This window comes from Salvelinus sp. IW2-2015, linkage group LG20, assembly GCF_002910315.2.
Source record: "Salvelinus sp. IW2-2015 linkage group LG20, ASM291031v2, whole genome shotgun sequence".
NCBI lineage: Eukaryota > Metazoa > Chordata > Actinopteri > Salmoniformes > Salmonidae > Salvelinus > Salvelinus sp. IW2-2015.
This window is the reverse complement of record NC_036860.1, coordinates 30,237,988-30,298,935: the sequence shown is the minus strand read 5'-3', so window position 1 is coordinate 30,298,935 and position 60,948 is coordinate 30,237,988. Positions and strand designations below refer to the sequence as shown.

The following is a 60,948-nucleotide window of genomic DNA, read 5'->3' as shown; positions in this document are numbered from 1 at the left end:
AACTGGTTTTAAGAAATATTTATTAAAAAAACCTGAAATATAACATTTACATAAGTATTCAGGCCCTTTACTAAATACTTTGTTGAAGCACCTTTGGCAGTGATTACAGCCTCGAGTCTTCCTGGGTATGACGCTACAAGCTTGGCACACCTGTATTTTGGGAGTTTCTCCCATTCTTCTCTACAGATCCTCTCAAGCTTTGTCAGGTTGGATGGGGAGTGTCGCTGCACAGCTATTTTCAGGTCTCTCCAGAGATGTTCGATTGGGTTCAAGTCTGGGCTCTGGCTGGGCCACTCAAGGACATTCAGAGACTTGTCCCAAAGCCACTCATGCATTGCCTTGGCTGTCTGCTTAGGGTTGTTGTCTTGTTGGAAGGTAAACCTTTGCCCCAGTCTGAGGTCCTGAGTGCTCTGGAGCAGGTTTTCATCAAGAATTTCTCTGTACTAGTCTCCAAGTACCTGCCACTGAAAAACATCCCCACAGCATGATGCTGCCACCACCATGCTTCACCGTAGGGATGGTGCCAGGTTTCCTTCAGACGTGAAGCTTGGCATTCAGGCCAAATAGTTCAATCTTGGTTTCGTCAGACCAGAGATAGTGTCGTATGTTTTTCCCCCAACACCACTTTCCATCAATTTGTTCTATTGGCCTGAGACCAGTCCAAGACTCAACCTGCTGCACAACCACTATGGCAAAGAACCAGAGCCCTGCCGCCTTCCTCTATCTGAAATCACTGCCAAACAACACATTGAGAACCATAATTTACAACTTAACAGGAATGAATGCAGATTGCATTATTATGGGCCAAACTAGGGAATGGTATGCTGTGCTCAGTCCAGATAAAATATTACTTCCAACTGCTGATAATATACAATGCACACAAATATGTTTTATTTAGTTTGTTATTTTATGGAGCCATCCCTTGTATCATTTTAGCATTAGTGGCATCGTGAGGTCTTGGATGTTTCTTCTTCAATCTTGGAGAATGCCTGGTACAGACTACTACTAATTTCTGTCCATCTCATCATTCCACCCTGATAATTCAGGTATGTAATGTGCAAAAGTACAATATGAGATAACATGGTTAACTACATGGTCCATGAGTTTAGTGAAGGTAATTGAAGGGAGTTTTAAGAGTGAAAAACTGGTTGATATTTTCCCATTATAAGTAATTAGGGTTTGCTACATTGCTAATGGTTTACATGTAAACAAAGCCAACAAGATTGATTCCAAACTTTGTGTGCAATGTGACGATAGAATGTGTTGAAAGTGTTTATATTTGTAGGAACAGTTCTCTAGCTTTATGATAGCCTCATCGAGAACCAGGCTTCCCTGCTAAAAGAGGGTTGGAACCCAGTGTAAATCAATGACACCTCTAGCCTCCCGTGTGGCGCAATGGTCTAAGGCACTGCATCACGGGTTCGATCCCAGGCTGTGTCACAGCTGGCCGTAACCGGGAGACCCATGAGGCGGCGCACAATTAGCCCAGCATCTTCCGGGATAGGGGAGGGTTTGGCCGGCTGGGTTTTCCTTGTTACATGGCGCTTTAGCGACTACTTGTGGTGGACCCGGCGCCAGCTGGACACATTGGTGCGGCTGGCCTCCGGGTTAAGTGAGCAGTGTCAAGAAGCAGGGTTGTGTTTCGGAGGACGCATGGCTCTCGACCTTCACCTCTTCCGAGTCCGTAGGGGATTTGCAGTGATGAGACAAGACTGTAACTACCAATTGGGGAGAAAAAGGGGTAAAAATAGAAAATAATTCAGTTCAACACATCAAATGTCTTGCTTTGGTGGAGATGCTCACTAGATTAGTGTCGTAGGTGCAACAGTGCGTGAGGATGGTTCTGAAAGATGTGCCAGGGCTGTCTTGATCCCCTCAAGTACCAAAAGAGTGTCTGTTTATGAAAGCAGAGTCCAACGAGACAAGGCATATTTCAGGGACCCAGGCTCAGCAACGGATGACCAGTCGCCAGATATACACTAACACCTCACAAGTCCTCAACTCAACTTAAATAATACCCGCAAACACCAGTCTCAACGTCAACAGTGAAGAGGCGAATCCGGGATTCTGGCCTTCTAGGTAGAGTTCCTCTGTACAGTGTCTGTGTTCTTTTGCCTATCTTAATCTTCTATTTTACTGGCCAAATCTGAGATATGGCTTTTTCTTTGCAACTCTGCCTAGAAGGCCAGCATCCCGGAGTCGCCTCTTCACTGTTGACGTTGAGACTGGTGTTTTTTCGTGTACTATTTAATGAAGCTGCCAGTTGAGGACTTGTGAGGCATCTGTTTCTCAAACTAGACACTCTAATGTGCTTGTCCTCTTGCTCAGTTGTTTCTGGCCATTTGAGCCTGTAATCGAACCCACAAATGCTGATGCTCCAGATACTCAACTAGTCTAAAGAAGGACAGTTTAATCAGAACAACCGTTTTCAGCTGTGCTAACATAATTGCAAAAGGGTTTTCTAATGATCAATTAGCATTTTAAAATGATAAACTTGGATTAGCTAACAAAACGTACCATTGGAACATAGAGTGATGGTTGCTGATAATGGGCCTCTGTACACCTGTGTAGATATTCCATAAAAAATCTGTCGTTTCCAGCTACAATAGTCATTTACAACATTAACAATGTCTACACTGTATTTTTGATCAATTTTATGTTATTTTAATGGACAAAAATATAGGAATTAATTTGCTGCATCATTGGCTGTAAGTGACAACAACGAACGTGATCACTGTATAGTTAAAGTATTCTACTTACGAACAACATAGTTATCTACAGTTAACTTTTGTCAATGGAATAGGCCATGCAGCTACAGGTGAACTTTTGTTTGATTGTTTCTTTGTTTATTACAGTTAGGGTTATGTTTAGGCATTGAACCCAAATTCTTAAGGTTAGGCATTAAGGGTTAAGGTTTGGGATAGGCTGAAAACCAAAATATCAAAACAACTTTCCATCACTGGATTAGAACACGCAACCTTTGGAATCGGAGGCAGATGCGTGCGCCCATCCACAACGCCCCAGCAAAACCGAAACCTACTTGAATGTAACAGCTGTTGCCCCTAGTGGCCGGTTTCCACATCTCCCTCACACATGGATGTGCGTCTATCACGGGTGACCTGCTTGTTTACAACTACTTCTTGTACAAAGTCAAGGATACTTAGAGGTCCTTTGGAAATAATTGGTATATGTATTCAAGGTAATCGGCCCAGAGAAATACCAAGGTATTTGATGCAAGAATTGCGAACACCATGTACGCCTCACAAAAGACTTCATCCAACATCAAGGAGCCCATGTCCAGTTTGACATTGCACAGAAAGTCAGCAGAACCATTGGAGGGCAGACAAACCTCATGCAGCGATTTGATTAAGACTGTGAGCAGAAGTCAGAGTCTGGAAAGCCCTCAATCTCAAGTAGTAAAAAATGCTATTGCCTTTTCACAATTCTTTGGGCCAACACTGGGGGGAAAGCACACACATTTTCTACTTTGAAAGTTGTGTAAAGTTTATAGTAGTATACGTTGTTACTTATTTCATCCAAATAAGGCAACTACAAATTACAATAAAGTCATACAATCCACTGAGCATTAATGTTTCCAAATCTGGAATATTTATTAAGGAGAAAAGTGAAAGATAAAAAATGCTATGGGTGACAGGTCACATCTTGGCCCACAAATATTTAAGCTAAAGTATTTATTTACAGTGTGTGTATGGCATATATTCTACTATTCTACAGCTCAATGGTAAAAGGGCCTGTTTCCACAAAAATAATATCCTAGACTACGTACCATAAGTCTTTTGAAGTGTTAAGCAGATGAGAGAATACCTACAGTATTAATCAACATGTAAAAGTCCTCATGTATACACAGTCATGTTTGCAAAAGCCCCAAGTTGTCCCAACACTGAATCATAATCATGACCACTCAAGTGTTCATCATCCCCAAAAACCTCTATGATGACAGAGGGTAGGGCTATTGCATGTCTCATGTCAGTAATAGGCAGAGCAGAAAACATTTCCTAAATTCAGAAAAGAAAGGGAATTGCACTCAGAATGTTGTCTATTATTTTGTCAGGGTTACCGCCATTGGCTGATGCGCAATAAACAGAGACACTCCCATGAACACCTGTGTGCTCCATCTCAAGTGCAAGGTCATGTAATTTCTCTCTCAGGTATTGCCTATGCTCTTCACTGACCAGCCTATATCTGGGTTGTTATTGTCGTCCTACATGCCTCTCCAAAAGACTTGAATTGCCCTCACATACGTCCTTGCAGTTGCATGAGGTAGCACAATTGTCACAGCAGTCATGTTTGTGTGATATTGGTTGCATGACCTTATCAAAGAGCTGTAACAATTTCACCCGCTTGCAGCTGGTACTGTTTGACACATACAGTCTCATCTTATCTGAAACTCCAACACGTTGTCTTCCATGGTACAGGATAAGTGAATGTGAGCTTGTGCCGTCCCTCCCCGCTCTTATATGTGCCTGCATGTAGGACTCAAGGTCTTGAGGTGGTCCAGAGTTGACTACATGACACCCTTAAAGTCTACCCCCATTCCCAGTGCTGAAGTATCCATCACAACTCAGATTAGATTACTCATCTTTCAAGGCTGCGATGATGTGCAGTTTGATGTGCTCAGGTGTCTGTGCTCTGAGTGGTACATGTCGAAAAGTCTTTTTCCATTGTGTCTTCCACAAGGAAATGCTGAAAAACCTGGTTATACAGCAAAGAACAGTCTTCAATTCTCTTACAGTATATGACAGTCCTTGCGGTCTTAGGCCCCTTTGACTCCAACTCTGTGAGCAACCATGAAAACGGCTCTACAGGGTCAGACGACACGTTCACGGCCAGTCTGATGTTGTTCCCGTCAGGATTTCTCACCACCTCAACACATTGCTGCATGCCCAGGTGCTTCATTATGTTCTTCCTTGTAGTCTTGGAAGCTGTAGCTGTGACGGCCAATTCAGGAACTGGAACGAGTGACCGCAGCTCGCCAACCACTTCACGCCATTTCCGAAAAGCAGCCTCCTACTCCTGTGCCTTACTACTGCCTTTATAGGAAATGGGATAAAAACATGAAAATATGCATTATTTGTCATAATAAAGGACTAAATAATGCTGGTTCAATGACAACATTGTCATGTTGAAGGTAGAGCGTGGCCTTTGTTCATTTAAAGGAGTGTCATTTTAAGAGAAGGTCCAACATAATTTTAAAAAAGTGATATATACTAGAATGCACAGAAACACAACTGATCAAAGAATTGGCATGTTTCAGGCATCACTCATTTTACAAGTCAAATAATCAAATCAAATGTTATTTGTCACATGCACCGAATACAACCTTACAGTGAAATGCTTATTTACAAGCCCTTAACCAACAATGCAGTTAAAAAATAAATAAATAAAGTATAAGAAATAAAAGTAACAAATAATTAAAGAGCAGCAGTAAAATAACAATAGCGAGACTATACACAGGGGTGTACCGATACAGAGTCAATGTGCAGGGGCACTGGTTAGTTGAGGTATTATGTATTTGTAGTTTTTTTTTTTAAAGTGTCTATTTATATTTGATTATTTTTGAGTTTATTTGCGGTTAAAATAGGGGGGGGGGGGGGGGGCAATGCAAATAGTCTGGGTAGCAATTTGATTAGATGTTCAGAAGTCTTATGGATTGGGGGTAGAAACTGTTTAGAAACCTCTTGGACCTAGACTTGGCGCTCCGGTACCGCTTGCCGTGCGGTAGCAGAGAAAACAGTCTATGACTAGGGTGGCTGGAGTCTCTGACAATTTTTAGGGCCTTCCTCTGACACTGCCTGATATAGAGGTCCTATAGAAGCTTGGCCCCAGTGATGTACTGGGCCGTACACAGTACCCACTGTAGTGCCTTGCGGTCGGAGGCCGAGCAGTTGCCATACCAGGCAGTGATGAAACCAGTCAGAATGCTCACCAGTCAGAATCTGTAGAACCTTTTGAGGATCTGAGGACCCATGCCAAATCTCTTCAGTCTCCTGAGGGGGAATAGGTTTTGTCGTGCCCTCTTCACGACTGACTTGGTATGCTTGGACCATGTTAGTTTGTTGTTGATGTGGACACCAATGAACTTGAAACTCTCAACCTGCTCCACTACAGCCCTGTCGATGAGAAAGGCGGGGTGCTCGGTCCTCTTTTTCCTGTAGTCCACAGTCATCTCCTTTGTCTTGATCACATTGAGGGAGAGAAAAGGGGCAGTGTGGAGTGCAATAGAGATTGCATCATTTGTGGATCTGCTCGGGCGGTATGACAATTAAGTGGGTCTAGGTTTTCTGGGATAATGGTGTTGATGTGAGCCATGACCAGCCTTTCAAAGCACTTCATGGCTACAGACGTGAGTGCCACGGGTCGGTAGTCATTTAGGCAGGTTATCTTAGTGTTCTTGGGCACAGTGGTCTACTTGAAACATGTTGGTATTACAGACTCAGACAGGGAGAGTTTTTGAAAATGTCTGTGAAGGCACTTGCCAGTTGGTCAGCGTCTGCTCAGAGTACACGTCCTGGTAATCCGTCTGGCCCTGTGGCCTTGTGAATGTTGACCTGTTTAAAGGTCTTACTCACATACCAGGGCATATCAAATCATATAAGGGCAATTAACATGTACACACATACAGTGCCTTCTGAAAATATCACACCCCTTGATTTTTTCCACATTCTGTTGTTACAAAGTGGGATTCAATGGATTTAATTGTCATTTTTGTCAACGATCCACACAAAATACTCTAATGTAAAATAAATCTTGATTAGACAGGTATTCAACCCCTGACTCAATACATGTTAGAATCACCTTTGGTGGCAATTACAGCTGTGAGTCTTTCTGGGTAAGTCTCTAAGAACTTTCCACACCTGGATTGTGCAACATTTTCCCATTATTCTTTTCAAAATTCTTCAAGCTCTGTCAAATTGGTTCTTGATCATTGCTAGACAACCCTTTTCAGGTCTTGCCATAGATTTTCAAGRAGATTTAAGTCAATACTATAACTTGGCCACTCAGGAACATTCACTGTCTTCTTGGTCAGTAACTCCACTGTATACCTTGTGTTTTAGGTTATTGTCTTGCTGAAAGGTGAATTTATCTCCCAGTGTCTGGGAGATACTGAACCCAGTTTTCCTCTAGGATTTTGCCTGTGCTTAGCGCCATTTAGTTAATTGTTTATCCTTAACTCCCCAAGCCGTAACGATTACAAGCATACCCATAACATGATGCAGCCAACACTAAAATATGTTGAGTGGTACTCAATGTGTTGTATTGGCCCCAAACATAACACTTTGTATTCAGGACAAAAAGTGAATTGCTTTGCCACATTTTTTGCAGTTACTTGTTGCAAACAGGATGCGTTTTTTTTAGAATAGTTTTATTCTGTACAGGCTTCCTTTTCACTCTGTCAATTGGGCTAGTATTGTGAAGTAACTACAATGTTGTTGATCCATTCTCAGTGTTCTCCCATCACAGCCATTAAACTCTAACTGTTTTAAAGTCACCATTGGCCTCATGGTGAAATCCCTAAGCGGTTTCCTTCCTTTACGGCAACTGAGTTAGGAAGGACACCTCTATCTTTGTAGTGACTGGGTGGATTGATACATCATCCAAAGTGTAATTAATAACTTCATCATGCTCAAAGGGATATTCAATGTGTGTTTGTTGTATATGTTGTATATATTTTTTATCCATCTACCAATAGGTGCCCGTCTTTGTGACGCATTGGAAAACCTCCCTGGTCTTTATGGTTGAATCTGTGTTTGAAATTCACTGCTCAACTGAGGGACCTTACAGAGAATTGTATGTGTGGGGGTACAGAGATGAGGTAAATCATTCAAAAATCATGTTTAACACTGTTATTGCACACAGAGTGAGTTCATGCAACTTGTGTCTTAAGCACATGTGTACTCCTGAACTTATTTAAGCTTGCTGTAACAAAGGGGTTGAATACTTATTGACTGAAGACATTTCAGCTTTTCATTTTTAATACATTTCTAAAAACATAATTCCACTTTGTCATTATGGGGTATTGTGAACTAACACTGGCACTTGACTCTTTCCCCCCTTACTACTGAAGCTCTGACTTAGTAAGTATATTTTTCTTCAATAAAGTAGCTATGACATGTGGTTGTCGCACCTTGCTATCTTAAGATGAATGCACCAGAGGAGGCTGGTGGGAGGAGCTATAGGAGGAAGGGATCATTGTAATGGCTGGAGAGGAATCAATGGAGCGGAGCCAAACACATTGTTTCCATATGGTTGGTACCATTCCATTAATACTATTCCAGCCATTACAATGAGCCCATCCTCCTATAGCTCCCCCCACCAGCCTCCTCTGCAATGCACTAACTGTAAGTCGCTCTGAGTAAGTGCGTCTGCTAAATTACTAAAATGTCAAATGGAAATGTAGCCCAGTGACACAAAATCTCAATTGAATCTATTTTAAATTCAGGCTGTAACAAAACTAAAAACTAATACTTTCTGAAGGCACTGTATACGGCAACTCCAGGGCAGACAGCCGGGATGACAGCCGGGATGGTGGACTGTGCACTGGAACATCCCAATGCGAATCACAAATGCAGTGAGCCAGCGGAACATCATGTTGGATTCAGGCAGTCGTATTGGACTAGTAATGAAGCAAAGCTTACTTCTTAATAATAAGGAGTCCAATCCTGGAGGCACAAGTTATACCGCAAGTTATAGAACTTGTCTATAAATCAGCTACCAAAAAGTAAAGATTACATTCATCATAAATATTCATAGTTGATATTTCTGCCTGTTGTATCTCTGTGTTTACAGGTCTATATTTCCAAGATGAATTAAGATATCCTAATGCTGTTTGTGCATGTAGGGCAGACTACGCACTACTTGTACTGAAATTTTTGCAATATCAGGACAAACATAAGCACCCCCCCAAATTATTATATGTGAGAAACGGCATGGAATGTGTTTATACATCCGAGCACCGAGAAAGTGATGTGCACATGTGTGTATATAAAGTATATTGTGTAGAGTATACAGTTGAAGTCGGAAGTTTACATACAATTAGGTTGGAGTCATTAAAACTAGTTTTTCAACCACTCCACAAATTTCTTGTTAACAAACTAAAGTTTTGGCAAGTCGATTAGGACATCTACTTGTGTGCATGACACAAGTACTTTTTCCAACAATTGTTTACATATTATTTCACTTATAATTCACTGTATCACAATTCCAGTGGGTCAGAAGATTACATACACTAAGTTGACTGTGCCTTTAAACAGCTTGGAAAATTCCAGAAAATTATGTCATGGCTTTAGAAGCTTTGACATCATTTGAGTCAATTGGAGGTGTACCCGTGGATGTATTTCAAGGCCTACCTTCAAACTCAGTGCCTCTTTGCTTGACATCATGGGAAATCAAAAGAAATCAGCCAACACCTCAGAAAAAAAATTGTAGACCTCCACAAGTCTGGTTCATCCTTGGGAGCAATTTCCAAACGCCTGAAGGTACCATGTTCATCTGTACAAACAATAGTACGCAAGTATAAACACCATGGGACCACGCCGCCGTCATACCGCTCAGGAAGGAGACGCGTTCTGTCTCCTAGAGATGAACGTACTTTGGTGCAAAAAGTGCATATCAATCCCAGAACAACAGCAAAGTACCTTGTGAAGATGCTAGAGGAAACAGATACAAAAGTATCTATATCCACAGTAAAACGAGTCCTATATCGACATAACCTGAAAGGCCGCTCAGTAAGGAAGAAGCCACTGCTCCAAAACCGCCATAAAAAAGCCAGACTACGGTTTGCAACTGCACATGGGGACAAAGACCGTACTTTTTGGAGAAATGTCCTCGGGTCTGATGAAACAAAAATAGAACTGTTTGGCCATAATAACCATTGTTATGTTTGGAGGAAAAAGGGGGAGGCTTGCAAGACAGAAGAACACTTCCCAACCATGAAGCACAGGGGTGACAGCATCATGTTGTGGGGGTGCTTTGCTGCAGGAGGGACTGGTGCACTTCACAAAATAGATTGCATCATGTGGCAGGAAACTTATGTGGATATATTGAAGCAACATCTCAAGACATCAGTTAGAATGTGGTCTTCCAAATGAACAATGAACCCAAGCATACTTCCAAAGTTGTGGCAAAATGGCTTAAGGACAACAAAGTCAAGGTATTGGAGTGGCCATCACAAAGCCCTGACCTCAATCCCATAGAATATTTGTGGGCAGACCTGAAAAAGCGTGTGCGAGCAAGGAGGACTACAAACCTGACGCAGTTACACCAGCTCTGTCAGGAGGAATGGGCCAAAATTCAGCCAACTTATTGTGGGAAGCTTGTGAAAGGCTACCCGAAATGGTTGACCCAAGTTAAACAATTTAAAGGCAATGCTACCAAATACTAATTGAGTGTATGTAAACTTCTGACCCACTGGGAATGTGATGAAAGTAATAAAAGATTAATTAAATCATTCTCTCTCCTATTATTCTGACATTTCACATTCTTAAAATTTTGTGGTGATCCTAACTGACCTAAGACAGGGAATTTTTTACTAGGATTAAATGTCAGGAATTGTGAAAAACTGAGTTTAAATGTATTTGGCTAAGGTGTATGTAAACTTCCGACTTCAACTGTACATGTGTGTGTGTCCGTGTGTGTGTGCGTGTCCTTCAAGGCCTATATCAGTGTGAGGGGGCTCCTTGTGAGATCAAATGTGGAACCCTATATGTCACGTGGCATCTAACGCCCAGATTGAGGCAGCGAGAAAGGAACAACATCCCTCTCTCTCTGCCTCTTCCTCGTCCACTCTGCCGCTAAGCGAGCAGCCCATAAAAAAATGAATCCGGCTCTACGTCCTAAACATGATGGCGATTTTTGTATTATGCTAATTTTATTTAGACTCTGGGGTGTTAATCCAACACAGCACCCTGTTCAACTAAAGCTTCTAAACTGCACTCACCAGCCTTGAGAAAAGGAAGAAGAGTGGAAGCAGAAGAGACACAGAGGGTAGGAAAAGGGAGAGGGAGCACAGAGAGAGAAGAGGAAAGAGACTAAGAGGGTAGGAAAGACGGAGAGAGAGCACCGAGATAAATAAATCCTGCCTCACTTTGGAAAGTAGAAGGAAGATCTGTTCAAGCAACGCTTCTCCCAGTACTTGATTATGGTGATATAATCTACATGCGGCAGCCTCTGCTTTAAAACCTTTAGATTCAGTCTGTCATTCAGCACTGCGTTTTAGCACTGGGGGACGATTTTCGTGCACATCACTGCATTTTGTATAGTTATGTTGGCTGGGAGTCTTTGACTACCAGAAGGGCCCAGCATTGGTTACTTTTTGTAAAGAGGTTCTGCAGAAACTCCCCCACTACCTCAGCTCATGTATTAACTGAAGATCCAGACGTTTTCAGACCCACTCTCTAGACTGGCTGGTTCTGGAGGTCCCACGGGTCTCCACTGACCTGGGGAAAAATGCTTTTAGTTTTTATGCCCCCAGCTCATGGGATAGCCTTCAGGACACCTTGAAATTAGGCTCGCTGGTCTCCATTGGACAGTTTATAGTATAAGGGAGGTAATACTATATGTGAGAGTTGTGTTTTTGATGTATTTTGTTGTATTGTATGTTTCCTTTTCACAGAGCTCCCTTGCAGATAAGACCCTGGTCTCAATGGTGACCCATCCTGCTAAATAAATACCCACTTACACAAGCTTGAATATGCACCCACACGCACACGCACACATACATGCACCCACACACACCCTCTCTCGCTCTCTCTCTCTCTCTCACTCTCTCTCTCTCTTTAATACCCACATTAACAAGATCAGTGACATAAGGATTAGTCTCCAGCCAGAGGTCACTGAGGAGAGAAATGGGGTGACTCTGACCTAGATGTAGAGGCAGGCTGAGGGAGAGACAAGAGAAAGAGAGACAGAGTTGAGAGGGAGAGTAGAGAGAGAGACAGAGAATAGAGACAGAGAGAGAGGTAGAAAGAGAGCACAAAGAAAGGCAGCAGGCAGGTTACCTCCAAATTAGCCCCACGCAAAACAACAACTATCCACTGTGTTTGGGCCAAGCTGCTGCTACTGAGAAGATTTAGACTTGAATAACCTTGGACTAACACACACACAATCTCCCATGGGAGTATGTTAGTGGAGACACCACCCCCCAGTGGATCAGGACTGAACCAACATCACTTCTCATGTTGACCTCATGGCCTGTATTCACAAATAGTCTCAGAGTAGGAGTTATGGTCTAGGATCAGTTTTTGCTTTATAATATCACAATGAATAAGATTGTATGGACAGGTAGGACCTAGTCTTAGATCAGCAATCCTACTGAGAGACATTTTATCAATACAGGCCTTGGGCATTTAGACATTTAGGGGGGCAGGTGCAAACAGGGCAGGTGCACAAGACATCCAAATTAATTATTGCCATCTAATTTTGCTGAAAAAATGCAATCTGATTAGACATCCACATCTCCATAATGGAAGGTGGTAACACTTCCCCCCCAACCCCATCTATTAGCTTAGCTCCAGCAAACCAAGTGACAGGCTGCCATTGTGTTGTTTTCTGCATTAATGAATGGGCCCTTAATACTCTGAATTGTTTAAAGTCATGGTTAACTGGGCAACAAAATCCATTTATAGAGATCATTTGGACATGAAATTTAAAACATGTTTAAATGGGGAAGACTAACCTACATTGGTTTCTGTTTCAGTTAGCCATTTAATTATATTAGCATTTGTTAGCAGAGACTAGTTGAACAAAGTGTGGATTGTAGTCACTGTTTGTCAATAAACTGTTTTCAAGATAAGGGAATAAATATCTAAACATGTAATTTCTCTGAAATGTCCCTTTATGAGTTCATAGTTGGCACAGGTGGAGAAGATTACTCTTAATCAAATCCATTTACTGTACAGGTGTGTTTGAATATTGGATAGAAAATTACACAATTGTGAGTCCTTGTTTTGAACAGATCAGGGTCGTAGACACCAAACGGACGAATACAGACCAAATGGGTTAGGGATTAGCTGAATTTGTCCAATAACAAACTCTAGATTTTGTAGCAAAAAAAACCTTTATTATTTACACTAATAAATATGACCCTGGGTTCAAATACTATTTAAAATCATTACAAATACTTTAGCTGTGCTTGATTAAGCTCTCCTGTTGCAATGGAACATATGGAAAAGTCCCAGAGTTTCAAATAGTATAGGAACCCAAGTCAAATACTGTTTGAAGTAATTCCTAGTTATGTTTAAGCCTTTTACAACTGTACATACACGCATTGACAAACACTGACCTCGTTCTACCCCAGATGGTGCTAGAGTCATCCATCCATCTCTAAAGTCACAAATATGGTGACATTTGTTTAAATAGAATAATTTACAGAACGGAAGGTTACGTGATAGTCTTTCATGTCTCAGTGGTGACCTTGAAGTGAATGCCGAAACTCCGGCTTAGGGTCTTAGAGACCTCGTTGTAGTGCATAAAAAATATATATTTTCACTGTCGGCATGGCGACTGCGCACGAACACACCCACTCTTCCCAACGTCCCCGGGAGAACAGCTATGGTTGAACATCAACTCAATATCTGTATCCTGGAAGTGCAGCCTATGTGTTGTAGCTGATTCCATGGTGCCAAGGGCTACTGTATACATATATACAGAGCAAGGCTCAAAAATCAACTATCAGACCAGACACAGGCCTTTTAGGCTCGTTGCATAGGATCCAGGTGCTGTGTAGATCTATGTAGTCCATATATTATCCATATGACCAGGCTGCCAGGCTTTACGTAGCCTATATGTCCATGACATGTAGCTTCACAGGCGTGAATGAGAGGAGGAGGCCAGCTCGTAGAAGAGCACGTAGGCATCACTGCTGCGGACCTGGCTGGATGACATGGGGCTCACCCTGTAGGGAGGGCGCAGAGAACAAGTGCGTGTTAGTCCGAGCATTGTTATAGACACAGAGATATAGAAATATAGAGACATACAGACACAAACACACCGAAAACAGAGCCATTGACTCCGAGTCGTAAAATGTACACCTAGTGGTCGTATGATAATGTTAGGGGGTTATATAGGGTGGAGGGGACATCATGGCGTCATTACATACCTGGAGTCATTGTAGCTGTACCATGTCTGTCTCTTATACACATCTAGATGTGTATAAGAGACAGCACACACACACACACACACACACACACACACACACACACACACACAGAGAGAGACAGAGATTAGTGTTATGTCATTGACATCACTGAGGCCTTCATTCAGTTTCAACAGACACCCCATCATTATTTAAAGACAATGTCTGTTTTAAGCCTGATTTAACAAAGAGGATGGCAGATCTATAGACTATAAAGCAAGTCAGTTGAACTGTGTGTGTGTGTGTACTGTATGTGCCCTGAGTTCAATGAAGCCAGTTGATCTAGTCAGTCGAGCAAGTGCTTATATTAGACCACTCAATAATCAAGAAATGGCACTAAAAGCAATTCTAAAAATATTAAAGTAGCTGGAGACAGAGTGCTAGCCTATATACAGATCTTGTTTCGTGTGTGTGGGTACTACTTACTGCTGTTCTCGGAGGCAAATTCCCTCATGTCCAGCTCTTTGAGGGGGAAGTTGACGTAGGTAGAGAGTTTACTGGTTCGGACGCGGTTCTCTGAGAAGCGCTTGAGGTCTGGGAGACAGGCTCCGTTAAGGACAAGCACATGTACAGCTCGAGCATAGTAGCATAGATACAGTAGCTATTCATAGCATAGCAGCATATATAGATATTGAAGTAGCGTTGAGCTATACCTAGCTTTCATAGCTCAGCTGGCTACTGGGTTAATCCCAGAACCATAGACATTCAATACACTTTTTGAAACATAACATTACAATGATTTTGGCTGCAAAGTTCCTAGAATTAGTTAATTAGAAACAGTTAATTCTAGCTCTGGTTATGCTGTGTTATTGCTACTCTTCTACATCCTATGAAGTTGTACTACTACAAGATTGAGAGTAATTTAATTGTTAGGGGAACCAATGTTGGGGAGGCCAATATGATGTAGCAGAAAGGATACGAAGCACAAGGATCTGGGGGAACTTCTGGATAGTGAACTTCTTAGTGCATTTCCTTCTGGCTTTACACCTGCAGCATGTCTGGAGGAAGAGAGGAAGAGAGGGTTTGGTCATTACATGCAGAAACTCACAGTCTCACTCACTCACAGTCTCACTCACACACCCACACCAAGAGCAGTAGTCCCTTACCGGTTTTTCATCTCCATCCAGTACATCTTCTTTGGTGAAGAATCGCATGCAGTCTGTCAGACTCACCTCCCCTGAACCTTTCTGCGGACACAAACACCCTCAGTCAGACACAGCTTTCACTGTTTCTTTGTGTGTGTGTGTTGTTGGTGTGTGTGTGTGTGTGTGTGTGTGTGTGTGTGTGTGTGTGTGTGTGTGTGTGTGTGTGTGGTGGTGTGGTGTGTGGTTGTGTCCATGCCTGCTTGCATGTCTGAGTGTGTACGTGTGTGTGTGTACACTGACCTTAGCGATGGGTAGTGACAAGTCCAGAATGGATCGAACACTGTGGAGCAGTAACCACACTCACTGCAGGTCAGAGAGCTCTTCAGCTGGCCAACAAACAGATCTACACAGAGAAACACACACACACGATGATACACATTGGACATTACACACACACACTTGTAATACACACACTTTTTCTCAGTCACTCACCGACCACTTTGCTGTCTTCTCTCTCTAGGTATTTGTTCCACATTTTCTTCCCTTTCTCATTGTCACTGTGGAGGAGACAAACACAGATCCCAGGTGATTTACAGTCAACAAGTTGTCCTCTAGAACAGACACACTTCTCTCACATAGATCCTGGGTCAGTTTACGTTAAACAAGCTGTCCTGTAGAACAGACAGATTCTCTCTAATCCAGATCCCAGGTCAGTTTACGGTCAAACACCTGTACTCTAGAACATACATTCCCCAGCTAGCACATAACGGTCTGAGAACCATATGTTTCTTAGAGCCTGGTGAGAGCGTGGTTGTCCTATGGTTATTTTGCATGCAACCTTCCACAACTTTCTGGAAATGGAGCAGGATAGTTGTTTGGCTTTTGGAAGATCCTCAGAACATTAAGGGAACTTGAACCCCCCCCCACGTATTATTCTTGGTATTTCATTACTTTAACAGAACGTTTCCCATAAGTTCAAACATGGCTACATTTCATTTACATTTTTGTAATGTTCTAGGAACGTTCTCCAACTGGTTTGACATTGTGAATGTTCTGAAATAGTTCAGAGAACATTAAGATACAACCCACTGTGCACACACTGGTTGAATCAATGTTGTTTCCATGTAATTTCATTGAAATTACGTTGAACCAACGTGGAATAGACGTTGAATTGACGTCTGTGCCCAGTGGGAATGTTCTTCTGTGGGAATTTCAGTACTTCAGCATGTTTCCTAATGATTCTATTTAAAGTAATGTTCTCAAATCGTTAACAAACAATGTTCTTCCGTAGAAATTTCAGTACCTCAGCATAACTTTTTCTGCAGGTTTACTCATGGTTATATTTAAAGTTATGTTCTAAGAAACAACGTTCTTCTGTGGGGATTTCAGTACTTCAGCAGAACGTTTTCTGCATGCTTCCATTTAAAGTAATGTTCTCAGAACATTAAGAAAACATTCCATAAAAACCACCAAAAAAAACATTTTCATAATGTTATTGAAAAACATATACATTCTGTTCTGTGTCAAACAAAACTCTATTCTCTTCTTGTTAAGTGTATTCAGGTGATATTAATGACTTTGTGTTGCCTTTGAAATAGGGTCCGTTTGAATGGACTAAAATGAACAGCATTGTATGCGTAAAAAAACATGGCATGCTAGCTCCATCCTGGTGGCGTAGTGGACTAATTCCATGGATAGAGAACAGAAAATCATAGGTTAATGCCTAAGCAAATTCATTTCCATGTGTCCTATCAGTGCTTGGAGCTCAAAACCGTTAACCCAAGCTAGCAGTGTTATTAAAAGTCTTATTGAAACATGTTCTCAGAATGTTATTTAATTACCTTCAAATAACCTATCATTTCCATTCTCAGAACGTTAAAAAAACCTTCCAGGAAAACTTTCAGGGAACCATAGTAAAACATTCTCAGAACCCCCCTGAAACGTAAAAATGGATGTTCCCAGAACAGGTTAAATTTTCACTTAAAAAAAAATATGATTCCCCTGTCAGGAAGCCATACGTTTCGTTCACAGAACCAATGGGAAACCAAAAACGTACATTCCCACAACTTCCAAGGAACCAAATGTGCTAGCTGGGTCCTCTCTAACACAGATCCCAAGTGAGTTTACAATCAAACAAGCTGTCCTCTACAACATACACACTCCTCTTTAATACAGATCGGTTTAACTGGGGCACCCAGTCTTGGTAAAAAAGCACTTAAAGACATGCTCTGGTACTTTGCTGACTAGTAAGTATTTTTGAAACCTGCAGCTTTGGGCTGTATGTGGCAATGTGTAGTTCATGCATGCATAATCTGTTAACAGAATTACTGACTTACTTCAATTAGCCACGAAATACCTCGTTTGAAAGCAACTGTTTTCTGGAGGCTGTCCTATGCCATTTTCCCTACATTTACCCCCACGTGGGCCAGCCCCCTAGCAATTCTAGTTACAGCCTCTCGCCATTTGAGTGAGAGCTAGCAAGATGCACACAGTAGAGGAGAGAGAGAGCAATGACGTGTTACACATATCAACACATTTGTGAAGTAGTGTACAATTTTCAGGGACCACTTTTGGCTCTTGTGCGCTACTTTCAGAACTACTGGCTAAAAATTATACAAAAGTACCAGAGAATATCTTTAACCAATAAAACATGACTCATTACAAAGGCAGTTAACTGCCTGAATATCATGAGGCATGTCTAGGCATGTCTAATCCTAGGAGAACAAGTCAGGTTCATTATCTACTAGGCACACACTGGTTGAATCAACATTTTTTCCACGTCATTTTAATGAAATGACGTAGAACCAACTTGGAATAGACGTTGAATTAGTGTCTGTGCCCAGTGGGTAGGCACCAAACAGAAGGAAACGGACTGAAACGGTAAGGGACTACCCAGGCTTGTCCACTAAGAAACGCTGATTTTCCTTGTCCTTTTCAAAACGGTTAAAACTACTGAACATGCCCCTAGGTTGGTGCTACAGCAGGTGAGACTTACGAGAGGTGGTCAATGTCCTCGGCCGGGAGCCTGGGCCTCACTGTGACCCTGTTGACCTCGTTGTGAAGGCCATCCAATAGGAAACGCAGGAACTCCTGAGCGTCCTGCTGACTAGAGGAGAGAGAGAGAAAGACATTTCATTTCAAAAGCTTTCTTTTTCAACCACAAAATAAGAAATGAAAATGAAAGATATTAACATACATTAATGCCTTACTGGGAAAGGGAGCGAGAGCGAGATGCCGTTTTTAATAGCTAACACTAATTTATGAACTCGCGTTCTCACGGCACACGTATGACCATAGAAATATAATTACTAGAACAGACCACAGCCCTTTTCTGAATTAACCTACTTGTATCCCACAAATTTGGGCGCGTATCTCTGGATCTGGGTCTTGAAGTCTGAGGGACTGATGGCCTCGCTGCTGACTGACGTCCATAGGGTCTGAGTGAGTTTGGCAAACTCTGTGTGTGTGTGTGTGAGAGAGAGAGAGAGAGAGAGAGAAAGAGACGGGGAGACCGAGCGAGAGAGAGACAGGGGAAAGAAAATGAGACCACTTTTAGAGCCCTTGTACTGTGAAGCAGAGGTCACATTGCAGGGGAGAGGAGCCATGTGAAGAATAACAATCAGGTAGCAGACAGACCTTAGCTACTGTTCAAATGTTAATCATTTCCAAACCGTGTGTGTGTGTGTGTGTGTGTGTGTGTGTGTGTGTGTGTGTGTGTGTGTGTGTGTGTGTGTGTGTGTGTGTGCTTGCGCAGAATAGCTCCTATAAATTTCAAATCAATTTACGACACAATCTGTCCAAGTATTAAGCATAGAGGTTATGTTACACATTAGAGGTCAGTATTATAGTGTCCCCAGGTGGTTCGGGAAATATTCTTAGGATGATAATGATGCTGCATAATCATGGTTAGTGCTTCTTTACACAATGTTGTCCTAAGGGAAATAATGGATTATTATTATGTTTTATTACCAAATAGTCCACACTGGCCCACTTCCAACCTTTTCAGAATTTGACAGCTGGTAACGTCCTAATGTTATTCTAACAATGCACTTTACACTCAGGCTTAAGTAAAGTGCTCCTAGTTGGATCAGTAGTGTGCCTTACCCTCCATGAGAGCGGCCTTGGCCCTGCAGTTGTTGTTGAGGTCGGTGCGGTGCGTGTTCCTCAGACAGTAGTCCCTCAGGTCAGGAGTGTTGCTTAGACACTGCAGGATTGAGTTCATGAAACACTACACCAGGACAGAGAGAGAGGGGATAGACGACATCAGATCCACTACAAACCAGACCAGACATAAACACAGTGTACAAACAGACTCGTGTGTTAGTGATTGAAGTAATGGTTTACTCACTGTGTTGCCGAGGTTTCTCAGTCCCACCAGGCCTTGAGGACTCTTGGAGTTCTTTTGAGGCAAAGAAAGAGAGACACGGGTTAGAGCACAGCAGAAATCTTTCTTCACTCAGTCACACTATGGTACATGACAACTTACAAGAACATGGGACCAAACACGAGGTCACCAGTTTAAGCCTGCTCTTGTGAGTCAGGAAATAGAACCCTCTATCCAGTGAATACTGAAAGAAACTGGTGGTATTACTATTTACCCCCACGGAGTATTTGACTCTGTTGTGAAAACATGGACATTATAAACTGGGTAGTTCGAGCCATGAATGCTGATTGGCTGAAAGCCGTGGTACATGACAAAACATTTATTTTTACTGCTCAAATTACATTGGTAACCAGTTTATAATAGCAATAAGGCACCTCTGGGCTTTGTGGTATTTTGCCAATATACCACGGCTAAGGGCTGGATCCAGGCACTCCGCTTTGCGCTGTGCGTAAGAACAGCCCTTAGTCATGGTATATTGGCCATATACCACACCCCCTCAGGCCTTATTGCTTAATTATACACAGTGCGTGAACTGTATGGCCTTTGATGACAGTAGTGTACACTGCATGTTGAATGTTCACTGGAGTGGTGTAACGTTGTCTGAAGGGTATGGTAGTACTATAGTAACAGTGAGGTATTACTACGGTGTAAGCACATAGAGCTGGGATGAGAATAGTCGGCATACTGAACATATGACAGCGTCTGGCGGCGTATACCGCATTCTGCATGTGTGCGAAAGCCTCCTGGGGCTGTGTGATACACTCACACGGGTTGTCACCCTGCCACACGGATCACATATGACATAGTATCACTGGAGGAATCTGCCACTGCTCTGCTAATCATCGCCATTCCGCAAAGTAACACCGCCACCAACAGGCTCCTATCGCATGGTGATGTCACAGAACCTTTTTGATTTGTATTTATTTTATTTAACTAGGCAAGTCAGTTAAGAACAAATTCTTATTTACAATGACGGCCTGAGGAACAGTGGGTTAACTGCCTTGTTCAGGGGCAGAACGACAGATTTTGACCTCGTTAGCTCAGGGATTCGATCTAGCAACCTTTCGGTTACTGGCCCAACACTCTAACCACTAGGCGATGTGCCCTGGGTAAGAGAGTGAGTAGCCCTACAACTACTATGTTGGTTTTGATGGAATGGATCTCAATTATTTAACATTTACTGTACGGAGAGATCGACTGTACACATGACTCGGTAATTCAGCAATTAACTGTCCCTATTCAATCCATTCATATGAATACTGGGTTAAGCATAAGCCTAAATTCTACACTGTATAGACTATAGAGACTTAGCTTGTGTTCAATGTCAGTGTCAATACTGTCACCACACATACACTACATGGCCTAAAGTATAGGGACATCCATTCAAATTAGTGGATTTGGCTATTTCAGCACACAGCCATGCAATCTCCACAGACAAATATTGGCTGTAGAACGGCCCGTATTGAAGAGCTCAGTGACTTTCAACGTGGCCCCGTCATGGATGCCACCTTTCCAACAAGTCAGTTCGTCAAATTTCTGCCTGGTAAAGCTGCCCCGGTCAACTGTAAGTGCTGTTTGTGAAGTGGAAACGTCTAAGAGCAACAACGGCTCAGCCGCAAAGTGGTAGGCCACACCGCCGAGTGCTGAAGCATGTAGCGCGTAAAAATCATCTGTCCTCGGTTGCAACACTCACTACCGAGTTCAAAGCTGCCTCTGGAAGCAATGTCAGCACAATAACTGTTCGTTGGGAGCTTCATGAAATGGGTTTCCATGGTCGACCAGCCGCACACAAGCCTAAGATCACCATGCGCAATGCCAAGCGTCAGCTGGAGTGGTGTAAAGCTCGCAGCCATTGGACTCTGGAGCAGTGGAAACACGTTCTCTGGAGTGATGAATCACACTTCACCTGCTGGCAGTCCGACAGATGAATCTGGGTTTGGCAGATGTCAGGAGAACGTTATCTGGCCAAATGCATAGTGCCAACTGTAAAGTTTGGTGGAAGAGAAATAATGGTCTGGAGCTGTTTATCATGGTTTGAGCTAGGCCCCTTAGTTCCAGTGAAGGGAAATCTTAAAGCTACAGCATACAATGACATTCTAAATGATTCTGTGCTTCCAGCTTTGTAGCAAAAGTTTGGAGAAAGGCCTTTCCTGTTTCAGCATGACAATGCCCCCGTGCACAAAGTCTAACCTTACGGGAACCCACTAGACAGACCAGGTCTTCCTTGAATACTGGGTTAAGCCATAAGCATATAGTTGCTTTACTGTATACACTATAGACTTTTAATATAATTGTACATTACATTAATCAATCAAATGTATTCATAAATCCCTTTTTACATCAGCAGGTCACAAAGTGCTATACAGAAACATAACATTTTAATAATTTAGCTGACGCTCTTATCCGAGCAACTTACAGTTAGTGCATTCATCTTAAAATAGCTAGGTGAGACAACCACATATCACAGTCGTAGTAAGCTACATATACACCCCACCATCAGCCATAATGTGTTAAGATAATCTTCCCTGAATACTGGGTTACACCAGTTCTGGGTTAAGATGGGTTAATGGATAATGTTGCTTTTCCAAGCTAACTGCTACATGTAACCTACTGTATACAATGTCCCCGTAATACACATTGCTGTATACAGTGTCCCCGTAATACACATTGCTGTATACAGTGTCCCCGTAATACACATTGCTGTATTAGAGGGACATTTCAGGGAATTGGAAATTCTTGGAAGTTACATATTAATATTACATATTCCTCTAGTGTTCTAGCTAGGCTAGTACAGATTGAAGTGGAGGGTTTGGTGAAAGTGCGTCGGTACATCTGCTGACGAATGAAACACCTACGGGAGGCAGCACCCGCCTGACGCCACAGCTGACAGGACTGGGGTGGCATCACACGTGCATGTGGGTACAGTATAAACACAAACAGTCAGGCACACACAGGCTAAAAGGAACATGCACACACACACACACACACACACACACACACCACACACACCACACACACACACACACCACACACACACACACACACACACACAACACCACACACACACACACACACACACTGTGAATGAAGTAGAAACAGCAGTCAGATACATGTGAGTCAGTGACTATCTCCTGTCCCACCCCAAACCACTCCACATACTGTACAGTACATAGCACCACAATGCCACTTCTCACACCCATACAGGTACCAAATTCCTCATACTTCTTTCTCATAGTTCACTTTCCACTGGTAGAGCAGTGCAGGCACTGACTAAAGGCCAAATTCATTGAGCTGGAGTGTGAGTACTGAGTACAGACAGTGCTGCTTTACATGGCCCTTCAGAGAGCGTGTCTGGGCCCACTCCTCATCGTTAGCGCTGAGACGGACCATATGGCTTGAGCCACATGCACAGGTCAGTTTCTCACACCCTGGGTAGAAATAACACCAGCGCCAGGGACACTGTTACAGTGATTACTGAGGAGAGGCCTGTAGAGAATGGGCTCTATTGGCATGTGGCTCACTCAGAACATGGAGGGGGGTCCAACAATAAAGGGCCCTGATTGGCTAACGGCCCATCTGTTCTGAGGAGGCAGATATTCCATTGGTTGGCACAGGTTGAAAGTGTAAGAGTGGGGAGAACGCTGTGTTCTCCAACCTTGCTTTGCAGGACTAGTCACAGCCAAACAACTTGTGACTGGGCGCACACACGCACGCGCACGCGCACAAAACCCGCTTCATAGCTCTCTCATACACACACTCATACCCACATAAAGTTGGCATATGGTGCACCACCCAGCAGCCACACCGTAGGCAGACTGTACTGCTCATACCAATAAGACTAAAAACTGTGGTGGATAAAGCATTGATAACGTATTAGAACCATTGATAATGTTGTCAAAGCAGCAATAATGTTGCATTACGGTTATGCGATGCTTGTCACTGTGATGGTGCTGACGGAGGAACATTCTGCTCTCTAGATGTCCCCCGTAAAGGACATCCATATCTTTAGGCCCTCAGCCCATTCTGAGGACCCACGCACCCACAGCTTACTGTACAGTACATGAGATAAGACGAGACATTCTTGGAGACACGGGCTGACATTCCTTATCTATTGGTGTTCTTTCAAAGTCGTAAAACAACGCCACGCCCCTAATTGTTCGGCCAAATGGTCAAATGGTGATAACAGTGTTCTCGATACCCTATCGTGTGTTGAGGTTATGTAACAATAGGCAAAATCAGGTCATCTTCACCCACAAGTGCTGATGGGACATTCCTCTATCAACCAGGGAACACGGTAAGGTAAAACAGTGTTTTTTGTCAAGTGTATACTGCGGTACGTTTGACTTTCAAGGGCTAAGCAGCAGTCACTGAGGGCAATGATTATGAATGGTGGTTTGTTTGGTGTTTCATTGCGAGGTTTTGTGTTGAGAACTTGACTGATAGAAGGAATGATAGACAGGGTGCTATAGGGCATTGTGGGCCTTTGGTTTGTCCACTAGGGGTCATCCTGTCATTTCCTCAGAGTTATTCATGTAAGGATTAACCAGCCGGTATTCATAAAGGGTCTCGGAGTAGGGGTGCTGATCTAGGATCAGTTCCCCCATGTCCATGTAATCTTATTCCGTATGATAAGAAAAGCTAAACTAATCAAAATCGTACTCAGACGCTTGATACATACGGCCCCTGTCTATGTTGTGATATGTTATACAGGTCTTTAGGCCTACATATATGCTATTTAAAAAAACACATATTATTTGAAGAGCGACTTTAAAGTACTGTGTAGTGTTAACATTGATGTGGCACGGACTATTATGTTTTTTCTTTATGCCTAATTCTTCTCCTTTCAGTAGACTATAGTGCATGTTGCATTGGAGCTTCAGAAGGGAAAGGCACACATTTGTCCCGTCACTAATTCTCTGTACTGTACAGTGTAGCCTACATTCAGGGCCAAAAAAGCACAGCTGGAACAGAAGAAAGCAGGCCTATATTATGTGCATTACGGCCAGCGGTGCACGCACTAAGTTTAGAGCAGTGGTTCCCAACCTTTTGCTGTTACTGCTGTCGTTACTTCCCAGAGTAACCCAGGGGGTCGTGGTTGAGAAACGCTTGTGTACAGGATGCTCTGTAAGAACTGCTAAACTGCAGATTATGTAACCAAATCAGACGCACGAGATTACAGTAAATTGACAGGCAGGCAGCTGTTTCGAGCACTGTTTTCAGATGCCCGATGACTTGAACATAATGTGAAACTATTGTTATTGGATTGAAACGATTGCTATTGAATGCTGGCTGTCATACCATATTTGGATCCACATTTGTTAACAATGCAACAACCTTGAGCCTATATTGGCCTGTGTAGGATGACAACATTCCACCACACAAAAGTGTAATTCTATTATTTTATATTATCACGGGTGTCGAAATAACGTGTCACTTCTTTTGGAGAGGATGTAGGCTTGCCTATTCGACCTACAGGTGCAGAATTTAAGTTAGCCTTGCTTCACTTTTGCTTTGGCAAATCAATAACTAAGCCACGGACCCGTCAAGATTCCAAGTTCCAACGTGGAAAGTGTAGTTTAATGGGCTCAAACTCTAAAAGCAATTTCATAACACATTTAATCTGTTGCTGACAGGGTAAGTGATATTGTTACGTAAGTACGRAGACTATAGCTGCCAACATGATCCTTTCCTGAGGTGTATGTTGTTGATGGAAATGTCGCCTGTAACTAAAACAAATCTATCCGATGATAAATGTAAATATGAAATAGGCCCATTAACCTAATATCAAAAATCGTCTGACAATATATTCGCTCAGTCACAATTTGGGCACCGGCTACCTGAATATGCATTTGCTTGCATACCGAATAGGCGCACTTACCTTGGCTTGATTAATAAGAAGACCCACAAATGTGGACACCAACATTGAGCGCGACATTGGAGGACTCTTCCTGCGCAGGTCCGTCTTTATGAAGGGGAATGCAGTGACCGGCGGCTCCTCGGGCACSGTGACGGTATACGACTGTCGCATACTAGGCATGATGGCGGTGTAGGCTACGGTCTATACAGCAGACGATACAATCAATTAGAGGTGGCGATGCTGAAAAGTTGTCTACCGCGGGTGCAACAGTAGCTGGTCCCTGTGTAACGTGGTTGCACTTGGTAAGGAAAATGTTCTTCTCATCGAGGACAAGGTGTTCAATTAATCCTTCGAAACACTTTAATGATCAAATAAAACAGGCGCTGATGATTAATTGTCGCGATTTGCAGTCCGTCAGAAGTGAGACAACCCTAGAGATCAGGTAGTCAAGCCTATATACTAGCCTTTATTRATAAATAAACAGAAACATATAGGCCCCAACCGGCACTTTGCCTACCAGAATAACATTAGACCCCAAACTCAATCTGGAATATCACTGCCTGCAGACTGAGGCCGATTCGGTTGCATAAGGTTCCACCTCTCTCAGTGTGGGTTGAATAAACTAGAGTCGGTGTGCAGTGCCCTTTCGTTTTACTACACAGCACACGCCCCCTCGGACTCAGTAGACGTCAAACAGCAGAGGACGAGACGTTCTCCCCATTCACAGAGGAGGATGAAAGCGGAGAGGATGAGTGAGAGGAGGGTGGTGGAAATGCATGATATATCCGTCGTCTATAATAATATTGCAATTTCGCTGACGCTTTTATCCAAAGCTACTTACTGTCATGCGTACATTTTACGTCTGTCGGTCTCTATATAGATACATTTTTCCATCCATATATTTTTATACTTTGCCTTACAGCATTTGTTTCTTCCACCTTGACATGTGAATTTAGCTTGACAATATAATGCATAATATCAGTGTAATGTCATAAGTAAAACCAATAACATGGTATGACAAGCAATATGTCATGCTTATGGCATTATGTCAATCAAAAGTCAATAACGTCCAACGTGTGTTGCTTTAGCTAACTAAAGCAACAGTTGGTCCTAGCTCAAGCATTGCCACGCGTTTCTCTAGAATATTGTGAATGAATGACAAAACTGGGTCGCATTCACTAAGGAGCAAACAGCGCGAAACAGGGAGGGCCTACCTAGATCTGGCCAATAAGAAACGTTGTTTTCATTTTCCGTTATAGAACGTGTTGCTACGGTGTACAGTAATGAATACGACCCTGGGGTACAGTAAGAGCAATGTAACACATTACCCAATCAAACCTTTCCCCTGGATCTGAGCTTTTTTTTTTTACGCAAGCAGATTTTTGGCATCTCAGGGTTGTGCTCATTAAGGCACACAGTCGAAAAGGGTTTTGCAACCGTAAACGAAAATTAGCTTTCCAGTCTAGGTATTCCCTTCCCCGTTTTCTGCCATTTGGGGTCCAATGAACTCGACCCTACTCCTAATTGGCCCATCATAACTCTACAGTCACATTCAATCTGTACGCAGAATAATACCAGCTAGAGGGGGTGTTAAGAAAAAGTAATACATCCACTCTCAAAACATAAACAGGAAACCCAACAACCACAAACACAGCTCCATAATCGTACGAAAGCAAAGTGTCGCTTTTCGCCGCATCATTACGTAAGCAGCGTTGAACTGACCCGTTCCCTGAGAATCAGTGCATTCCTCTTATGAAACGCCACTCACGTAAGGTTGGGAGTTATGGTCTAAAAATCATATCTTGATTTTTTCAAAGTTATGTGCGATTCACGATATATATCTCGATTTAAGTGTTCTCTAAATAAGCTTTTTGTACAATTAAAGGTAAAATACGCTGCATTGCAAATAGTCAGCAATAATATAATAAATTCAGGGATTGTGAAATTATACCTAGGCTAAATATGAGCCTTCCACACCCATAAGACCCACTAATGATGTAATTATTTTATAAAAAATAGATTAATCTGCTTTTTTGAAATAATCACTGATCTGGCATTCAAGTCTGTCTATTAAAATGCCTTTTTTMTWWWAWAAATATATTAAAAAAAGACCACTGGGGGAAATGGCTAAAATATCATAACATGGTATTTAAAAATAGTTTGACAGTATTTTATGTTTTTGAATAATAAAAGTTCTACATTTGCTTTATGAGTAATGCATGACCCTAGGGTGGCAACACATACATTCTAAGTGATTTCAATGGGTCTTTCTCCATTCTGATTGTTTTATACTGTTCAATTCAACCCAAAATAATTTCCTGCACTCATTTTAGATAATTTCCACACTGTCACATAGGGCTGCACAATATGGGCAAAATGCTGAGGCCTTATTTGTAACCCAATGTTGCAATTGCGATTTGACGTGCGATTTACTTTTTTTTTTTGGTGACCACAGACCCCTTCTCAGTTCCTATGCTTCCTGGCTGATGTTTTGGTCACTTTTGAATGCTGGCGGTGCTTTCACTCTAGTGGTAGCATGAGACGGAGTCTACAACGGAGTCTGTGGTCACCACCTGCAGAACCACTCCTTTATTGGGGGTGTCTTGCTAATTGCCTATAATTTCCACCTTTTGTCTATTCCATTTGCACAACAGCATGTGAAATTTATTGTCAATCAGTGTTGCTTCCTAAGTGGACAGTTTGATTTCACAGAAGTGTGATTGACTTGGAGTTACATTGTGTTGTTTAAGTGTTCCCTTTATTTTTTTGAGCAGTGTACATATYTTAGCTAGATAGCTAGCTAGCGATTGCCATTCGAGGCTAAAACTATTTAGCTAAACTTTCTAAGAAAAGACAAACTAGCTGTTTGCATATGTAAGAAACACAAATTAATAGTGTAATTATAGAACGCTTGTGGATTTATATTAAGAAGCAAAGTGGAAACAACATAGTTGTGATCAACATTGTTGCATGTGTCACTCAATGAACAACAAATGTGTTCATTGAGTGACAGGGGGCGGGGCTATGTCTGTGTGGAAAGCGGCATGGAGAGAGAGGAGAGGGATGACTCAAGTAGCGTGTAAAATATGCACACGGCATATCACATTTAACAAACAAAACATTAATATACCGTTATAGAAGGTAAAGTAAAAACCCAAACCGGTCAGTACATCAATACCGGTATACAGTCAAATCCGTTATACTGCCCAGCCCTACTAATAATGACTAACTTCTTGTAGCAGGCATTATAGAAAATTAACATAGGTCTCAAACAATCTTCCAAGCACAAGCCAACGTGCTAGTGAGTGGCCAGCAAATCCCTGGGCTGCCAACTTTTGAAGAAAGCTTGGAGTGAGATTTTGCCTAGGAGTCTGGGGGAGGACCACCAGGAAAATTGTACTTTTTTAAATCTAATTACCTGGAATATGATGAGTTTATGAGTTGTGAGTCCCCCTACCATCTCTGCCTAGCATGTGCACAATACTAAAATGTCAAAATATATATTTGAGGTCTGGAGCATTTAATATGCAGGACGTAATATGTAGGACTTATTCAAAACTGCAATAGGACCCGGAGTAACAGCAACCTAATTTTGTTGACAACATTGTACATAAAACAGCGCTACCGTGCTGCTCTTTTTACAGTTTTATAAAGTCAACGGAGAACGTTCTCTCTCCATTCTGCTCCACTCTAATCATGAGGAGCGTTTAAAAAAAAACGCGCATCCAACCCCCTAGATCCCGTACTTAACAAGACCAATCATATGCTTCAATGTTCCGCGGTTCACAGTGCTGTGACAAGACAAGACAATGATCGAYGTTCCGCTCTTGATGTAAAATTGAAGTCGCAGATGCTACGATGTCAAAACGATATGGAGTACAGTTGAAAAGTTAATACACTACACAATGTACTCAGACAAATAAAAGCAGTAATTTTCGTTGCGTGATATATAAGAGGTGTGGCGTGTGAGGGTCAATAGCATGTGTCTCACGGCCAATGAGTGGGAGTTGGCAGCTCTGTAATKATTTTAGCCAATTTAGATCTAATTGGTAGCTAACAAGGTAGACCAGTTGACTTGTTATAAACACGCCCTTCTATCCGTCTGCAACAGTTTGAACAGAATGCTAGCCTGCCCACTTTGTTCAGATGTTGAAATGTCGAGTGGCCATCCGTATTTCTCCGAATGAGAACGACTTGCCAATTCGTTATATATTTGTGTTTTATGCTTTAACAGTATTTGGCTAAAATGCTGCTAGCGGTCCGTTTTATCTCAATGCCGCACGCAATAAACTGAACATTAATTTTCCAGAATNGTTTTATGCTTTAACAGTATTTGGCTAAAATGCTGCTAGCGGTCCGTTTTATCTCAATGCCGCACGCAATAAACTGAACATTAATTTTCCAGAATCAATGTTCATTGATACTCCCGTTTTTGTAGGTTCTGGTCTGCGCGCAATTTGAGTCTCAATGTGTTTCGGAATCCATATGACTGATTTTGTTGGACCAAACCTCAAATGCAATTAGTGAGTTGAAACCGCTTGTCAGAGAGGAAGAAGTGATCTCTCATCTTGGTTGTTGTGAGTGGCAGGAGGAGGGGCTTGGTGTGTGTGTGTGTTAATGGAAAGGTGCACACGGACAGAGACCTGTATATAATGGGGAGATGCTCATGTCTCCACCCTAACAATGGGAGTCGTTGTCCCAACGGCGGGAAGGCAGGATACAAGTATAGGTCCAAAATAAGCCCATAGAAACATTGGGTCAATTTTGGACAGAGTTAGGCGAGAGTAAAACCTCTCGCTTCGCCTCTTCCTCTCTGACACAGCACAGAAGGAGCGAAGGAGACGAGACCAAAAATACAACATGAGAATAAGCGTACATAAACGCTCGTAAATGTAAAAATAAAACTAGATTCATGCAATACAGGCATCTGAAATATCGCACAATAAAACATTCAAATTAATTCAATATATCGCCCAGCCCTACACTCAAGCGTTATTATAAAGAACTACGATAAACTGTGTTTACTAGCAGTCTAGAGGGCAGGGTCATAATATGACATATAGCACCTGCTCCAGATATGTATGTAAAAGGGGTTAGATATTGAAATATCAGATATTATCATCATCAATAAAGTACTGTTCGAACTCAACAGCCTGGCACAGTACGGAAGCAGATATTTGAACAGTGTTGAGTGTATCTTACACATGTCATTGAGTGACAGTGATTGAATGTGAAAAGGCTGCACAGCCCTTAGCCATGGTTTATTGGCCATATACACCTTCTTGGGCCTTATTGCTTAAATATAACACACCGCCTAAGGGCTGTTCTTAGCACGACGCAATGTGGAGTGCCTGAACAAAGACCATAGCCGTGGTATATTGGCCATATATCAATACAGGTGTGCCAAGCTTGTAGCGTCATACCCAAAAAGACTCAAGGCTGTAATCGCTGCCAAAGGTGCTTCAACAAAGTACTGAGTAAAGGGTCTGATAACTTATGTAAATGTAATATGTCTGTTTGTTTTTATTTTTATACATTTGCAAAAATGTCTAAAGGCCTGTTTTTGCTTTGTCATTATGGGGTATTGTGTGTAGATTGATGATGTGCTGTAACCTAACAAAATCTGGAAATATATCTTTTCCAAATGCACTGTATGCCATAAATTTACTCCACTATCACCCTACCAGTGAGGTATCTGTGTACATCAGATGTGTAACACAGAATAGGTTTTAATAGTGGGAACCAGTTACCGAGATTTATCGGACCGACAGCGCATCTCAGTATGGAGCTCAGTTCACAATGCATGCATCATCTCATCAGCTGGTAACCTTTTTCCTTGTGACAGGTACATTTGCTGCAGCATAGNCCTTTTTCCTTGTGACAGGTACATTTGCTGCAGCATAGTCTATGCTACAGTAATATCAAATTGCATCCAAAATAGATAATCCTGTTCAAGAAACGTATATCGATGTCCTAGCCTACCTCTTTCAGGTAATACATTCAATGCACTATTAGCCTTATATTTAGCTAATGAATGATGGGTTAATATGCATAAGCTTCTAACATATAGCCTCTGTACTGTTTCTCTTGCACAATATGCATCTGCTCTCAGCTGGCCTCGCTCCTTCTTTGCAACATGGATTCAGGGGTAGACGTAACATAGTAAACAAAAAACATGGACACTCAAATTGGTATGATATGTTACGTTTGGTATGGTATGTATGAATTTGTCGATGTCCATCATTCATTTAATTTGATATGCTATGAATTACAATTCGTATGATATGTTATGAAATACAATTTGTTGTGGATAACATTAGCTAGGTTAAGGGTTAAGGTTAGGTTGAAGGTTAGGAGTTCAAGGTTAAAAGTTAGGGGAAGGGTTAACTAACATGCTAAGTACACTGAACAAAAATATAAACGCAACATGTAAAGTGTTGGTCCCCTGTTTCATGAGCTGAAATAAAAGATCCTCTAAATTTTCCGTACGCACAGAAAGCTTATTTCTCTCAAATTTTTGGCACAATTTTTTTTACATCACTGTTAATGAGCATTTCTCATTTTCCAAGAGAATCCATCCACCTGACAGGAGTGGTATATCAAGAAGCGGATTAAACAGCATGATCATTATACTCTAAAATGTGCAGTTTTGTCACACAACACAATGCCACATATGTCTCAAATTTTGAGGGAGCGTGCAATTGGCATGCTGACTGCAGGAATGTTCACCAGTGATGATTCCAGATCATTTCTGTCTGTAATAAAGCCCTTTGTTGGGAAAAACGAAATCTGATTGGCTGGGCCTGGATCCCCAGTGGCTGGGCCTGGCTCCCAAGTGGGTAGGCCTATGCCCTCCCAGGCAAAACCATGGCTGCACCCCTGCCCAGTCATGTGAAATCCATAGATTAGGGCCTAATTTATTTATTTCAATTGACTGATTTCTTTATATGAACTGTAACTCAGTAAAGTCGTTGAAATTGTTGCATGTTGCGTTTAGATTTTTTATTCAGTGTAGTTGCAAAGTTGATAATTAGCTAAAATGCTAAAGTTGTCCGTGATGAGATTCGAACACGCAACCTTTAGGTTGCTAGACATTCTCATTATTATAGTTTTTTTGCCTTAAAACCTGTTCCGTTAGCGCGAAATTCAAATAAAATTATTAGAAATATTTAACTTTCATAAAATCACAAGTGCAATACACCAAATTAAAGCTTAACTTCTTGTTAATCCAGCCACCGTGTCAGATTTCAAAAAGGCTTTACGGTGAAAGCAAACCATGCGATTATCTGAGGACAGCACAAACACATGACAATCATATTTCAACCCGCCAGGCGCAACACAAAACTCAGAAATAACAATATAATTCATGCCTTACCTTTGAAGATCTTCTTCTGTTGGCACTCCAAAATGTCCCATAAACATCACAAATGGTCCTTTTGTTCGATAAATTCCATCGCTATATCTCCAAAATGTCAATTTATTTGACGCGTTTGATTCAGAAAAACACCGGTTCCAACTCGCCCAACATGACTACAAATGATCTAATAAGTTACATGTAAACTTGGTCCAAACATTTCAAACAACTGTCCTAATCCAACTTTAGGTATTTTAAAACATAAATAATCMATCAAATTTAAGACAGAATATACTGTGTTCAATAGCGGATAAAATTAAAGGGGAGTGAGCCCCAGGTCGCGCGCCCCAAACAAAACAGTCCACTTAGCTCGACACCCAGAAAGGAAAGGGCTACTTCTTCATTACTAAAAATAAAAACATCAACCAATTTCTAAAGACTGTTGACATCTAGTGGAAGCCATAGGAACTGCAACCAGATGCCTCAGAAATCTAGATTCCCATAGAAAAACAATTGAAAAAACAGTCACCTCAACAAACAAAAAAATCCTGGATGGTTTGTACTTGGGGTTTCGCCTGCCAAATAAGTTCTGTTATACTCACAGACATAATTTTAACAGTTTTAGAAACTTCAGAGTGTTTTCTATCCAAATCTAATTATATGCATATCCTAGCTTCTGGGCCTGAGTAGCAGGCAGTTTACTTTGGGCACGCTTTTCATCCAGACGTGAAAATAGTGCCCCCTAACCCGAAGAGGTGTTAAGTAACCTTCTGTCTTATGTAACCATACCAAACTGAAAATGTCATACTAATTTCAGTGTCCCGGATTTTTGTTTACTATGCTACGTCTAGTCTACAAGCCCAGGCTTTTCTTTTAGCTGTGGTGGAGTCCCAGTAAAAGCTAGACTAGAATAGCTTGTTGAAACCTAGATTTTCCCAAATCTGTGGAGACTCAAGGGATCTTGAGTGTTAACCATTCCTGAGAACGGGTTTGGTAACATATGATTCTGAACTTAATTAATGAAGTTCCATATGAAGGGAGTTTCTTTAAGATTGCTTTGTAAATAAGAGAATGCAGCTCTCTTCTTACAGACAGAGAGGTCCATCCCACATTTTTATACAGACTACAATGACGAGTCCTAAAGTTGTCCCCTGTGATAAAATGTATTGTGGAATGGTAGACCGTGTCCAAGGGTTTCAAAACAGAGGTTGCCACATGCATGTAAACAATACCACCAAAAACCAAATACAGGGAGAACCATTAGAACAATCTTTCTCCAATTGTCAATACTGAGGCATGATTTATTTCGATATCAAAAAAAACTATTTTGGATCTTAGCTTCTTAGTCATGTTTTGTTATGGGAATTTTATGAATAATGACTAAATAAGGTATACATTTAATGCAGAATTGTTACATTTAATGCAGAATTGTAACAAACAGAATTCTAACCAGTCTGATAAATGCATGTTTCTACACTTAAAAGAGGAAGTGTTAAACAGACACATTTAGACAGACAACTTGTGACCATTGTGAAACTGATAACAGGAAGAAAGTCACCCCACCCAGGGAGGGGAGAGGCCGTTAGGCTTGTAGCAGATTTTGAAACATGTGGTAGCATACGATAAGCCATATATATGTGTTGGAATTCTAGCAGATGGGCTGGTCCATTTTTGCGCAAAATGATCATTAAGTGGCTAATAATGGGGACCTCAAGGAAAATAATGGGCCAGTGTGGACGCCTCAAGGAAAATAATGTCTGGTGTGTTAGAAATGCCAAGACCGTTTTTTGGTCCCAGTAGCCTCAACAGCACTCTGTAGGGTAGCACCATGGTGTAGCCAGAGGACAGCTAGTTTCCGTCCTCCTTTGGGTACAGTGATTTCAATACAAAACCTAGGAGGCTCATGTTTCTCACGCCCTTCCATAGATTTAAAGGGTCTACAGACAATACGCATACAGGGCCGACTGCGCATAGCACAGTGTTGCAATGCAGTTTTGTGTCACAAAAGGGGCGGATCCTTGTAATATGCTCTGTCATTCGACACAGTTTTTTTCCGACCTGGAAATTGAGACCTGACGTATCATTTCTTGCGAAGACTGAGAGGCAGTATTGAGTGAGTTTTGCAACGGAAGTCCCGCCCGTGTCTACATCACATCTTCTCTGGTATTCTTTCTGGTATAAACACAGAAAACATGGACGTTCTTCTACTTTTCTTTTAGGACTTGTAAGCTTCCTTTTTTGTGCTTTTTATTTAGAGATTTGCTAAGCGCAATTATGTCAATGTCCAGTTTGGAGGAGCGTCTGTGCGATCTGGTGAGACAATACAAGAACCTTTACAACCCTTCAATGCGGTTGTATTCAGACAAGCTAGCAAAAACAACAGCTGGAGGGAGATATCATGTCATTTAAACACCGATACTGATATCAAAGAAACATGGAGAAAGATTTGGGACCAAGCGGGCTCTGCCTTTTACTGAGAAGTGGCTTCCGTTTGGCCACTCTACCATAAAGGCCTGATTGGTGGAGTGCTGCAGAGATGGTTGACCTTCTGGAAGATTCTCCCATCTCCACAGAAGAACTCTGGAGCTCTGTCAGAGTGACCATCAGGTTCTTGGTCACCTCCCTGACCAAGGCCCTTCTCCCCCGATTGCTCAGTTTGGCCCAGCGGCCAGCTCTAGGAAGAGTCTTGGTGGTTCCAAACTTTTTCCATTTAAGAATGATTGAGGCCACTGTGTTCTTGGGGACCTTCAAATGATGCAGACATTTTTTGGTACCCTTCCCCAGATCTGTGCATTGACACAATCCTGTCTCGGAGCTCTACGGACAATTCCTTCAACATCATGGCTTGGTTTTAGCTCTGACATGCACTGTCAACTGTAGGACCTTATATAGACAGTTGTGTGCCTTTCCAAATAATGCCCAATCAGTTGAATTTACCACAGGTGGACTCCAATCAAGTTGTAGAAACAGCTCAAGGATGATTAATGTAAACAGGATGCACCTGAGCTCAATATCGAGTCTCACAGCAAAGGGTCTGAATACTTCTGTAAATAAGGTATATCTGTTTTTTATTTTTGTAATACATTTGCAAAAATGTCTTAACTTGTTTTTGCTTCGTCATTATGGCTTATTGTGTGTAGATTGATGAGGGGAATAAATGATTTAATCCATTTTGGAATAAGGCTGTAACGTAACAACATTTGGAAAAAGTCAAGGGATCTGAATAGTTTCTGAAGGCACCGTACATACACACACAAAGTGGCAGCGTTAGAGTATTGAGCTGCTGTTTGGGGCCATGTGCCTGACAAATTAGTAACAAATGCTAATAGGAGTGTTAGTACACTGAGAGGGGGGTAAGCACAGTGGTGTGGGCATGTGACCCATGGTGTTGGATGGACGCCACCTCTGGACTGCTGCTGAGAGAGGTGAATGGACTGAGAGAAAGCGAGGGAGAGGGGAGGGGTTCAAGTAGAGGGGGAATTAATGAGAAAAGCGAAAAGAGATGGGTGAGAGAAGTGGGTGGAGAGGGAGACAAAGATATTTAAAGGGATAGCRCACCCAAATTACATATTGGTTTCTTTACCCTGTAAGCAGTCTATGGACAAGGTATGACAGCAATCCATGCAGCAATCCAACTCACCTCTAACTGTTATAGGCCTATTTCTATTTTGCCCTGTTAATCAAAAGTGTTATAAAAATTTGTCAATAATCAACTGACTGGCTTTCTTGATGTCTATTGTATTCTCTCTGGTATGAAATCTGGTTTCCGCTTAGGTTATGGATGTGTCACTGTCACCTTAAATGGTCCTCAATGATGTCATCATTGCCCTTGATTCTAAGCAATGTTGCTTAGAATCAAGGGCATTCCATTCTTGTGGGCCGGCTAAGGAGTATTGGTGTCTCTGAGGGGTCTTTGGCCTGGTTTGCTAACTACCTCTCTCAGTGTATAAAGTGCAGTGTATAAAGTCAGAAAATCTTCTGTCTCAGCCACTGCCTGTCACCAATGGAGTACCCCAAGGCTCAATCCTAGGCCCCGCACTCTTCTCAATTTACATCAACAACATAGCTCAGGCAGTAGGAAGCTCTCTCATCCATTTATATGCAGATAATAGTCTTATACTCAGCTGGCCCCTCCCTGGATGTTGTGTTAAATGCTCTACAACAAAGCTTTCTTAGTGTCCAACAAGCTTTCTCTACCCTTAACCTTGTTCTGAACACCTCCAAAACAAAGGTAATGTGATTTGGTAAGAAGAATGCCCCTCGGCCCCACAGGTGTGATTACTACGTCTGAGGGTTTATAGCTTGAGGTAGTCACCTCATACAAGTACTTGGGAGTATGGCTAGACGGTACACTGTCCTTCTCTCAGCACATACCAAAGCTGCAGGCTAAAGTTAAATCTGGACTTGGTTTCCTCTATCGTAATCGCTCCTCTTCCACCCCAGCTGCCAAACTAACCCTGATTCAGATGACCATCCTACCAATGCTAGATTACGGAGACATCATTTGGAGATCGGCAGGTAAGGGTGCTCTAGAGCGGCTAGATGTTCATTACCATTCGGCCATCAGATTTGCCAACAATGCTCCTTATAGGACACATCARTGCACTCTATACTCCTCTGTAAACTGGTCATCTCTGTATACCCGTCGCGAGACCCACTGATTGATGCTTATTTATAAAACTCTCTTAGGCCTCACCCCCCCCGATCTGAGATATCTACTGCAACCTTCATCCTCCACATACAACACACGTTCTGTCAGTCACATTCTGTTAAAAGGTCCCCAAAGCACACACATCCCTGGGTCGCTCATCTTTTCAGTTCGCTGCAGTTAGCGACTAGAACGAGCTGCAACAAACACTCAAAATGGCCATCTCTTCATTCAAAGACTCAATCATGGACACTCTTACTGACAGTTGTGGCTGCTTTGTGTGATGTATTGTTGTCTCTACCTTCTTGCCCTTTGTGCTGTTGTTTGTGCCCAATAATGTTTGTACAATTTTTTGTGCTGCTACCATGTTGTGTTGCTACCATGTAGTTGTCATGTTGTGTTGCTACCATGCTGTGTTGTCATGTGTTGCTGCCTTGCTATGTTGTCGTCTTAAGTCTCTCTTTATGTAGTGTTGTCTCTCTTGTCATGTGTGTTTATATATATATATATATATATATACAGTGGGGAGAACAAGTATTTGATAACCTGCTAAATCAGCAGTGTTTCCTACTTAAAAGCATGTAGAGGTCTGTAATTTTTATCATAGGTACACTTCAACTGTGAGAGACGGAATCTAAAACAAAAATCCAGAAAATGCAAATTAATACTTATAAATCATACAATGTTATTTTCTGGATTTTTGTTTTAGATTCCGTCTCTCACAGTTGAAGTGTACCTTTGATAAAAAATTAGCCTCTACATGCTGTGTAAGTAGGAAAACCTGCAAAATCGGCAGTGTATCAAATACTTGTTCTCCCCACTGTGTATAATATATAATATATATATATATAAATAAATAATAGTCTTATACTCAGCTGGCCCCTCCCCGGATTTTGTGTTAAATGCTCTAAAAAGCTTTCTTATATATATATATATATATATTTTTTTTAAATCCCAGCCCCCATCCCCGCAGGAGGCCTTTTTCCTTTTGGTAGGCCGTCATTGTAAATAGGAATTTGTTATTAACTGACTTGCCTAGTTAAATAAAGGTTAATAAAAGTAATACATTTGGTTTAGTTTCTAAATGCTAACAATTTAGCATTTGTGGCACAAATCCCATTCCAGTCATGATACCGATATTAGCATGTTTTGCGCATCATGTTCAAATCATCTCGTAATGGATTGGATTTATATAGCGCCTTTCTACCAAGTGAGGCACTCAAAGCCCTTTACATAGTAAGGTTGAAACTCACCTCTTCCACCACCAATGTGTAGCACCCACCGAAAAGTGCTAATACCGGTATCATGACTGGAATGGGATTTGTGCCACAAATGCTAAAACATTAGCATTTCGAAACAGTGCRAGGAAAATAAAACCAAAGCATGGATTGCTGTCATACCTTGTCCATTGTAATTTGGGTGAACTATCCCCTCAAGAGCAGTGTTTCACAGACTGACACGGAACAGGTCCACAACAAACTCTGTGAACAAACTCGATGTCACTGGTAGCATGCCTGCATCACTGTGTGCATGTGTGTTTCTGTCCTCATTGTTTTTTGTTATTTATTCCCAAAAATAATTTAACCTTCATTTATACATGTTTTTCTCATTGAGATAAAATATATTTTTCAAGAGAGACCTGGTCCACAGCAGCAGGGGGAACAATGTTTCAGACAAAACAACTTCGATACACTAACAACATTGAACAAAACTACACACACATACAGTACAACAATTACATATTACGTAAAAAAATAAAAAATAAATAAAACATAACTTCACCTTGTTACTAGGTGAACGTGTACTTACTGCATCTTTGTGTGTGTGTGCATGCGTGCGTTCACATGCGTGAGTGTGTTTTCGTCTCAACAATTCCATTTTAACTTGGCTGGCATTTGATCTTTAAAACAACCCACACATTACAAGTATGCAACAAACAAACCAGGCCTTGCAAAGGAGGAAGGTAGAGCTCTACCTACAGTGGAGGAAGGAAGAGCTCTACCTACAGTGGAGGAAGGAAGAGCTCTACCTACAGTGGAGGAAGAAGAGCTCTACCTACAGTGGAGGAAGAAAGGCTCTACCTACAGTGGAGGAAAGAAGAGCTCTACCTACAGTGGAGGAAGGAAGAGCTCTAACCTACAGTGGAGGAAGGAAGAGCTCTACCTACAGTGGAGGAAAGAAGAGCTCTACCTACCGTGGAGGAAGGAAGAGCTCTACCTACAGTGGAGGAAGGTAGAGCTCTACCTACAGTGGAGGAAGGAAGAGCTCTACCTACAGTGGAGGAAGGTAGAGCTCTATCTACATTGGAGGAAGGAAGAGCTCATACAGGAGCTTGCGTCCTGGGCCAAGCACACACATAGACACTCTGAGGAGTTGGCTGTAGAAAATGTCCTGTAATGTCCCTTCATGTAGCAATTCAAGTGACAAAGTACCTCTGGTCTTTTCAGCAACACAGGCTCACTTACAGTAAACATGGTCTGACCAACATGTTCTTCCCCCCACTGAGCTGAACTTTCTTATGGCCTCAAGGTGTTAAGGCCCTGGCTGTGTCTGATATTGCAACCTATTCCCTACATTGCACCCTTCTTTTGACCAGGGCCCATAGATCTCTGGTCAAAGGCAGTGCACTGTGTAGGGGTCCTGGTCAAAAGGAGTGCACTGTGTAGGGTATAGGGTGCCATTGTGGACGCACSTGTGTGGGGAAGTGGAGGAAAGGGAACTCAAATACAATGTAGGTATAGAAATAGCCTATAGTGGCCTACACATAATGAGTACAACATGGAACTAGAGTATGGACTGTGTACATTCACATAAGACTGACACAGTGGCACCGTTACGTTGGGCACAGCAACAGCATTGGGCATGGGTACCCGGTCAGTTTGTGGCCAAAGTGTAGGACATTACCTAAGAGCTTTTGGTCACTCAATGAAATGAGACTCAGCAGGAGTAAAACAACAGATCTCTTGTTTCACATCGTGTTGATGCCAAGCAGAATGTTTATGTCTTATGTGGCATTGTATCAGTCATATGTGAATGTACACAGTCCATGATCTAGTTCCATGTTGTACTCTGGCATATTATGTGTAGGCCACTATAGGCTCTTTCTATATCAAATCAAATTGTATTGGTCACATACACATGGTTAGCAGAAGTTAATGTGTGTGTAGCAAAATGCTTGTGCTTCTAGTTCCAACACTGCTGTAATATCTAACAAGTGATCTAAAATTCACAGCGACTACCTTATACACACAAATGTAAAGGGATGAATAAGAATATGTACATATAAATATATGGATGAGCGATGGCCGAACAGCATAGGCAAGATGCAGTAGATGGTGTAGAATACAGTATATACAGTTGAAGTCAGAAGTTTACATACACCTTAGCCAAATACATTTAAACTCAGTTTTTCACAATTCCTGACATTTAATCCTAGTAAAAATTCCTTGTCTTAGGTCAGTTAGGACCACCACTTTATTTTAAGAATGTGAAATGTCAGAATAATAGTAGAGAYAATGATTTATTTCAGCTTGTATTTCTTTCATCACATTCCCAATGGGTCAGAAGTTTACATACACTGAATTAGTATTTGGTAGCATTGCCTTTAAATTGTTTAACTTGGGTCAACCATTTCGGGTAGGCTTCCCCAAGCTTCCCACAATAAGTTGGCTGAATTTTGGCCCATTCCTCCTGACAGAGCTAGTGTAACTGAGTCAGGTTTGTAGGCTTCCTTGCTTGCACATGCTTTTTCCGTTCTGCCCACACATTTTCTATAGGATTGAGGTCAGGGCTTTGTGATGGCTACTCCAATACCTTGACTTTGTTGTCCTTGAGCCATTTTGCTACAACTTTGGAAGTATGCTTGGGGTCATTGTCCACTTGGAAGACCCATTTGCAACCAAGCTTTAGTCTTGAGATGTTGCTTCAATATATCCACATAATTTTCCTGCCTCATGATGCCATCTATTTTGTGAAGTGCACCAGTCCCTCCTGCAGCAAAGTACCCCCACAACATGATGCTGCCACCCCTATGCTTCACGGTTGGGATGGTGTTTTTTGGCTTGCAAGCTTCCCCCTTTCTCCTCCAAACATAAAGATGGTCATTATGGCCAAACAGTTCTACTTTCTTTGATCAGAGCGGTATGARGGCTGCGTGGTCCCATGGTGTTTATACTTGCGTACTATTGTTATTACAGATGAACGTGGTACCTTCGGGCGTTTGGAAATTGCTCCCAAGGATGAACCAGACTTGTGGAGGTCTACCATTTTTTTTCTGAGGTGTTGGCTGATTTCTTTTGATTTTCCCATGATGTCAAGCAAAGAGGCAGTGAGTTTGAAGGTAGGCCTTGAAATACATCCACAGGTACACCTCCAATTGACTCAAATGATGTCAATTAGCCCATCAGAAGCTTCTAAAGTGATGACATCATTTTCTGGAATTTTCCAAGCTGTTTAAAGGCACAGTCAACTTAGTGTATGTAAACTTCTGACCACTGGAATTGTGATACAGTGAATTATAAGTGAAATAGTCTGTCTGTAAACAATTGTTGGAAAAATTACTTGTGTCATGCACAAAGTAAATGTCCTAACCGACTTGCCAAAACTATAGTTTGTTAACAAGAAATTTGTGGAGTGGTTGAAAACCTAACTAAGTGTATGTAAACTTCTGACTTCAACTGTGTGTGTGTGTGTGTGTGTGTGTGTGTGTGTGTGTGTGTGTGTGTGTGTGTGTGGTGTGTGTGTGTGTATATATATAATATAAAAAGTTTACATATATACACACACACGTGTGTGTGTGTGTGTTGTGTGTGTGTGTGTGTGTGTGTGTGTGTGTGTGTGTGTGGTGTGTGTGTGTATATATATATATATATATATATATTAATATAAAAAGTTTACATATATACACACACACACACACACACCAAACACACACACACACACACACATATATATATATATATATATTTACTGAAGTTTACAGAGAGAATAGTCACCATGTGGTCATGCTGGAGAGCGGTGCAATCCCATCACCTGGTGATATTTGTTGGGGTGTGGCTTAAGTCACAATTATTCTACAGTATTTTAATGTGTGTGTTTCGGTAGTGATCTCAAATGGTGGGGCAGCATTTATTTTAGAAAGATGTTAAAAAATAAACAAAACTACTAATTAGATCAGTACAGTGGCTTGCAAAAGTATTCATCCCCCTTGGCATTTTTTCTATTTTGTTGCCTTACAACCTGGAATTAAAATACAAACCCCCAAAAAATGTAACATTTGATTTACACAACATGCCTACCAATTTGAAGATGCTAAATATTTTTTTTGTGTGTGAAATATACAAGAAATAAGACATAAAAAACAGAACTTGAGCATGCATAACTATTCAGCCCCCTAAAGTCAACACTTTGTAGAGACACCTTTTGCAGCAATCACAGCTGCAAGTCTCTTGGGGTATGTCTCTATAAGCTTGGCACATCTAGCCACTGGGATTTTTGCCCATTCTTCAAGGCAAAACTGCTCCAGCTCCTTCAAGTTGGATGGGTTCTGCTGGTTTACAGTAATCTTCAAGTCATACCACAGATTCTCAATTGGATTGAGGTCTGGGCTTTGACTGGGCCATTCCAAGACATTTAAATATTTCCCCTTAAACCACTTGAGTGTTGCTTTAGGTGTATGCTTAGGGTCATTGTCCTGCTGGAAGGTGAACCTTCGTCCCAGTCTCAAATCTCTGGAAGACTGAAACAGGCCTCCCTCAAGAATTTTCATGTACTCAGCGCCATTCATCATTCCTTCAATTCTGACCAGTTTCCCAAGTCCCTGCCGATGAAAAACATCCCCACAGCATGATGCTGCCACCACCATGCTTCACTGTGGGGATGGTGTTCTCAGGGTTATGAGAGGTGTTGGGTTTGCACCAGACATAGCGTTTTCCTTGATGGCCAAAAAGCTAAATTTTAGCCGTATCTGACCAGAGTACCTTCTTCCATATATTTGGAGAGTCTCCCACATGCCTTTTGGCGAACACCAAACGTGTCTGCTTATTTTCTTCTTTAAGCAATGTCTTTTTTCTGGCCTCTCTTCCATAAAGCCCAGCTCTGTGGAGTGTACGGCTTAAAATGGTCCTATGGACAGATACTCCAATCTCTGCTGTGGAGCTTTTCAGCTCCTTCAGGGTAATTTTTGGTCTCTTTGTTGCCTCTCTGATTAATGCCCTCCTTGCCTGGTCCGTGAGTTTTGGTGGGTGGCCCTCTCTTGGCAGGTTTGTTGTGGTGCCATATTCTTTCTATTTTTTAATAAGGGATTTAATGGTGTTCCTTGGGATGTTCAAAAATTAGGATATTTTTTTATAACCCAACCCTGATCTGTACTTCTCCACAACTTTGTGCCTGACCTGTTTAGAGAGCTCCTTGGTCCATTCCATTTATTTTTTTATCCTGAAAAACTCCCCAGTCCTTAACGACTGAAAGCATACCCATAACATGATGCAGCCACCGCTATGCTTGAAAATATAGAGAGTAGTACTCAGTAATGTGTTATGTTGGATTTGCCCCAAACATAATTTGTCCGGAATAAAAGGGTTAACTGCTTTGTCAAAAAAWTTTAATTATTACTTTAGTGCCTTATTGCAAACAGGATGCATGTTATGGAATATTTGCATTCTGTACAGACTTCCTTCTTTTCACTTTGTCATTTAGGTTAGTATTGTGGAGTAACTACAATGTTGATCCATCTTCAGTTTTCTCCTCTCACAGCCATTCAACTCTTTAGCTGTTTAAAATCACCATTGGCCTCATGGTGAAATCCCTGAGCGGATTCCTTCCTCTCCGGCAACTGAGTTAGGAAGGATGCTTGTATCTTTGTAGTGACTGGGTGTATTGATACACCATCCAAATTGTAATTAATAACTTCACCATGCTCAAAGGAATATTCCATGTCTGCCTTCTTTTTTACCCATCTACCAATAACAGCCCTTCTTTGCGAGCCATTGGAAAACCTCCCTGGTCTTTGTGGTTGAAACTGTGTTTGAAATTCACTGCTCGATTTAAAGAGTACAGAGACTATTATTGAGACTATAACACTTTTACTGCACACAGAGTGAGTCCATGCACCTTATTATCTGACTTGTTAAGCACATTTTTACTCCTTAACTTATTTCGGCTTGCCATAACAAAGAGGTTGAATAATTATTGACTCAAGACATTTCAGATTTTAATTTTTTCATTGCTTTTTCCAGTTTGACATTCTGGGGCCAGTGACCCAAATAATCTACATTTAATCTATTTTATATTCAAGCTGTAACACAACAAAATGTGGAACATGTCAAGGGGTGTGAATACTTTCTAAAGGCACTCTATGTCTATCTATTTCCAAAATTAAAATCACTTGGAACTGATTTCCTGGAAAATAAAAATAAATCTTGGGGGGCCAAATAAAACTACGCTTGGCCACCAGTTGGGGAACCTTGATATAGGGAATATGTTTCCATTTGAGACGCAGCCCCAGAGTTCCTGACAGGGTCTTCTGACATCATCACCACCACCCACACTCTGCTCTCCGCTCCCAGCCAGCTGTCAATTACCTCTATAGCTTCTGAGTCATCTCCCACAATACCACACTTTAAGGTGGAACATTAGCTGGTTGTGGTCCTGGGGTTCTGATTGGTTGGTGAGTGCCAGTGCTGTTGCTGCCAGCCAATAGGGCAGCTTTAGGGCGCCTCATGCATCTAAACTATTGTTTTGACTTCATGACGTAATGTTCAACTTAGAGAACATGGCAATACATAGTCTCTGCTAATATGATCTTCCTGCTTCATAGCATTTTTTTATGGAGAAACAGAGAGCGAGAGAGAGAGATAAGAGAGAGTGTGAAACAGAGAGAGGCAAAATAGAGAGAAAGACAAAGAAAAGGCAATATAGAAAGTTAGAGTACTTTCTGGTGCTTATTAAGAAAATGTTGAACTACCTGAAACCAAGTGGTTTATTTCCTACTTGTTTCACTGAATCCCACTGCAATTTAAAAGGAATTTAAGCAGGTAATAATGAGGCAATAAAGTGGTTACCAGATCATTTCCAAGTAAACACTACACTCCTAGAAACAAAGGCTTAGATTTGTTCTTAATGGGCTACAAAAGCTTGTCACTGTAGTTGTACCCTGTAAGATACGTCCTTTGTACCTTTTTTATAGGAACATAATTGCACCCCAGTTCATACCTCAGATAGTACCTTTCTTACATATAGTCCACATGTACAAAAGCTTGCCTTTAGATAAAGTACACTTAGCCTTTATAGAGTGCCATCACAGCGACAGAGCCACTTGTTCCTTGTAAGTGGCAAAAATGTACCTCTACCATAGACCACTTAAAACTGGTACCACACTTCCACTCAAAGGTGGCCAAAAATAACTAACTGAAAGCAACGCCCCCACTAAGCCACGCCGCCAATATAATTTCCCAGTGTGCCTTGCCTTTGAGTAAATTGTAGAGTTACCACCCATGACATGGTTGTTCAATTCGTTTAGATACTTAAAACAGTTCTAAAAATCTACCTGCAGTACAGCATGCTGGGAAATATGATCATGATTATAGTACAAATCTTCCTTTTAGGATAGCACCACAGTGACAAAGCCGTTAGCTAATTTCAAGTGGCAAAAGTTCATCATTGTACCTTATGGTGGGTATTGAGAGTATTAAGGGTTCACAAAATATATGTTCGTACCCTGGAAAACAGAAATGTACCTTCACCGTAGAATGTCATGACTGTACCTTTTACATTCAAAATATTGGGTACAAAAATGTTCCATTATACTAGATTATCCACACATGTAACCTAAAAAAAAAGGTACCGAACAGTACCATGTGAGATCATTATGTGTACCTCGGAAGGTACATCGTGTATTTTGATCTATCTTTTTGTACGTCAGGGAACAATTTGTACCCTAACTGTACCCTTATTTCTAAGAGTCAGGTAAACACAAATGGTTCCTTGTAAGAAGGAAAGCCGGACAGCGAGAGGACTGAAGTGTCTGGGCAGTTCCTTGTATACGTGCTAGAACCCACATGGACCTCACCAGTCTCTGGTCGCTCTGGGTTCTGTCAGAGGTGGACATTTACATCAAAGAGCAGGTAAATGGTCACGCACACACACGGACACAGGAACAATGAATGAGCTGGTTAGACTAGAAGTCGTCATCCTAGGAGGACTCATCGGCCCTGACATCAATCTATATAGCTAGCGTGACACAGAAAAGCGCAGAGGACAGCAGCAATTGTAGCCTTGATTTGATAGAGTCCTTGTAAACCTTACAGCTCTGTACAGAACATTAGGGAGACAGGTGAAGTTAACAGCCTATTGCTGGGTGGCCCAGAGCCATTAAGTGTGTGTTGGGCAGAGTCCAATGCCACAGCCACGTAACTCCATCATGTACTTTGATGATGAATCAGGTATGATTGGATGGGTGGATGGTAGATGACATCTGTCGTAAGTGAGATGTCCTTGATAGATATATATATATATAGATATATATATATATATCTGTCACACACACACACACACACACACACACACACACACACACACACACACACACACACACACACACACACACACACACACACACACACACACACACACACACACACACACACACACACACACAAACCTGGTTGTGATTCAAGGCACACATTTCAACCCGCCGGTTCTCTCCCTCCCGATGTCACCTCGCCTCGCCAATATACTATACCAGGACAGTTTCAGCCTGACCGCATTCCACAATTACTGTGTCACTCCAGGAAAGAGCTCTCTGGGTGAGGAAGGCTAAAATACTCAAATGGCAGAGTTCCATTCAAGATCAATTTAACAAGGATATTTTAGAGCCAGCAGTGGGTACTGAATAGATTTCTGATAAAAGTTAGCATGGAAACTATTTATTTTGGGGACAATTACATTACCTACAAAATCCTGGGTCGTATTCATTAGGGCAAACAATTGAAACGTTTTAAAATGTAAACGAAAATGAGCCTCTCTCATTGGACAAGTCCAAGTAGTGCCCACAGTTCATTTCAGTCGGTTTCTTCTATTTGGTGCCTAATGAACATGCCCATGGTCTCAGTACTTCTCAGTGAAGGAAAAGGAAGAGGAGCTGTGTCTCTCTGGAAACAGTAAAGCTAGGATGTGTCTTATTACTAATAAAGGTTTCCAAGAATGGCTGTAAAATCAGAAACATTACAGAAATGCATTAAAAACAATTCAATTGACCACACATACACTACCGGTCAAAGGTTTTAGAACACTTACTCACTCAAGGGTTTTTCTTTATTTTTACTATTTTCTACATTGTAGAATAATAGTGAAGACATCAAAACTATGAAATAGCACATATAGCATTATATTTGAGATTCTTCAAATAGTCACCCTTTCCTTGATGACATCTTTGCACACTCTTGGCATTCTCTCAACCAGCTTCACCTGGAATGCTTTTCCAATAGTCTGGAAGGAGTTCCCATATATGCTGAGCACTTGTTGGCTGCTTTTCCTTCACTCTGCAGTCCGATTCATCCCAAACCATCTCAATTTGGTTGAGGTCGGAGATTGTTGAGGCCAGGTCATCTGATGCAGCACTCCATCACTCTTCTTCTTGGTAAAATAGCCCATACACCGCCTGGAGGTGTGTTGGGTCATTGTCCTGTTAAAAAACAAAATGATAGTCCCACTAAGCCCAAACCAGATGGGATGGCGTATTGCTGCAGAATGCTGTGGTAGCCATGCTGGTTAAGTGTACCTTGAATTCTAAATAAAATCACCAACAGTGTCACCAGCAAAGCACCCCCACATCATAACACCTCCTCCTCCATGCTTTACGGTGGGAAATCCACATGCCGAGATCATCCATTCACCCACACCGCGCCTCACAAAGACATGGCGGTTAGAATCAAAAATCTCCAATTTGGACTCCAGACCAAAATGACAAATTTCCACTGGTCTAACGTCCATTGCTCATGTTTCTTGGCCCAAGCAAGTCTCTTCTTCTTACTGGTGTCCTTTAGTAGTTGCTTCTTTACAGCAATTTGACCACAAAGGCCTGATTCACAGTCTCCTCTGAACAAATTATGTTGAGATGTGTCTGTTACTTGAACTCTGTGAAGCATTTATTTGGGCTGCAATTTCTGAGGTTGGTAACTCGAATGAACTTATCATCTGCAGCAGAGGTAACTCTGGGTCTTCCATTCTTGTGGCGGTCATCATGAGAGCCAGTTTCATCTTAGCGATTGATGGTTTTTGCAACTGCACTTGAAGAAACTTTGAAGAAACTTAAAAGTTCTTAAAATGTTCCACATTGAAGTGGTTGTGTCTTACAACCTTCGTGTCTTAAAGTAATGATGGACTATTGTTTCTCTTTGCTTACTTGAGCTGTTCTTGCCATAATATGGTATTTTACCAAATAGGGCTATCTTCTGTATACCCCCTACATTGTCACAACACAACTGATTGGCTAAAAACACAACTGATTGGCTTAAATGCCTTTAAGAAGGCACAGTTGTTAAGTGAAATGCATTCCAGGAAGCTGGAATGAAGCTGGTTGAGAGAATGCCAAGAATGTGCAAAGCTGTCATCAAGGCAAAGGGTGGCTACTTTGAAGAATCTCAAATATAAAATATATTTTGATTTATTTAACACTTTTTTGGTTACTACATGATTCCATGTGTTATTTCATAGTTTTGATGTCTTCACTATTATTCTACAATGTAGAAAATAGCAAAATAAAGAAAAACCCTTAAATGAGTAGGTGTTCTAAAACTTTTGACCGGTAGTGCACATGCTATGTAAGCCATAAAACTGAAATGCAAACTTCCACATACACACAATAATATTGACACAAACAAACCTACATAAACATTAGAATACATTCACAGAATTGAAAAGACATTCTCACCCACAGTCATACACTCTGAAATATCACACCCACTCTCTCTCTGCTCACATCAGAGAGAAAGAACACCAAAGTCATGACTAATATTCCTGGTATTACTCAATACATCACATGGTCTGCATCTCAAATGGCACCCTATTCCTTTCGTAGTGCACTTATTTTGACCAGAGCCCTGGTGAATAGTGCGCTATATAGGGAATAGGGTGTCATTCAGGACATATCCACGACTCCAGGGAAGCCTCTGTGGGAAAAGCCCTTCTAGGGAAACCTACCCTACTATTGCTAGATGAGGCATCATCACCCTGGCAAACAAACAAGACAGCACATCAGTAGATCAGGCTACATGACTCACATTTGCCACTCAGAAGATATGGATAGTCATAAGTCTACTCTCATCTAGGATGATGATACTGAGAAACTGAGAAACAAACAACATACACTTAATAACCAATGATGTAGACACAACTTATTTTGTGGTTTGGCTTCTTCCACCTCTTACATTAGTGGGGGGGGGGGGGTTGCATTTAGGGTTTACCCACAGTGCTCAGGGTTCATCAACCTATATTTTACCACTACATTCTCCCATCAAGGCTAAATCATACATTCAATAAAACCAAATGGAAAAGGCTAAGGCATGGTGTTGTAAATGGGAATTAGAGCTGGGCATTGCCAGGGACCTCACGATACGATATTATCACGATACTTAGGTGCCGATACGATATGTATTGCGATTCTCACGATTCTATATGTATCGCTATTCAATACTGTGATTTTATTACGAGTCCATGGTCCAAACATATTGCTCACCGTATGTCTGTCTGCTGCAGAGGGGCAAGAGAGCCATGAGTAAATGAGTTTTGATCAGTCATGGAAATAAAATGGCTGAAAACAAATAGGCTCTCTATCTTTCAAAAAAAGATGGATGACAAGCTATGAAGGAAAAATATTGCAATATTGTCAAAACAATAAAATATATCATCAAAGATAATATCCCGATGTAACTATAGATTTTTTCKCCCATCACTACTATGAATAAGGCCAGTCCTCCCTTCCATTTTTTWAATTATTTGAAACCAACTAAACTTATTTAGGACATAAAGGTCACAACTCATTTCACTGAAACATTGAAAAGGCTGTATAAAACCCTGAATAAATACAATCTATGATGACTAATAAGTGAGTTTGGTTATGGCAGAGGCTGAATGCCTACATATGGATCTCAGTCTTGTTGTCATTCTCATAGTAGTGGCACCTCCAGAGGTCACACTGTGAGTACAATTGCTGACAGTGAGGTGAATAAAAATGCAATTGACTGTAATTCTTTTCAGGAGATTTTTAAATGTGCGGCTGAACAGTCATCAACCCTGCTGTTTCTTAGAATGCAGGGTTGAATCCTAACTTGAGAGACATGCGCAAATGCACATAACTCAAAGTATTACGTTTGTGTCAATGAAAGTTTTGTGTGAAGGTTTCAAGTTGTTCAGTGCTCTCTGGTCTCTACCACTTTGGTACTATATTGTCAAAGATAGTATTTCTTTGCCCTCTCTGTTGGACATAGGCAAGGATGCCATCAAGTGGTCTACAGTGAGTATTGAACAAATACCTAAATTATTTCACCTCAATGTCCTTGTGTGCTTTTACCACCAGCCCTGTGTCTTGAGAGCCTAGGTTGTGTCTACACTTGACACTTACATGTGACTTCTGCTATCAGAATACCACATTGAAAAGACAGGTCTAGATACACAAAAGTCACTGTGGTCTGATTGTGTTCAGATCTGGCTGACCACTTCAGAAGGTGGTCAGYGATGCACTGTGTGCGGGTTTCTCCTCAGTCTGGACGCAATCAGGTTACCGAAAGCGCATACAGTGGGCGACGTCATCAGGACTCCTCCCACAAGTCTCCAGAAAACTTGTGTTTTGGGCCGAGGCACCTTTATTTAACTAAGCAAGTCAGTTAAGAACAAATTCTTACTTTCAATGACGGCCTAGGAACAGTGGGTTAACTGCCTTGTTCAGGGGCAGAATGACAGATTTTGACCTTGTCAGCTTGGGGATTCTACTAGTCCAACGCTCTAATCACTAGGCTATCTTTTCATTCTAACGTTAGAGGGAATACATTCCTAGTGTGTGAGGAATGTGTTTGCTGGCCTCATAAATGCTAGCCAGCTGGCTAATATTTTGAAAAAAATATGTTTGTTTGGCTAGAGTTATGCTAACCAGTTTGCAATCACTTTAGCATTGCTTGCTAGCTACAGAGGTTAGCTGGCTAGTTAGCTACTGCCATCAGTTGTTGTTGTGTTATTATCATAWTTAGCCTGGCATTTGAATATAGCGCAGGCATAGGGAATCCGGACACATTTAACACATTGAGCTTCCACACTCGTAGTTGTTGTGGAAATTGATCCACTATTGCTGTTTACTTTAGGAATCTACAGTTGAAGTCGGAAGTTTACGTACACTTAGGTTGGAGTCATTAAAACTATTTTTTCAACCACTCCACAAATTTCTTGTTAACAAACTATAGTTTTGGCAAGTCAGTATATCTACTTTGTGCATGACACAAGTAATTTTTCCAACAATTGTTTAAGGACAAAAAAAGAGCCAGACTACGGTTTGCAACTGCACATGGGGACAATGATCGTACTTTTTGGAGAAATGTCCTCTACCAAAAACATTTGACCCAAGTTAAACAATTTAAAGGCAATGCTACCAAWTACGAATTGAGTGTATGTAAACTTCTGACCSKCTGGGAATGTGATGAAAGCAATAAAAGCTGAAATAAATCATTCTCTCTACTATTATTCTGACATTTCACATTCTTAAAATAAAGTGATGATCCTAACTGACCTAAGACAAGGAATTTTTACTAGGATTAAATGTCAGGAATTGTGAAAAACTGAGTTGAAATGTATTTGGCTAWGGTGTATGTAAACTTCCGACTTCAATTGTACGTCATATTGCTGAGTCTACCTTTGAAGGCACTATGAATCAACTACAGATCAGCTCAGCCTCTCACAGTATATAACATTTTATTCTTTTAACGAATAATGGTATCAGTATGTCTCACTCACTCTCCTTCACCCACCATTCAACTATGCATAGAACTATGTATAGAACTATGCATATAGTATGTACAGTACTTCCGTCCCACTAACTCACCTCAGAGACCCAGTAGGGAAAGCTATAGTAGTCAGCTCTGGCTGGACTCCGTCCTCTGATGGCAGGGCAGGGCTGCTGGTCCGACAGCCCCATGGAGGCCAGGTCCTGGGTGAGGGCCGACTGGCTGACCAAGCGATGCCGGCGCGACAAGGGCGAGGTGGACACCATAAGGTACCCTGGACGAGTTGGCGAGAGACCCCTACTACCCCCATTGGTGTTAATACGCTCCCCAACCGGCCACCATTTGTTGGTGGCCCCCAGGGCTCGGCTGAAGCTTTCACTGCGCCGACTTGCCTGGGGGACCTCGATCCTGGGGAGGGGTAGCTGGGCTCTCCCCCTCTCTGGCCCTCTGTGGTTGTGGCTGGGGCTGGTGAGGCCCAGGTTCCTGGAGGTGGAGATGGCGTACATGGAGGAAGATGGGAACCCGAGGTGGAGAAGCTCTGATCCCCTACGGGGGTAGCTCATGGTGGGCTCGTAAGCGCTGTAGTAGCCCAGGGGGTTGGAGCTGGGGCTGTACCTGGGGGTGGAGGACACTCGAGACATGCTGGAGCAGAGAGGTCAGCCACAGGGAATGATACAACAGGGATGGATACGCAGACTGGAAGAGAGCAAGGAAGGAAGAGCATCAAGTACTGGTCCGAGGTAAAGGAGTTGGACCTCCCCACAAGATGCAGCCAATAGAGCTGTCAGCTTCCATCTAAAATCAGATCTGCTGTTTTGAACAGATGTGTATTGGATACATGTGGAAGATACACACTTTACGTGCTACACACAAAAGACACACACACACACAGACGAGTCCAAATCTCACTGACACACACATAGGCCCCCCCTAAAGGAGAATGGAAAACATGACACAAAAACACACACATACAGATCACGTGAACACACTCATATGCACACACACACATGATCATTACAGATACATGCATGCATGCATGCATTACACCACACACACACACACACACACACACACACACACACACACACACACACCACACACACACACACACACACACACACACACACACACAATATGAAAGTCTCAGTGTCACCCTTCTGGTTATGATATTCAAGACAACCAATGCAATGTTTGAGAACCTTGTTTTGCTGGTAGGCACAAATGTGCACATTTGATAGGCTACATAAATAACGTTACAAGGCTGACAAGAAATCCACTGGCTTCCAATGTGAATGTTACTAATGCATTAATCAAATACTACAAAAAAACACCTGTTGCTGTAGTCATGTCGTTGCTATACCAATCTGAAAGACAAGAAAGAAAGCCTCATTGGGAGGGGGGGGGGGGGGGGGGGGGGGGTAAAAGTACCATAGCAACAGTAGTTGTCTTGTCCACCAATGTCCTTTTACATGGAACCAGGTTTAAATCCAGTCGGTAACCAACGTTCGATTTACTCTAAGCCAGTTAACGTTACATCATCGCAATGAGCTATTACTGTACAGTAGGCTATATAGAAGTACGTTATCTCTCACCTTCGAAGGCACTTTTCTGGAGTGTCCAAAACATGTATCTTCTGTGTCGATGTCAAACCAACATTTATTTTGGCCTTAACTATATCTGCACATTATTTATTCTATACTCCGCTTTCAATCCAGATAGGGATAAAGTTGCAATGTCCTTGCGCGCAGTGTACGGAGCATGAATGCATGTAACAGGTAGGTGAGGTCTATTTCTTCTTCTTTTTCTTCTTCTTCAAATTTGTATTGGCKGATAGCAACCAATTTAAGGTGCTTATAGTGCCACCTATGGTACTGGTGTGGCCCTATTCATCTACTTCTCTTCTCTAGCCCTGTGTTTCTGCATACTGTTCTGTGCCCAGTTCCGACAGCGATTGAATTTAGGTTTACAAAACAAAGGAGGACACTGTGTCCCGATGTTGTTGCCATTCATGTTCTCCCTATTGAGTAGACTCTACCACGGTAACATCTAGATGGCTACCAATATTCGTTATTTATTGTGCAGTCTGCTATCCTTATCGCTGGCGACACTATGCTGTTACAGCTGCCCTGTGGCAAGCACCCTATTTTCCAAAAAACACCGCTGCTCTCGTATCAGCTTTCTCCATTCAAATCTTAGTTAAGCATTAGAATTATTCCACAAAAATGACGAAGGATCAGCTGCTAGAAAGATATCACCTATGGTTGAAAATATTATAACGCTTACACCCACTATAATAATGCACTAAATCAAGATTTGGCACATCATTGCCCACTTTTTAGGCTACACATGAAATATATTGAGACAAACTACAGACAGTAACCTATACAAGTAGTAAAATACTCAGTTGATTGAACATTACATGTATTTCAATATGATTGAAAAAGGCCTATCGCCTACTGTATTTATTATTTAACGAAGTCATCTCGGTTTTAATTTGAAGCATTTTTTTTATATATCTCTTGTTTGTTTCAATTGTGTTTGTAGTCAACTTTGTTCTGAAGTTATCTGTGTTAACAGAGAGGCGGATAAACCATGTGATTCTTTGTTTATTGGAGATCTTTTGTGTATAAATTACATGGGAGTGCAAAAAAAGCATCTAACGACCCAGTTAGCTGTTCTACCAGTGGTCTGAGGCAGCCAGAGATGGGCAATATTTCCGATACATGTATTTGAAATACGTATTTTAATTACTTCTGAGTATTTTGTAGTTTGACACTGGTTTGAACTACACTTCATCTTGTATTTTGCATTTTCAATGTACTGTAATTTGTATTTTCAAAATACTAAATACTTTTCTACACCATTTTTTTGTTGTTGATCTAGAGCATACCAAATATGCTCAATGGGTGACATGGCTGGTGAGTATGCAGGCCATGGAAGAACTGGGACATTTTCCACTTCCAGGAATTGTGTACATATCCTTGTGACATATGGCCGTGCATTATCATGCTGAAACATGAATGGCACGGTATCTCTGTGCATTCAAATTGCCATCTATAAATGCAATTGTGTTCGTTGTCCGTAGCTTATGCTTGCCCATATCATAACCCAAACGCCACCGTGGGGCGCTCTGTTCACAACGTTGAAGTCAGCACAACGCCATACACATGGTCTGTGGTTGTGAGGCCGGTTGAACGTACTGCCAAATTCTCTAAAACGATGTTGGAGGCGGCTTATGGTAGAGAAATTAACATTTAATTATCTGGCAACAGCTCTGGTGGACATCCCTGCATTCAGCATGCCAATTGCACGCTCCCTCAAAACTTAAGACATCTGTGGCATTGTGTTGTGTGACAAAACTGCACATTTTAGAGTGGCCTTTTATTGTGCACAAGGTGCACCTGTGTAATGATCATGCTGTTTAATCAGCTTCTTGATATGCCACACCTGTAAAGTGGATGGATTATCTTGGCAAAGGAGAATTGCTAAAAGGGATGTAAACCCATTTTTGCAAACAAATTGAGAGAAATAAGCTTTTGGTGCCTATGGAAGATTTCTGAGATCTTTTATTTCAGCTCATAAAACATGGGACCAAGATTTMACATGTTGCGTTCATATTTTTGTTCAGTGTAAAAATTGACAATTGCAAAGCATGCTGAATATTACTCTGATGAGCTCTGCCCTGAAACAAGGCCAATAACCCTGTGTGCTTTGCTGTTTATTTTGGTATGTTCATTTTCACATGTACACATTTGTATTTTGGTCATTTAGCAGACTTAACCTTTACTGAGAATGTTGTTGATGTCCGGGCTGGCTACATGCTAATGTATTTTTGTATTTTAAAATACAAAAGGCATGTATTTTAAGTCAATACATTGATCTTTATGGTATTTTGTGCTTGTATTTTGTAATTGTATTTTGTAATTTTTGCCAATCCCTAGAGGCAGGCATTAGATTAGGCCTACTAGCGTTTTCAAGTACAACATTAATAAAGGTGGTTTTGGGAAACAGCTCGGAGATTTAACGATGCTCCTACAAAGGTTCTAACGATGAACTTAGCCTTAAGATGCTTTTGGGAAACCGGGACCTGGAGTGTGAATTCATTACYCTTTGTGGCACAAAAGGGAAGGGGAAAAGGACGGTGAAAAGGGAAGAAAAATTGCCTACCAACTAACGCTACAGCCATTAAAACATCACCACTATTCCACTACTTGGTCCTATCTGATCCTACACAAGGAGGACAGGACACTCTTGTTCAACACACCTTGAAGCCCTCTGCAGTACTTCTCTGCAACTGCCACCACAACATCTATTTTCGGTGATTTACGTTCCATTTCACAAGGSGTCTGAGGATCTCATCTCGGTACCTAATGGCAGTCAGGCTACCTCTGGCGAGCACATGGGGGGCTGTGCGGCCCCCCAAAGAAATGCCACCCCACACCATGACTGACCCACCGCCAAACCGGTCATGCTGGAGGATGTTGCAGGCAGCAGAACGTTCTCCACGGCGTCTCCAGACTCTGTCACGTCTGTCACATGTGCTCATGTGCTCAGTGTGAACCTGCTTTCATCTGTGAAGAGCACAGGGCGCCAGTGGCGAATTTGCCAATCTTGGTGTTCTCTGGCAAATGCAAAACGTCCTGCACGGTGTTGGGCTGTAAGCACAACCCCCACCTGTGGACYTCGGGCCCTCATACCACCCTCATGGAGTCTGTTTCTGACCGTTTGAGCAGACACATGCACATTTGTGGCCTGCTGGAGGTCATTTTGCAGGGCTCTGGCAGTGCTCCACCTGCTCCTCCTTGCACAAAGGCGGTCCTGCTGCTGGGTTGTTGCCCTCCTACGGCCTCCTCCACGTCTCCTGATGTACTGGCCTGTCTCCTGGTAGCGCCTCCATGCTCTGGACACTACGCTGACACACACAGCAAACCTTCTTGCCACAGCTCGCATTGATGTGCCATCCTGGATGAGCTGCACTACCTGAGCCACTTGTGTGGGTTGTAGACTCCGTCTCATGCTACCACTAGAGTGAAAGCACCGCCAGCATTCAAAAGTGACCAAAACATCAGCCAGGAAGCATAGGAACTGAGAAGTGGTCTGTGGTCACCACCTGCAGAACCACTCCTTTATTGGGGGTGTCTTGCTAATTGCCTATAATTTCCACCTTTTGTCTATTCCATTTGCACAACAGCATGTGAAATTTATTGTCAATCAGTGTTGCTTCCTAAGTGGACAGTTTGATTTCACAGAAGTGTGATTGACTTGGAGTTACATTGTGTTGTTTAAGTGTTCCCTTTATTTTTTTGAGCAGTGTATATAATAGTAATCATTTGGGGTCTTCACTGTCTCAGCATAATACACCCTCTGTACTACTCTGATCCTGGCAACATCAACCTACCTTTCTCTCTCACCGGACACTTCTGATCTCCAGTAAAAACAAATGTTAAATGTCTTTTAGACCCGCCCATCACACGGTAGTTTTGGCGACGAGATACCCATGTCCTGCACACGCTCACATGTAGAATTTCGTGCCTATTTATCATTCACCTGTACAAAGTCAAATTACTGGTAAGCATAATAACATTTGTAGCTCTTTCACAAATGTTAACCATATAATTAATTGAGTTTCTGTATATTTGTTGAAATATTTTTTTCCAACTGTCACGTTCTGACCATAGTTCTTTTGTGTTTTCTTTGTTTTAGTGTTGGTCAGGACGTGAGCTGAGTGGGCATTCTATGTTGTGTGTCTAGTTTTCACGTTTCTATGTTTGGCCTGATATGGTTCTCAATCAGAGGCAGGTGTTAGTCATTGTCTCTGATTGGGAACCATATTTAGGTAGCCTGTTTTGTGTTGGGGTTTGTGGGTGGTTYTCTTCTGTCTTTGTGTCTATGCACCAGATAGGACTGTTTCGGTTTTTCACATTTATTGTTTTCGTATTTTGTAGTGTTCACGTTTATTGTCTTAATTAAAGTCATGATGAACACTAACCACGCTGCGCTTTGGTCCGATCCCTGCTACACCTCCTCTTCGTAATCTGCCGTTACACCAACTGTGTTTTACCCCCTTTTCTCCCCAATTTCGATCTTGTCTCATRGCTGCAACTCCCCAACAGGCTCCGTAGGCGAAGGTCAAGTCATGTGTTCTCCGAAACATGACCCGCCAAACCACCATTCAACTGAAGACCAAGGTCAACCTGCAGGTGCCCGGCCCGCCAAGGAGTTGCTAGAGCGCGATGAGCCAAGTAAAGCCCCCCAGCCAAACCCTCCCCTAACCTGGACGACGCTTGGCCAATTGTGTGCCACCCTATGGGACTCCRGATCATGGCCGGTTGTGATACAACCCGGGATCGAACTCAGGTCTGTAGTGACGCCTCTAGCACCGCGTTACAGTGACTACAGTGAACCACTCGGGAGGCCCCGAGGCCCTGAGTTTATGGTTTTATAAAATCATTGAAGCATTAATGCACGTAGGAGCAAATTAAGAAACATTGACATAAGAGACACAATGGTAATTATGAGAACCATTCATTTTATTATGGAAATGGTACTGCTTCTCTAAAATGGGATGGTTGCCTCTCTTGTCTTGCTGCCTTTTTGGGTTGCTTAATTATCCAAACTCAACATTTAAAGGCCATTTGAAATTCATACAATATACTTTAAAAAGCCTGTATTAACAATATGTACATTTGTACATAATGAAAATGTTATGAAATACTCTGATATTTTCTAAAAGGAAATTGTTATTGCTAGCTATATGGAGTGGGGTGAGGTTCCTTCTGTGTCATTCATTGTACAAAAARATCACCTGTTCACGTGCTGAGAACAGCATAGGTAGGCACATTTGAAGATACGATAATTTGAAGATAAGAATTTGTTCTTAACTGACTTGCCTAGTTAAATAAAGGTAAAATAAATAAAAACAATTTTTTAATTTGACCCAGGTCACTTTGATATTTAGCTCATACTGATATCGGTCTGGACAGTTCTACATCGGTCTTTAGAAAATTAATGTTGTGATTTTTTTWAACCAAAATACATTTTTGAGAATGAATTTCACCTTCACAATATTATTATTCTTTCAATCAAATGTGTCTGAAAGCATCATTTGAAACATGAGMTATTTTAGAACTGTTTCCGATTGAGACTGGCACATGTGCCATGAAGTAGGCACGTAAAATGTCAGTGGGACATGACCAAACACTTTGGTATTCAAGACACATCCACCACAGCAGTTATTCCCAAACTAGGGTGAGCGTACAGGGGTACGTGCAGTGACGMCGGGGGTACGCCAAATAAAAATGTGATTCACATTAAAAATAAAAAAAATCTTCACATTTTCAAACAGTACATTTATATTTTCCAACGGGGGTATACATTTGAGTGAGTTTTTTTTCTCATCTGAGTAGCCTCGATTTACTGCCAAAAATAATATTAAACCATCTCGTGTTCAGCGAAATAACAACACAATGTAAAATACAGGTAGCCTAATCAAATAATTAACATCCAATCACATTAACCGTTACTCTCTCGCGGGAAACCTTCACTCTTGCGCAGACATTTAGAAACTAAACATGACAATTTGAAAAATAAGCCACAGGAGTTTTTTGAGCGAGAACAAAGACGACTTTCGAGTAGTAAGACATGTATAAAGCAACAGATACCATTAATAAGAAGGGGCTAGAAGCGTCTTATATGGTGAGCTACCGAGTGGCTAGGACAGGCAAGCCCCATACTATTGTGGAGGACTTAATTCTTCCTGCTGCCATGGTCATGGCTGGGACAATGCTGGGGGAAAAGGCCAAAAAAACTATACAGACAATGCCTTCATCAAACAACACCGTTTCATGACGCATCAGTGACATGGCAGGAGATGTTTTGAAACAATTACTGCTTCGCATACAAGCCAGTGAATTCTATGCATTACAGCTGGATGAGTCAACAGACATGGCGGGCCTGGCACAGCACCTGGTATATGTCCGTTACGTTTATGGGGGGTCAATTAAGGAAGACATCCTCTTCCGCAAACCACTGGAAACCAGGACAACAGTAGAGGATATATGGACAGCTTTGTGACATCAAATGGACTTTGGTGGTCAAGATGTGTTCGTATCTGTACTGATGGCACAAACGCCATGACAGGGAAACATAGTGGAGTGGTAACTTGCGTGCAAGCAGTTGCTCCCGACGCCACTTGGGTACACTGCAGCATCCAACGAGAGGCTCTTGGTGCAAAGGGAATGCCTGACAGCTTGAAAGACGTTTTGGACACTACAGTGAAAATGGTTAACTTTGTTAAAGCAAGGCCCCTGAACTCTCGTGTATTTTCTGCACTATGCAATGATATGGGCAGCAACCATGTAACGCTTTTACAACATACAGAAATGTGCTGGTTATCAAGGGGCAATGTATTGACAAGTTTTTTTGAATTTTCACTTGTCTGAKCGCTTGCATGATGACGAGTTTCTTACATGACTGGCCTAT

At 41.8% G+C, this 60,948-nt stretch overlaps 2 protein-coding genes across 2 annotated transcripts in view; both read right to left on the bottom strand.

The window, feature by feature from the left end:
- Positions 1-14,273: 14,273 nt before the first annotated feature.
- LOC111981986 (ubiquitin carboxyl-terminal hydrolase 2-like) lies at positions 14,274-26,110 on the bottom strand. The gene is given in 11 exon segments (XM_070449331.1): positions 14,274-14,686; positions 15,072-15,150; positions 15,259-15,339; positions 15,538-15,560; positions 15,563-15,640; positions 15,730-15,794; positions 18,233-18,343; positions 18,583-18,694; positions 19,342-19,465; positions 19,586-19,636; positions 25,500-26,110. Coding segments are annotated over 11 exon segments (999 nt in total). The 5' UTR covers positions 25,659-26,110; the 3' UTR covers positions 14,274-14,570.
- Positions 26,111-59,035: 32,925 nt separating this feature from the next.
- Positions 59,036-60,948, bottom strand: part of LOC111980406 (alpha-tectorin-like) — a 71,215-nt gene continuing 69,302 nt past the window's right edge. The window contains 1 exon segment of the mRNA XM_070449727.1: positions 59,036-60,948. This exon segment is cut by the window's right edge and continues 1,646 nt beyond it. The gene's annotated coding sequence lies outside the window, so the exon portion shown is untranslated.